The 72,089-nt window shown below is 33.5% G+C and overlaps 4 protein-coding genes across 5 annotated transcripts; all 4 read left to right on the forward strand.

The window, feature by feature from the left end:
* The first annotated feature begins 5,107 nt into the window (after positions 1–5,107).
* Positions 5,108–25,949, forward strand: LOC130628743 (nck-associated protein 1 homolog). 2 transcript variants are annotated; one of them, XM_057441738.1, is made up of 33 exons: positions 5,108–5,262; positions 5,346–5,450; positions 6,193–6,288; positions 6,612–6,668; positions 7,628–7,770; positions 7,876–8,032; positions 12,448–12,519; positions 12,624–12,672; positions 13,058–13,214; positions 13,822–13,878; positions 14,023–14,119; positions 14,389–14,507; positions 14,758–14,798; positions 14,971–15,062; positions 15,161–15,242; positions 15,392–15,450; positions 15,583–15,728; positions 15,888–15,950; positions 16,275–16,344; positions 18,628–18,747; positions 18,999–19,480; positions 19,694–19,821; positions 20,222–20,319; positions 20,571–20,661; positions 21,025–21,107; positions 21,878–21,955; positions 22,156–22,237; positions 22,619–22,659; positions 22,919–22,988; positions 23,384–23,493; positions 24,075–24,179; positions 24,614–24,706; positions 24,800–25,949. In XM_057441738.1, the coding sequence occupies exons 1-33, from the start codon at positions 5,158–5,160 to the stop codon at positions 24,863–24,865; spliced, it is 3,414 nt and encodes a 1,137-aa protein (XP_057297721.1). In that variant the 5' UTR covers positions 5,108–5,157; the 3' UTR covers positions 24,866–25,949. The 2 variants fall into 2 exon arrangements, with proteins under 2 accessions (XP_057297721.1, XP_057297722.1); XM_057441739.1 differs by lacking the exons at positions 24,075–24,179; positions 24,614–24,706; positions 24,800–25,949 and adding an exon at positions 23,713–24,063.
* Positions 25,950–34,127: 8,178 nt separating this feature from the next.
* On the forward strand, positions 34,128–35,717 carry LOC130628746 (rab-3A-interacting protein-like). The gene has a single exon (XM_057441745.1). The coding sequence runs from the start codon at positions 34,458–34,460 to the stop codon at positions 35,601–35,603; it is 1,146 nt and encodes a 381-aa protein (XP_057297728.1). The 5' UTR covers positions 34,128–34,457; the 3' UTR covers positions 35,604–35,717.
* Positions 35,718–37,321: 1,604 nt separating this feature from the next.
* LOC130628751 (glutaredoxin-2, mitochondrial-like) lies at positions 37,322–39,556 on the forward strand. Its single transcript, XM_057441750.1, has 2 exons — positions 37,322–38,321; positions 38,489–39,556. The coding sequence occupies exons 1-2, from the start codon at positions 38,100–38,102 to the stop codon at positions 38,624–38,626; spliced, it is 360 nt and encodes a 119-aa protein (XP_057297733.1). The 5' UTR covers positions 37,322–38,099; the 3' UTR covers positions 38,627–39,556.
* A 1,741-nt stretch (positions 39,557–41,297) lies between these two features.
* Positions 41,298–43,823, forward strand: LOC130629079 (uncharacterized). Its single transcript, XM_057442173.1, has 2 exons — positions 41,298–41,471; positions 42,548–43,823. Exons 1-2 carry the CDS (start codon positions 41,309–41,311, stop codon positions 43,465–43,467), a joined length of 1,083 nt encoding a protein of 360 aa, XP_057298156.1. The 5' UTR covers positions 41,298–41,308; the 3' UTR covers positions 43,468–43,823.
* Positions 43,824–72,089: the final 28,266 nt, after the last annotated feature.

Genomic DNA, 72,089 nt, shown 5'->3' on the forward strand with positions numbered 1-72,089 from the left:
AAGGATATACCATGTCTATATTTCAAGAAGGGACCATGGCTTAGAGGAGAGTCCTGGAGTATTTAATGCTCATTTTGAGCTACGCAGATCCAATTAGGGCCCATGCTCTACTAGACAACTCCCACCAAAACATCCAACGACCCACACAGCGTGCCATCTCCCCAATTTCCCTCACATGGCTTAAGTTAACCCGGGGCTGTGGTAACATTCACTCGCCCATGTTGAATCACCGTCAAGAGGAATCGATAATGATAATGGCATCAATTGAATCTTATTCCCAGATATAATGCTGCCAAGACTGATTTGAGCTTATTTTATATTTTGTTGTTTGAAAATGACTGATATGTTTTGTATGCATGTCAGTTTTTTTAAGTTTTTTTAGTTTAGTTTGCTACACATATATACCAATCTTCACTACATATCTCATTTGCAAAACTTATGCTTCAGATGTATATTATGCTTGGTGTGGAGTGCTTATACATTTTTAACAGCTAAGCTATTTGACAGACTTTATATTGAACATTAGTTTCTGTATCAGAAGTGCTTGAAGTAATAGAAAAACAAAGAGTCTGAGTAATATCTGTTTATATTTGGTTTTAACTGCGATTATTTTCACATTCCTTATTAGAAATATTAGTGCCAAGGTCTTATAGCATCTTTTTTTTCTTGTTTTGGCAACTTATTGCCTAACTTGATTGTCTGTCTCAAAACAACTTGTTTCCTGTTAGGTTTACTCTGTATAAAAAATTATTGCTTTGCATTCAATTATCTTCCCAGGATAGAAAGCTGTTTTTCCTCAGAAAGGATGTTTTTTTGTTTATTCTTATAGTGTTGTATTACTGAAGATGTATACCAACGATGTGTCTTATATGTTCCTATACCTAAAAGTATTTAAGTTTTACACCTGGAAAATACATGGAATTTACTACTTGAAAAGTGGCGACCCTGATTTATCTTTTTTTTCCAAAATTAACATCAAAATGGTGCTAACACTTTGACCCCTTATTCCCTTGCAGTTAGTGTCACTACCCAATTTGAGGAAAATTGATAGAAAACTCAAAAATCCTAAGGGGATAAACCCTTCTGTCACTTACTACACACATATTCATTACATCAATGTAAAAAACATTATTTAGATAGATGGCTAGCACCACAAATATTAAGGGATGATTACCCTAGCCCCTGAGAGGCTATGGCATAGATGGACAGTCCTGAAGTATTTATGCTCGATTTGATCTATACGTAAACCCAATTAGGGTCTGTGCTTTACCAGACAACCCCCTGCAAAATTCAACGGGCCCACACTATGTGTCAGTTCCCCATTTCCCTCACATGGCTTGTGTTAACCCGGGGGGGGGGGGGGGCTATAGTAACATTCAATCACCCATATTGAATCGCTGTCACATGTTCACCTTATGTGGCAGAGAGCCTAAAAATATATAATTTTATTAGATTGAGAGTTGATTTTGGGGTACAAACTTGTACTGTTCCAACAGCTGCATGTTCCATAAACAGCAGAGAAGGTTAAGTTACATAGCAGTCCTGGTGATATGAATTTTAGCAGCTAAGTGATACTTCAATCGCCTTGATTGTTGTAGGTGCGTGATGAATTTCACTCGTGTTGCCTTAATTGAGGAGAGTGATTATTCACTTTTCATAATTTGAGGTGCGTGATAACACATATGAAAAGTGCGGTTGTATGGTGGGCCTACCAAGTAACTAAATGTATTTGCATCTTTATTAAAGGACTGTCTCAAAATCTCCGTACATAATTCGTATAATTCGTATCAAAACTTCGTATCAATTCAGCCCTTAAAATTAGCGTCGGCATTCTGCAATGCCGACGTAATTGCTAATGTAAAATACGAAGATACTGTAATTGCTTCAGCAAAAAAATTGCTGAATCAATGTCACGATCAAGAGCGGTTGGTGTTTTATGAAGAATGTAAGTATAGAGAACATTAAAGTCGCCCCTTTCCTTTATGCTGACACTCTTATGCTTGGCTGGTGCATTACACTGAGACTCGAACGAAAGATGAAAGACCATTTGGAACCATGCCACAAGTCAGTTTGACCTTCTTCGTCACAGAGAATACTGCGAGAAGAGTGCGCACCCAAGCAAGTTAAATATAACCAGAACATGGGAGAGGTTAGGTGTCCTGTACCTTGATACAGCTTTCAGACGAATGTTCTCGTGATGTAATAGCAAAGAAAAAACATGTTAAATAAAGTTTAAAAAATCTTTTTAAAAGGGGAAAGAGAAATCAAATATGCTTAGTAATAATAATAGAAGAAACTGTATAGGGTATTAAAAAGAAATCCAGAATTTCTGTCTCCCACATGACACAGCAGGCAATAAGTCAGCCCTGCCCTTGGTTTTGTGAGAAGAGATGTTCTGCAAAGACTCTAACAATTAAGTCTCCTGTACAGTTTTGCTTTATGTTTTAAGCTGTGCTAGTGACAAGCATTTTCGAAGCATACCACCAGCGACTTCAGCGATATACAACCTAATGATGCCCTAACCTAATAAATTCATCTCAAAACAAAAAAGCCAGTAACATTTGAAAAGAACAACAGGTGTTATTACGCAATGCAACGTATTCAATTTCTAAAAATAATTCATTTTTAAACGTGCATGTTTTTCATTCAAATTCCGAACTTTAAGTCATTTCTTTGACTAGTCGTTAGTCTGTGGAAATTCCACGGGTTCACCCGTCCTTTTTATACCGCATTGCGTGCTTCTCGCTATTGCGTAGCTAAGCTACCATTTTACGTGACAGACAGACGTATACGGGCATTATAATATAGATTATAGTAACTAATTACTTTATACAAAAGACATTTCAGGTGCGCATTATTGAAGTGTTTAAAGTGTTCATGGTGCGTGATTGTAAACGCTGCTCCATTGTTGCAGGAGCGTGCAAAGGTGCAGGGGCGCGATCGCGCACCTCAAAAGACCTGGACTGGTTAGCGTCATTCAAAACTGCCCACCCACCCAATATTAGATAAATAGATAGATGTACATATTTTATATGCATGGCTAATCGTACAAATATCGATGGATATACACTGCCTATTATTTCCAGGAGAGGTTATGAGAGTCCTAGAGTATTTAATGCTCATTTTAGCTACACAAACCCAGTTAGGGTCTGCACTCAACCAGACAACTCCCTGCAACATCCAATAGTCCAAGCAGTGTGTCAGTGGGTAGGAGAACAAAGTGATAATGACAAGTGCTTGTTCATAAGAAATTGTCATAAGAGACAGGCCTATCAATAAGAAAATAACACCCGAGCAATAAATCGCTCCCCCAAGGTTACAATAATTTAAACTGGGTGAGCAATCTATATAAATAGTATAAGTTAAAAAAATGCATATTTTATCACAGAGTCTTTTTTAGCTATTTTATGTTATCTTTTTTTTATATATTTTGGTTTTTTTTTTTACTGTAAATAATAAGAAACAACCTTGATTTTCAAGTAAGATGAATTGATATTGCTCAGCCAGAAAAACTTTTTATGGAATTGGGGGAGCAATTAATGGCTCAGCTAGTTTTTTATTTCTCAGAATTGGGTGAGCCTTTGGGTGAGCAAGAGTGCTTTCCCCTTAACGATATGCCTAAAGAGACCCCACAGTTTTGTGATAACATGCTGTTCTAACTTACAGAAATATAGTTTATTCTAGTTAGAGAGCTCAAATATTTATTAAAATTTCAGCTTCTTCTTTTTAAATTGTTAGCATTTAAAGATTTTGGATAATTTCGATAATTTTCTGAAAACGGTTATTCCTTCATTTTTAGATGCAAATATTTTTCTAAAGCAGTATATTATTTAAATTTATTTTATAAATAAAGAAAGTAACAATGTCAAATTTATATGACATTACAGTCAATGATAGTTTGCCTCTGAAAATGCAAAATATTTGCCGAAAATTAGGTAAATTTTTAAATAGCATTTTTAATACCTTTATCTATTCAAATGGTAAAAAGCACACTCATAAAATTTTATATTTTTCTTATTTGTTTGATTAAATTTGATTAAAAATAGTACTTTCGATTGCTAAATTCTTTATAACAAAATGCTATTTTTATGTTTGTAGAGGTGTTTTCTCTTTAGAAAGAAGTACAGCGATTTTAAAGCGTTGAAAGGATTTTCCCCTGCATTTTAGAAGGATGTACAGCTACTGCTAAACAGAATATATTTGTTTTCTAGCATGTTAATAAATCAAACAAGAAAGCAACGAAACAACAAATGAATTTTATAACTCAAGCTAAATAGCATTCCAAGAGCCATACATTTGCATCTTTTGCATAACTCACGATAAATAAAATGTTTATCACACACATTTTTTCCATAACCAACACACTGCCATTTTTATATTTGTACGTTGATTTTATGCCTCTTTGTGTCCTTTAATTAAAAAACTACTAATTAAAAAACTTTTTTTGTTCAGCCATTCATCACCAGTAAAAAATGGTAACTCAAAATTTTGCTACCTAAACCAAGCACTCGAATTTTGGGGAGCATTTAATTTGGTCATGGACTAAATTAATTTTTTTGGCGAGAATTTAGTTTAGCGATGGCAAAATGGCATTTAATTTGGGGATGGACATTTTGACTTACATTTGATGTGTATTTAATTTGGTGATGGAAAGATTTTCTTTCGTTTTTTATGTTGCTAACAAATTTTATCTTAATTTAGGAAAAAAAGACTGTTAAATCATGCTTTATATTAAAACAAAAAGAAGTGTTGTAAAATTTAGCCTAGTTTCTTTTGTCAATTTTTTTTTATTATCATATAAAAAATGGCCAAAAAGTTAAAATAATCAGAAATGGCTTTTTTTTTTCTCTTTAAAACATATGCTGCATGTATATGATTAAGAAAAATGAAATAATTTGATGACACTGACAACAAGGATGCTATGTTCTTTATGTATTGAGAAAAGAAGTTATCCATTCAAAAAAAAAGCTGTTAAAACTTCAGGCAGTTTTTCGCATGAGAAATTATCAGACCCTTTTACAGACTTTTTTCTTAAAAAAAGAAAAAACATTTAAAATGTTTTTTCCCAATGTATGTTTTTAACCAATCAATGTTGCATTCTTTTTAGAAAGTAAAAAACAAAGCATGTAAATATTTTTGTCGGTAAACAAGTTTACAATGGATAGAGGAATGACTTCTGCAGAGCAGAAGCTTGCCGAGAAGCTTACTATTCTCAATAATCGAGGGCTAGGCATGTTGACCAGAATTTACAACATTAAAAAGGTGATACAATTTTAGATTTTTTAAAAAAATTAGTTTTTCTTGATGCGCTATTAAATGGCTCAATTTGTCAATATTTAATTTAGGCATGTTCTGACCCAAAATCAAGACCAGCTTTTTTAAATGACAAGTCAATAGAGTCAGCTTTAAAAACGATTGTAAGAAAATTTCCAGTGATGGAAAATTCTAAGGTATGTGGTTAAATCAAATATTATTTAGGGCTTCTATAATTTGCAAGCATGTAAGAATGAAGTGTATCTTTTTGGCTACATTTCATTTTAATAAATCTGAAATCTGGTTCAAAATTAGGACACTTGCAACATTATGAAATGCAAAATTTTGCCAGCGTCTTCAACCCCTAAAGGTACCATTAACTTTGTACACATGTAAATTACAATTGAATTATACACCAGGCTGATTTTAATACTAGACAATACTGTACTTCCTTTTTTCTTTGTTTTCTGCATGTTTGCGCCACCTCTGAACTGTTTGTTTCATTACAACACTGTAATATTTTTTTTAAAAAAGTCACCTTAAACGAACAAAAAATATGAAGAAAAAAAACTGGTAACCAGAATTTTTAAATGTCATGGTATGTCGTGGCAGATCTTCTTTCTCTATCTAAAAGTGAAGGTTAAGAATTAAAAAATTATATCCTATATAATTAAAAACAGGTAAAATTATAGAGATCCTGGCAGATTCCAAAAATGAAACAAGCATATGTACAAAGTGAAATCCTATAATTTGGTTTAAGTTTTAAGGAGGTAGTTAAAGCAGTGTTTATCCATTTCAACTTTCCTTCTGGTGAACATAACCCTATAAATGCTAGTTTTAATCACATTTGTGGTCAAAGGTTTGCAGTTTTTTAAATGTTACATCCTATTGTAAATGGTAGAAGTTATGCAATATTGTTTTTAAAATTTTGTTTTACAGGCGACAATTATGCAACCAGTTATGCAGATGCATGTTGACATTGTGAAGGGATTGTCAAATTATTATTTCACTTTTGTAGATGTCATGATTTTCAAGGTAACATTTTTAAGTTTTTGTATTAATTCTCTTAATTCAATAGGGCTTAACGAAAAAGAATCTACAGATTGTTTTTTTGTGGCTTAAAAATTCTTCCGTACCACAAAGGCAATGTGGCATAATTCTTTTAATTTATGTTGAAATTTCAAAGCACTATAGTTTAGCCAACGGTGGCAGCCATTATCCCTTTGGGCTCTAAAATCTTGAGAAACAAAGTTATTAAAAAAAAAGAAACACTGATTTATATTCACAGTGTAATTCAAGACTGTGTTTTTGTCAATTGTTAGTTTGTAAAGAAATGTTTTTCTCCTGGTCTTATTTAGGATCATGTGTCAGAACTTCTGACCTCCATTGATGCAAGCTTTGTTCACTTTGATATTGTAAGTCTATATTAAAGTTAAGGCAACCCTTACGTTAACTATTTTGACCTTGTGTTATAGTTATTTTTCCTGTATGGTATAAAAAGCTGTACAACAATTCTAAAATTTTATTTTTGACTCCTGACATGAAATGCAGTAACTAAGTAGCTATTTTATTAAAAATTAATTATGCTTTTGGTTGATAGGAATTTATGTGACTAACTTGTGGTATATCTTTGCAACACTTATCTTTTCTGCGTGTAAGGCAGCCCTCACAAATGAAAAAAAAATTGAAAAAAAAGCAAAACCAAGGTGTAATAACTTTGGGAGTAAAAGAGTAAAGATAATGGACCCACAATCATTCCAAAAACATTTTCTGTCATATTGTGTATTTTTATACTATACACATTACAAGTTTTTCCTTTTGTAATCAGAATATCTCGTGTTTCCTTTATTTGTGACCATCATTTTTAGTTATTTGTCAACTTTAGATACTTTAACGTATCTCGAAACATTAACAAATTTTTCAAATGTACTATATATATGTCTTGTTTATACAACCAATGTTGTATCAGTTGAAAGTTCCCTTCAATAGTGCATTAGGAGTTGACCTTCACCAATTTAAAGAAGAAGCAATATAAATTTAATTCATTATCTGTTTGTTTTCGTTTTTTTATTGTCCACAACCTTTTTTTAAATTTGAAATATCGGAAGGCATTACAAGTTCACTACAGATTTTTAAACTTGGTCAACTCAATACTTTTCTGTCATCTTTTAAAATCCTTTACAACATTTTAATTTTGAATTGTGTATCAAGTAAACAATAATGAAAAAGCAAAAAATTATGAAGTTCAATGTTTTATAAATTATAAGAAAGGAGTGTGCATCCACAAAGTTGTACTTGGAGTGCTTTTTGATTTTTATGTAACATAGTTTGCTCTTTTTGTCTTCCCTTTCTGCTTATAAATCTTATTCTTTAGACACTCAATTTTGAATTGACAAAAGCATACTTTGAACTGGTGACAACTTATGCATTTGTTTTTGCCTTAATCGCAAAAGTAGATGATCGCAAAGCTGTATTGAGTTTGTTTAATCACGCTTTTGACATGCAAAAGGGGCATGGGTAAGAAACAATCTATGTCAATATTAATAGTTATTAAATAGAGCCAATCGAATGAGAAAAAGTTGTTTTCTATTATTGTGTAAAATAGTTTACTTCTTGTTCTAGAGAACACAATTTTCCACGATTGGGACAGATGATAATTGATTTTGAGCATCCATTTCGTAAACTTTCTGAGGAGTTTACTCCACATGCTCAGCGGATTGGAATTGCACTAAACTCGTTAAACATGTTATACAAAAGACGGAACTTAGGTGGAGAGCAGGTAAATGCTTTACTTTTTGTTGTTTTGTTCCCTTCTGCCTCTACTGCTTTTCAAGAAATTAATCATGTTCAACGAAGATTAAGATATTTTTTAAAATTAATAACAAAAAAACACTGAGCCAATACAGGGTGACCACTCCTCCTTAAATTCCTTACATAACCTTAGAAAAAGAAAATCTCCTTAAAAGTACTTAAATATACTTAAAAAAATTGAAATTTTAGCTATTCTCCTTAATTTCTCCTTAATTCTTTTTTTTTCTAATTGTAACTTTTTTGGAAATGTGTTCATGGATTGTTTGTCACCAGTAAAATAAGACATATTTCTCTGTTACCCGGAATCCATATTTTCTATCTTTCAGGACATAATTTACCTTAAGGGAAGAAATTTTCGCGGGAAGAAAATTTCGCGGTTTTCGCGGTTTTTGGAAAAAACCGCGAAATTTTCTTCCCGCGAAAATTTTAAAAATTCACCGACCGCGAAATTAAATTCCCGCGAAATTTTTCGAAATTTGTTGACCGCGAAATTAAATTCTCGCGAAAATTTTTGATTTTATTTGCATTGGAATTATAAATTCAGTGAAAACTGAGAATGGAGAAATGGCATATACATAAAAGTATCTTTTCTAACATAAGAGATGCTCTAAGAATTACAATAATCAATAAAACTTTCATTAATCAATCAGAGTCAATCGTGATAATCTTTTCCGTTTTCTTCTTGCCATCTCGCCTTTTAGTAGTTGTTTTAATGCTAATGGTCTTGCTAAAAAAACTTCGGATATCTTTCTGATTGCTCGCTTCATCTTTGGACTTGCTCTTCTTCGATTGGGATGAAGTGGAAGGTAAATTGATGCTTTCCTCGGTCACATTATTAGGTTGTAAAAAGGATCCCAGATTTTCCTCATTCTTGGGTTCAATGTACAATTCCTCTATAAGTTGTTTATATTTTTCCATCAACAGAAGGTTAATACAAATACCAGCAATTTTCACTGTGATTTTACATGGAATCTCCATACCGCCTTGAACGATGGGAGAGCGTCTATAATGTTCACTTGTAAGCTTGGCATTAACGATTGCTCCTCTATCCATGAAAAATTTTGTAACACGCGAGATCTCTCGTGGAAGATGACCAACTGCATTTGTATCTCCTATTTCGCAAACCTTGATCGCGAAACGATCAAAGGGATTTCCAAACTCGTGATGACATTCTAGAAATTGTTCTCTCTGAGGATTCCAAAAGCTTTTATAATAATGGTATCCTCTTACTGCTGCTGAAAATTCGAAAACTTTACTGTACGCCATCTTACAGTGACAGTAACTTTCTTCTGTACTTTCTTGTTTCCTTCTTGTCTCAATAAGTTTGTCCTCATTGTTTGACTCTCTTTTACTTCAGTCTCCTTTACTTCAGCGAGTAAGGGGTTTCCCCCTCAAACAATAGGATAAACACGCGGGAAAATTGTTGTCTGGAAAATTTTTCTTTTCGAATGTTCATTTATTTGCTCTCCCGAAACAAAAAAAAACCATTGAAAGTTTTTAATAGAAATTCGTCTCGTTTTGGATATATAGAAATGGTCTATTAAACCACAAATTTTGTATATTTGTATTGTTCATCGATCAAAATATCTTTCACTCGTGTTCTTGAGTTTGGGTGATAAACTGACACATGTAAACAAACGCGTTCATGTGAAAAAGACAAAACAAGACGAAAGAAAAATGTCAAGTTCAGGTAACACTACTTTTTATTATTAACTTTCATATTGTAATACTTACTTTTTAAGCAAAAATCTTCCGAGTTTAAAGCCTTGTTAGAATTATTAAAATTCTAAAGCAGTTGATATTTATTTGATACAAATGTAATACCCAGATATCCCTTTAATTTTTCAGAATCGTCGCGTAACTTGCAGAGAGAATCAGGTTTAGGACCGTTAGATTTCCAAGCTGCTGCCCAAGCCGCATCTACTCCTCGAAAGACCAACAGAAAGTCCTACCAAAAATGGTCAAACGAAGACAGATTTAATATCGGCAAATATGCTGCAATCCACGGCCCCGCTGCTGCTACGAGGAAATTTTCATCAAGAAGCCAACCATTGAACGAAAGTACTGTTAGAGGGTGGTGTAAACTGTATCAAGACGAGGTAAAAAAGGCGAGTAAGGAGAAGCGTTCTGTCGGACGTGAGTTGGCAGTTCTCAGAAGAGGTCGACCACTTTTACTAGGAACTTTGGACCAAATGGTCCAAAAATTTCTACTGGCGGTGCGAAACAGAGGGGGGATAATTACGTCTGCCATTGCGGTATCAGTTGCCAAAGCTCTAATTGCACGAAACCCACAGTTAAATTTAGCACACATCGATCTCGATTCGTCATCTTGGGCTAAGAGCTTATTTCAAAGAATGGGGTTTGTAAAACGCATGAAAACAACAGGAAAGGTCGAAATACCCGAAGGAGCGAAAAAAGAAGCACAACTACTCTATTTGCATGATATCGTATCCCTTGTCGAAGAACATAACATTCCAGACAGTCTCGTAATGAATTTGGACCAAACTCCACTCAAGTACGTACCAAGCGGCAACCATACATTGGCCAAAAAAGGCACAAAGTCTATCGGAATCGCAGGCTCATCTGATAAACGTTGCATAACAGCTACCTTTGTGGTCACATTGGATGGAAGCTTCCTACCAATCCAACTTATTTACGGCGGAAAGACTACCCAAAGTCTCCCAAGATTCAAATTCCCTGATTCATTTAGCTTGAGTGTTAACCCAAAACACTTCAGTAATACAGCAGAATCAATAAAAGTTATCGATGAGGTTATTCTACCATATGTCAAGGCTCAGCGAGAAGCACTGGGAAAGCCAGACCAAGCAGCTCTCTTGGTATTCGATGTGTTTCGTGGCCAAATCACCGACGAAGTCACGTCTCACTTAACACGAAATAACATATTTTTCATCATGGTACCCAACAATATGACCCATCTATTCCAGCCGCTGGATTTAACAGTAAACGGCCATTGCAAGAAATTCATGAAAAGCAAGTTTTCTGATTGGTACACACAACAGGTTCAGAACGCCCTTGATGCTGGAGTAAAAGTGGAAAACATCAACATTGAGTTCAAACTAACGACTATGAAACCATTACATGCAAGTTGGATTGTGGACTACTACAATCACATCGCCTCAGTAGCTGGTGTTGATGTTATTGTTAAAGGTTGGAAAATTGCTGGAATTTATGATGCGATAAAGAAAGGAAAGTTGAATCTACCAAGCGTCGACCCGTTTAATGAGATAGCGCCGTTGGCTATGTCACCGGATGAGATTGCTAACCAGCCCAGCTTCATCGAAGTATCGGACGAGATACGGGAAGGATACGTAAACGAAATCGTAGAAAATGATGAAGATGACGACGACAATGATGATGATGCAGAATGGGGGTTCGAAGAAGACTTTGATAGAAACGCATTTGACTTCATTATCGATGATGAATGTAACGAGTAATTAACAATTTAGAAAGACTATTTTTTCTCGACCGCGAAAATTATATTTTTTTCTCGACCGCGAAATTAAATTCCGCGAAAAAAATCGTTTTGATCAACCGCGAAATTAAATTCCCGCGAAAATTTCTTCCCTTAAGGTATATGTATATTTGTATAATATGTATAATTTTCTTATCATAGAACATAGTATGTAACATTTAAGATAGACAACTAAAATTGGTTTTCTCCTTAATTATCCTTATTTTTTTATTCTTTATCCTTAAAAAATGTCAAAATATCTCCTTACTTTTGTTCTCATTTAATTAGTGGTCACAATTATTAGTATTTATCTACGTTATTTAAAAATTTTTGCACACACAAATGTGCATAATTTATTTCCTCCAACATTTTGTGTAACGCATTGTAAAAGGATAGAAAAATCATGAGAGATAAGGTATGGGAAGGAGCTTACTGATAATAGATTTCATAACTTTAAAAGTTAAAGTTTATTTTTTATAGAGTCTAGAGTGGTCAGAACTCCCCCTTACAAAATTAACCCCACCACCTTTAAACCAGAATCCCATGTAAAATGCTAAAAGTTAAGTTCAACCACCGAAACTATTACAGAGAAGTTGATAAGTTGCATATGTCTTAAAAAGTGACTTTTTTATGAAGTGGCTTGAATTCGCCCTTAAATGCAGCCATTTGTAGCATAAGAGTTCGCCCTTATATGCACGCAGCCATTTGTAGCATAAGAATTTGAAGCATAGCAATTTATATATTTAAATTTGAGGTTTCTATTTCCTAGATCATTGTCTTAAATCGCACCTAAAATAAATTACTCCCACCTTTATTTCCAATTCATCAACCTCAAATTTGGCTTAACCTTTGTCTAAGGTGGCAAAAGAGGAGAGCAGAATATAAGTAGTACAAGTCTATTTTTTATATAGATGAGGCAAGCTCAATTGTTAAGCTTAACGAACATGCCACAACAAATGTTGAGTCCTGCACTCAGTGAAACGGTAACATTATTACATTGTTTTAAACAATTTTGTGCATAAGCTGAATTTGAAAGTTTACTTTTTCAATGTTTTTCTGATGTTTTAATTAAGACGTTATTTTCCAGGTGCCTTGTGAATATGTCTCATTAGAAGAAATGACTCGCTGGATTCTCAGTGAGTATTTCCCGTAATAATCTCTGCAATAACTGGTCCATGCCAATTTAAGTTTATCAATTATCTATAGGTTTAGAAAAATGGAAAACTTTTAAATTATAATTAATTCAAGACTTCGTAGTGACTATTACGAAATAATAAGTCAGCCTACTACTCTGACCCAAAAATATTTATACTTAAATTCATTTCTAAAATATCTATCACAGACCATCTTTCTATTAATTTTAGAAAAATGAAAATTTTATAAAAAACCGCAAAATGTGAGAGTAACTATAGTTTGCTTGTCAGTTGGCTAATCAGTTTTTAAATAGATAATTATTATCCTTGATAGTGGTTTTATTTTTTCCAGCAGAAAATAATTTATTATCATATTCTTTCATACTAGTAACATGCACATTATGTCCAAGCCAGATTACTGCAGTCGCCACAACATTGGAAATATGGAGAATGTGTTTGCAAGACGGCTACTGCATTACAATATTTCGAGATGAAGTTTTATACATGCATAAAGAATTACAACTGTTGTTTGAATCAATGAAAGGGTAAAGCCCCTAAAAATGTTTACTTTTTTTTCTGTGTAGTAATTTTATACTTTCATTATTTTTTATTTTATTTATTGGACAACACTGCTATTAGCAATTGAGTTTTCAAAATGTACAAACTTATTCGGGTGATGCTGTTGGAGCCTATTGTGTTTACTGCAATTACTAGCAAGTGAATCAGTGCATATGATGAACCAGTAAAACTTAAGATGGAGAGAACAAATTGAAATGTGGAAGTGAAATAAAGTGAATTAAAATAAATCATTCAAATTTATTTACCATTGCTTTATTAAAAGCATCGTACTCGATACAAAGAGGAGATGATTTTGTTGTTATTTGATGTGCATTTAATTTGACTTGAGACAAATTTTGATTGAAATGTTGTCTTGATGATATTTAAGTTTTTTTACATAGAAATTTTAGTAGATCTGAGAAGTATCTTGACATTAATTTTATGGAAAAAGTCAAATAGTCAAAACAATAAATGTACAATCAGATCACCCAAAACTAATTATTCTTTCAAATTGAGGCAGTATATTTAGTTCTGCTACTTGTTGTCACCTATTCAGTCGAAAATAATCTGTAAGCATTGTAATTAAATTTGTAGGCAATCAAAAAGGTCTAAAGAAGTTCAAGACTGTTTGGTTCACTCATTACAGACCAGGTAAGCCAATCATGATGGGTAGAGTATGCACAAATTTCTTGTTTAATACAGTGTGATGTGTACGGGACAGAAAATGTTTTTTTTTTAATTATGAGACCAATTATAACTAATCTGATGTTTATTGTACTTTTCTACTTTTTAAAGTGCTGCATTTCACAGAGAAAGAAGGAAATATTTACTCACAGCTATGGAAGAAATTATTTCCATTGTGAGTGACCAACCTGGTTTGCTTGGTCCAAAGGTGTGATGTAATTTTTTCTCCTAGTATGCAACAATGGGATTAATATCTATTTTTAGCTGGGAAGTGATCAGTATATAAGGTGGATTCCTGCTCTATGAAAATCCACCTTAATAACCAATATCTAGAATAGTTGAAAGGTTCACCCTGGCTAAAAGTAATGTGTTAATAGTGAAAAATTATAATGATGTAATGTGTTCTGTCAGTCTGTCTACTATTGATTTTTATTTATGTAAAACAGATCAGGGATGTCCAGGCAATATATTTTCTAGGTTCTTATTGCTTTACTGGCTCTATCACATGCTCGTGATGAAATTCACTGGTTGGTTCGTCATAAATATCACACTCCTCCAAAAGGAAAGAAAGTGGCAGCTGAGGATTTTGAAGATGTGTGAGTGTTGCAGAATTCAAAATAAACCTGTTTCTATTCAGATACAATACTATGCCATTGCACGATGGAAGGGTAGAATTAAGAATTAAGATGTTTGTGATTTTATTTTATTGTAGTTTAATATTTACTTAGAGCTGAATCACACTAAAAAAGTCAGAAAGAAAACAAAGTCACAAACCTGTTTCTAATACCAACGTACTTGTAGAAAAGTTTTAGATGGTTGTGACAAATGCTATTCTGATATTTTTAGGCGATTACCTAAATTACTTCACAGTGTATTAGAATTAAGAGGTAAGTGAGTTTTCAATATCTAGATTAATTTGGTGGAACAAATATTAAGTATTACAGTTGTAATTTAGTAAACAGATACGTCTTCCCTCACAACTGTAATTGAATTATAAGTGATGTGGTGCTGCTATTTTTATGCTGTGTCATTTTCTTTACATAAATTTTATTACTTCAGGGTTATTTAAAAAGTATTCACAAGTTGTACAAAGATATTTTATACAATATCTTTCTGGATTTGATGTTGCCTTGTTAAAAACAATAATACAGGTTTGTATTATGATATCATGGAGGTTGGATAATTTTATAATGTAATGCAGGATGTTTTCACTTTCGGCATTGGATTTGAGTATCGTGTTGTGTTTTAGAGAATATCAGTTTGTCCAGAAGATATATGTATGATTATGACCGACTTTGTTGAAGTTCTTTCGTCAGTTTCCGTCAAACAAGGTAAGCAACATGGACATGCTTTTATTGTCTTGATGTATTTATTTGTTAATAAAGGGATGGGATAATTATTTTTTTTTGTGGTTTCAATGAAAGTAACGTGATATTCAGGCCTTAATGTGTGTATTTTTTTCTAAATTTTGTTTTTTTAGTCGAAGCTGGTGAAAACATAGATTTCCGATCTGTTAGACTAGACTGGATGAGACTTCAGGTAATCTTAGAGTATATATTAACTTAGAGAATATTCAAGTTTTTATCGTAAGTGCTTCAAAAATTGATGAGAGGTTTTAATATTTTTCAAGTATAAATTCTAAAAAGATTATCATTCATGCACTTTCTCTAGGCTTACACAAGTGTTCGAGGATCTGTCCCTGAATTAAAAGAGAATCGTGAGTTAGCTGTCCTGATGAACACAATTGTCATGCATACTAAACTTGTGGATATTCAGGACAATATCTTAAACGATGTATCAGATTTGTCGATTCTATGGTAAGAAGTAGCAATTCTTTTGTGTTTGTTAAAATGAATAAATCATTAAAAAGTCACATTGTACACTTTCATTTTTTGATTCACTTGCTAAGAAGAAGTTTCACAGTGTTCGTGTTGATGTTTCCTCATCACAACAACGTTTTCTTTTTTACATTTTAGTTTCTATCCGAGTTTTTTCGAGCAGAGCTTTTTAAGCTGTTTAGAAAATCCTGTCATGATGAGGTAATATTATTTTGGGCGAGTTGAAAAAGATTTGGATTACATTTTTACATTTTGAGTTTGATTTTTGTCTAATGTCTTATTTTGTCTTTATCTGGAATGTTATCACTGTAAAATTCCTTTGAAAATCTTGTCATAGATTTTGGAGCCTTTTGAAGCGAGCGACTCTGATCAATGATCAGCTGCACAACCATACTTTCCAGGATATTTTATTCCTTATTAACTAGTGGTGGCCGGATCTTTTACAAGCCTGATATCGCATACCTCAATTTTTCACGTATTGTGTATTATACGAAAAAATATGTCATTTCTTTTATATTTTTGCAGGTATTCAATTGCGTATCCACTTGCTTGCACTCACTTCTTAAATTGCACACACGAACTGTGTCCTGAAGAGGTAATTGATAATTATTTAAGGCCTTGACTAAATATTTCCATTCTTGTTCAGATTACAGAACTTCTAATCACCACAACATTTTCCTAGTGTCGCTCTTTACCAACTGTATGTTGTATGGATGTAAATTATAAACTTCCATAAGCTTTTAAAGAAGGTTTTTAAGTATTATTCCTGAGTGTTTTACTTGGATAAATTCAAAAATGGCAAATAAGAATCCTGCTATTCCAGATATCAAATAGCAGATCGTTTCGTGATACAAGAAAAATTTAGTAGAGAAAGAATGCTTTTAAAGAGTTTATTTATAAAAAAAGTTTTTTTCTGGTGCAGAAAATAGTTCCAGTGTGTACGGCATGCTCGATTTTTACAAGCTCGTGAGCTTGTATTAAAACGCAAATGTGTCCTACAAGAATGGAAATTTTTGCCTCTCTGAGCACCGACACGGGAGTCGTCGTGTGTTCGAATCTTATCTTGGTAACTATTTTTACTTTTTTTTTCTTTTTTCTTTTTTAAAAAGATAAGACAAGTGTTCAAAACACTTGTTTAACTAACTAGTAAATAAAGGTGTTTCCACCAAACTTTTTAAAAGTGAATGTAGGCAGAATTAACTGAATTAATGAATTTCGCAAATTTTGGGGTTTGTGGGTTTGTGGTCTTTCTTCTTCCTGTCAGTCGGTTCACCCAAGACGGACCCATCGAAAATTAAAAGTTCGAGGAATTTTCCGTTCAGGAAGATCTCACAAATCAATTTTAAAAAATAAGTGTGTAACAAATATTATTGCGTATCTGAATAGTAAAATATGTCGTGTCTAACTTCGTAACAAAAATCCCAATTTGATAGACAGCTTTTTGTAAACTTTATTCGCGAGGTTGTTTGCGTGTATCATACGTCTTGTTTTTCTTCACATTGTGAAAAGAAATTCTATGCAAGACAGCAATGTAATATATGTATTTTAGCAATATATTTCGAAGTATTACTTCATCATCTGGCTATAAGTAAAAGTATATAAACAGTAAAACTGCTAAATAAAAAGTATTTAACCACATATCAAAATCTACCAACCTACGCTATACATAAGTAAAAAGGTATTAAATGATTCGCATGGAATACTGCCTTTTTGTGCTCTTGCATACGAAAACGCGAAAGAATGAAAAACATCTGGTACTAAAAGAGGAGGAAAAGATAGTCCACATGCTGAACGAACTGAAAGAAAGAATAAAATAACGGACATGCAAATCATACACAGAGGCGAGAATATAACATCAACGTGGTATAGGAAAGCTAGTGACACAGGATTAACAATGAACTTCCATTCGCTAGCTCCCATAAAGTATAAACAATCCGTAGTAACCGGTCTGGTGTATAGAATTCATTATGCATGTGGTACCTGGGAGAATTTTCATTAAAGTCTCCTGAACGTAAAATCTCTTCTTGAGAATAACCAGTACCCTCCATCGTTTTTCGAAGAAATTATCGAGAAGACCCTGGAAAAGATCTACCGACTGAAGCCACCTACGGTAGGAGAAAATAACGACGATGAAGCAGAGAGAAAACTTGTTTTTATTCAATATCAAGGGAAGGTGACGGAGAAATTTAAACGCTCGTTAAAACGCATCAATGCGCCATGCAAAATTGTCTCTACAAGTGAGAAAATAGAATAAGTTCTACTATCATTAAAATCACCTGTGGCGAAGCCTATGCAGAGCGGTTTAGTGTACAAAATAACGTGTTCACGATGTCTATCGTGTTATGTGGCAACCTGTATCAAAGAGCATAAATATACTGCCGTGGGACGTCATTTCAAGACATGTAATGTGGAGCTATCAATCAATCATTCAGAAATAATGGCAAAATCGATTAAGTCGGAATATGATTTAATGACACTGGAGGTACTTTTCATTCAGGGAATAAAACCTAAAATAAACACAAAGGACGAGTTTAAAAGCCGAATTAGTAATAAAAGTTTAATTATGACTTTTCCCTCATTTAATACCTTTTACTTGTGTATAGTGTAGGTAGATGTTGATATGTGATGTGAATACTTTTTATTTAGCAGTTTTACTGTTTATATGCTTTTACTTATAGCCTGATGATAAAGTAATACTTCGAAATATATTGCTAAAATAAATATATTACATTGTTGTCTTGCATAGTATGTTGGCAAAATTTTGCACCATGTTTTTTACCAAATAAAATAAATTCTGCTGTTTTTTTCTAAGCAAATTTCCGTAAAATGAAAAATCTCACTCGTACAATATTATATACAAATGATGATTTTTTTTCAGCGACATCCGATCGGAGATCGAAGCTTGTCTGCAGTAAACTCATTTCTAGATGCAATTGCATTCAAAGCAACTCATTACATTAGTCAACTGTGCGAGGAACATCTCAGACTTTCTCGTCAGGTTGGTGATATTAAATATACATGCTATATGAAACTGCTGTAGTCAAAAGCAGGCAAAGTATTTAATAAAAGTGTTTTTAACAAGGCTGAATTTTTTGAAAATTATAGAATGAGTATGATCATGTAATAGTTGGTTAGTAATAAAAAAACTATCAAACTCTTCCAATTTTCTTTTACACCACTGTTTTTTGTAGTAGTGCTTATATGAGGTGACAAGGTGAACAAGTAGAATTTTCCTTGTTTATCTTGCAGCTAGATCCTGGCACAGCCGTTAACTTTCACACTATAACAGAAGAGTCTCGCTCCAAAAAAGAACGACCACGTCCCATACCTCCAAAACCAGGTCAAGAAAGTCAAAAGAAATCAGTGGAAACGAAAAAACCAATCGATTCGAAATATCAAGGCCAAGTAAATCTTCTTCAAGCCATTACACATTGCAAAGATTTAACTGTCTGGGAGCACGTGTTCTCTCCGAGAGAGTACCTCGTATCGCACTTGGAAGAATTCTTTAGCAAAACCATATTTCGGTTGTTAAATTACAACGAAGCAACACACGAAATAGCTAGACCCTCAGCCTTGTTAAGGGATGTACGTTCGTACATCACTTCGTTGCATAGGCTGGAAGAGTTAGTGAATGTGGACATGGGAAGAATCTTTAATGCAACGCTCCTACAGCAAACACAAAATTGTGATAACTCTGGTGGACCCACTCTAACTAGTACATACACGTTCTGGTAAGTTGATTTGCTTTAACATCTGTTGTGTGTCTAGTAAGCGCAAGTATAATGTTTTGTTTCCTCTACAGTTGATTGATACCTGTATAAACAATAAAGAGGATGTTTGGATTACACTTCAATAACTTTTTTCGTAGACTTTGCGTTTAAAATGATTTCAAATTACTAGAAGTTAAAAGTGTGTCTGTGGTATGACTTGTTAATTGTGTTCAGGTATAATGACATTCTGCTGAAACGCATCTTTATGTCTGGTGGTGTTGTATATTCACCAGCTCGGCAATCATTTGTAAGTCGAACAAAAGCTGGCTTCCCTCGAGTAGAAGACTATACTGATGTCTCAGGTGCGGAAATCAGTACTAATTTTGGTTTGATTCTCATAAAGATGTTAAATCTTTCGACTGAATAAAAGGATTTCTCCTTTCAAGTTCATAGAGCCTCGGAAGGCCTTTAAGTTGGCATTGAAATTGTTCTTCGTGCAATTGATAACCGTTACAATACACCTAAGCCACTAAACAAAATTTATTTTCTACAAATACAAAAATTTACTGCATTTTTTTTTTAAAAAATCACTAGTTTTATCCAGCAAAAGTGGCAAGCAGGACGTGTTTAAAAAATACAGCTTTATTTTTATATATTTTAGTCTACTTTGTAGTTTAAGCCTTTTTTGAACATTTTATACTTATTGCATATTATTTTTTTAATTTTTTTTAACTCTTTTTTTAACTCTTTATTTAATGGTAGAAATGCGAGCTCTTGCAGAGTTGCTAGGTGCGTATGGCGTGCGTCATTTCTCAAGAAAGTTAGTGCAGAGATTGATAGCTGAAGTTGACGAATTAAAGGTATCTTATCTCAATATCTTCATTTCCTTGTAGTTGCTCTATTCCTATTTTGACTACTTTATCCTGAATTGCCAAACGAGTTCAAACACTGTAAAGAACTGATTAGACAGAGAAAACATCTTGTTTGAATATTCAACTATCCTTGAAGTTTAAAAAGTTGATAAACATGAATCGCTCATCTGCCACATTGTGTTTTTGTCATAAATTATCAGTGTGTTACTATACTGCTTAATTACGAAAACATCTTTTAGAAACTTGTGTTGGTCAACAAAGACATTCTGGCGATCATTTGTGAAGCACCACTAAAGTATGACTTGCACGAAGTTATTAAAAGAATGAGAGGTAAAAAGGAAACCCTGTGTGTTTGTCAACCCTTCTGTCAGTTTATCTGTCGAGTTATTAATTCTCGACTCGTTGTCTATCGATATTTGACTCATCCGTGAAGTCATACATCAATTTATGTATCAATTTATTCTTCAATTTAGCCATTTAGCCAAACATGTTGAACCATCTTAAACCGTATCTTTGGAAGAGGGTAGTATTTTAGGTGTCGTTTTCAGGGGGAGGCAAGACTAACCTTACCATTCCATTGAATTCAAGGAAGCACAAGTGGTATGACTGTGAAAGCTTGACACAGTAACTGACCAAAATGAATAAAAGTATTTGATATCTAAAAAATAAATGCTGACCTTCTTATTTTTTTAGGTTTTGATGAGCTCATTATTCGAACGACAACAATTGGAATCTTTTTAACGTTTCGAAAGATGTTGGCTGTTGGTCTTCGAGACGTAAGTTTGTTAACTATTGTGCTAAGTCTTCAATATGATTACATTTTAGACAAACGACGTTGCGTTTTATTTGTGTATATTCATTTCCTTTACTACATCAGTAATATGAAAAAGCTTCGCAGTGGCAGTAGCTGTTATATGAAGCTTCTTAAAGTAGGACAATTGAATCAATATGGAATTTGACATGACAACATCAGAAGTTTTTAAATGTCAGTATAAGTTAAAAATGGTGACCCTTAGTGTTAACAGACCGTCATGATTAATCGATGAAACCCTGAACGCTAATCATAGTGTCATGGAAGCGGTTAAAGTTTTAATTTTGGTGTAAAAGGGTTTAAACCTAAAGGGAAGGTGGGGACGAGAAACAAATCTATAATGGGTATTTTTCTCAAAAAGGATTTTTCTTTGGTTTAAGTAAAGTCTATTTTCTAAGCTATGAAGCACGCTGATGAAATGTGCAGGGTGCTAATGAAATGCTGTAACGTAATTTGTTTTTTTCGTATTTTTCCATAGCGTAACAAAAAGAAGTGATATGCAACTTAGCACAGCTTGTACAACTTGGTTTAGCCTGTATAAAATTGTATCTCAGCCTTCAGCTCGGCCTGGTGTTGCGTATAAAATAAACCTTTTTTACGCTTTCCCTCCATGGCGTTCGTTTTTGCAACATATTGTATACTATTTTGTATATTTTCATACAATTCGTACAAAAATCTTTTTTTTTTTTTTTGCTTTAATTGTTGATCTAGACGGTTTGATGTATATTTTTACAGGTTTTACCAAGGCGTGTTCCCTACCTAATGTACGTACTGGCTGATTTCAAAGAAAATAACACAAGAAATGAATCTACTGTAAGTACAGCTTGTTATATTTTTGACATCTAAAAGTGACAAAATTATGACATTTTTGGGTTGTGACCAAAAGTTTTACACATCTTATGAAAAAGAGATATATCACATGTTGTCTTAGAGTACATAGCATAAAAAATTGTTCTGATCGAAAGCATGCTACGTAATTCTCCATTCTTTTATGTTAGTTTCTTATTTTATAGCTTACACATGAAATGGCACAAGCAGCTGGTATCGATTCCGAGTTTGACGCCGAACTGTATCATGCTTTAAGAAACAGTAAAGGTACGTGCACATTAATGTTTTTATTTATTTTTTTTATTATTTTTATTATTTATTTTATTAATTTAATACATTTAATAGTCTCAGAGTTGAGATCCACAATGTTATATTTCATTGACCCTGCACCTCCTAGTTTAAATGTACTTTGTACGGGTAAAAAATCAAAAAGAGAAAAATCTCACTATAAAGGGGACTAATAAGAAATATGAAAAAGTCTATATATGATATATAATGATACGTATTTTAAAATGTCTTCTCAAATGTTTTTGCACAAAGAAGGTCCCCTAAACCTTCTTTGTGGACACACAGAATCAATTGTGGTTTGAATCGACTGTTGTAAACTGTTACTGTGGAAGTAGCCAACGAATTGTCTCTTTTTTTTAGAAAAAAATGACGAGGATGGCTTGATTTGGACGTTGTTACTTGTAAGTAACACTTTTGAACCTATATAATCATGAACTTTCTATCACACTCACAGCCGTAGATACTATCGAACAAACATAGCTTGAGAATTCCTGAAAATGCAACCTTGAATATAGGTTTCTGTTACATTTTGAAAAGAGTTTACTACTGATTTCTATAAGACTAAAGACTACGTCAATTTATCTTAATGTTGTGATATTCCATTCTCTGGTCATTTTCCAACCAGCATTGCACGATGTTTGTTATTTTTTTGTATGTCAGGCGTTCTGGGCGGTATCACTATCAGCATTATCGTTCAAAGATAACAGCGAGTACAATTCTTTACTCGAAGGTTAGTGAAGTTCTTATTGCTGTGTGTTTTTTGTGTTGCTATGTTCAAGCCGGTCGTTCTACATTTATAAAGGAACGCCAGTGTCAGTGATCATTTTCTACGTTTTATGAGTGGAAAAGACAGGGTTCACAGCCAGTCCTAGGATTCGTCACAGATTGTAAATGAAATCTCATAGAATTTTTTGATTATGTGAGGCAAATGAAATTAGATTCTGGATTGTGTTAAAGCCACACACGATTGCTTCCAATTTATCACAGAAGGTTGTGAATTTTCAATTACTTTTGTTCTATGCTCTGTCTAAAAACACTAAAAAAAAGACCTCCCGTCTATTTTTAGAAGGAGTACTTAGCAACAAAAATTTTTTGTTACAGTCTCTCTATATGATTTTTCTTTAGCTCATGAAAATAATGCACATTGTATGGCGGTCGCAATGAATCTTCTTCCACAAGCTTTGTTTACAATAACCAACGAGAACGTTCAAGACAAAATGAAAGTCTTTCTGCAGGTATTTTTATGCAACTTGTTTATGCTTGTGTACGTCCAGAAAAATATAATAATGATGTTCAGTCGGAGTGTCGGAGTGTCGCCCTTTCTGTGCTGCAGATCATTATTACATATTTGTTAATAGCAGTTAGTGGACGTGCTTAAATTTTGAGCGACAAGTTATACAGCTTGTGAGCAATAATCAAAAACGCTCATGCATGACTTTTTACTCAATAATAAGGGATCTTGGGTTATCCATAATTGCTGCAAATATTAAACAAGCGATAATGTATGGGGTTGGCGATTTAAATGACGACTGATTCTTTGGTGATTGTCCCTTTACCTAGGTAATGCTGCTTCTATCAAGGTAATGTTGCCTTTATCAAGGTAAAGTTGTGATAAAAATTAAGGCACGTCGTTGTTTACAAGTCTTGTTTCTGCCCTATTTCTTAAAACGTTACGTTACTTATCGCGGTACTAAAATAGAACCTATCCTGTAATCAATTTATTTGGAAAAGAAATCCGTCCCAACTATGTAGTGCAAAGTAGATTGTCTCAATGAAGCCATTGTCTCAAGAACTCTACAACTTCTTCTGTATTTAGATTGCTTCGTCTGGTCTGTTGAAGTTAGGATTAGATGCAGGCTCAAGTACCAGCAAAGAAATGAATCCTAGGCAACGATCTTCAGCGTACATTCTTCTGGATTTGGTGAGTTCTGTATACCACTCTAGTCATATATTCGTATCTTACTCCGTCCACAGTTGCATTGCAGGGAAGACCGTGTCTAAAATTGACGCTTCTAATGCTATTACGGCTTGCAGATTTATGGTTTTTCTTCAATGTTTAGCAAATTTAATTCTTCTTTATTATTTATCATTTCTATATAAACAAGAACACATTTCTGTGTAAACTAGTGAGATCAACGGTGTGTTTTTAAAGCTGTGTTCCAAGATAACGAATTACAATGTAGCTACCACAGAGTAGTTGAAAATAATAATTTTCACGTAACTATGCAGGTTGCAAAGTTAATCCATTACTTGTTGTGTGATGCTTGATGATGTAGGTCAACATGCGGGCGGGTTTATGTGATACAGACGTTAGATTTAGCATGTTTGTTAGATTTCGTGAAACATGCTTTTTAGATTGTGAAAGAGTCAACTTACATGTCTCAAGACGAATTGGATGTGTGTTTTCCTTACACCCTAATCCGCGAAGCATATAATCAAACGTATAAGGTATACGATACGCTGGAAGTTAGGTTGATCGTGTCTTAACAATTTTTATTTTTCTGTTTTTTTGTTTTTTTAACGGTCGTGTTTTTTTTTTAGAAACAACGCAGCCACAATTCGAAGCGCGGAGACTCGAGCAGTCAAGAACAAGAAATGGCGAGTTAACGGCTCACTATAACTGTACTATAAATTCTCCACCTGTGATGGGTATTATCAAGAAAGAGCCTAATGAGTAGAAAATCATTCGACACAAAACGTCAAAGCAATTTGCACCGAACTATAGAAGAAATGATTATGAAAATTTGGAAAAACATTTTCAACTATTTAAACAATCGCTATAATGTCATGTTAGATATTTGCCATTTCCAAACTGTACGTCTTATGTACGTCATACAAGTCGTATGTTTGTCGTATGTACATCGATGTCCAGTGGCTTATCTTTCTTTTTTATTACTATTTTCTTTTTTATAAGACATTTCTTTTTCATATAACCCTGAAAATTTTCATTAATTTAAAAGAAAGTTTTGCGAGAATCTCTAGAGCCAAGCCCTAATTTAAACCCTCAAAGTTACAAATCAAACTTAATCTTTTTAGTATAGCCAGTCAGTTTGTTGTAACTTTAAGAATAATTACGAACCTTTTTTTTTGTTAGCATCTTTTTGCTTCGCATCTTAAATAACACATAATTTTGCAAAAAGTTGTGCCTTAAGTTTAAATTAAGCTTGATTTACACTTGGTAAATAGTATGAAATTTAATTGTTTTAGTGTTCCGGCTAGTATAACACTGATTTTGCACTCCTCCGTAATGATGTTAGCTTCCGTTCGGCAATTTCTTTGTTGCTTAGGGCTGCCTGTTTATTTTAACACGTAATTGGACACACTCTTTCCTGTAGTCTGTGAAAGTTTTTTCAAAATAATGCACATTGTAGGCCGCCCACTCTAAATAAATTGTTTATAGTCTTTGTCTTAATTTTTATATTTTTATATGTTTATGTTGTGCTTGGTTATTTTTTGTATTGTTCTACCGTTGATGTGTGGAATGATGGTTGCATTAGTTCATAGTTGTGGGAGCTAGGGTGTCACGGTTTTTTTTTAATTCATTCTCCTCAAGAATAACATGTACTGATTAATAGTATACATAAGCATAGCAATCTCCTAAATAATAGATTTTTTTGCACTCCAAATAACGGAGAAATTATATGTGCAACAGTCTGTAAAATGTTAGAAATATATCATCCAAGAATGCGTATTAGTGTGCTTTCAGCTTTCATCAAAACCACTTTTAGCTGCGCGGGTATAGAACGTATAGTTATTTGTATTGACAACATAACAAAGAAGATATTTTCAACGAAAGTTAATTTAAATAAAAGTTAATAATCTACCAAAAAATTGCTACACCGAACAACAACAAAATATGCTGAACATACAATCTAGGGCTCCTTGCCTAACATTACGGTCGCAGTGTCGGATGGAAAACAATATACACCGGTGTTATCTATTCATTGCTTAGCACCCAGGTGCTGTAAAAATTCTTTTTGAATCTTGTAGGATTTATTTATTGGCCAGAGTAATCACTGTTGAGCATTTTTGACTGCTATGCAACAATCTGAAACCTTTCAGCATGCACAACACGAATGCGGAGACAAATGATGGGGTTTAAGTTATCAAAAGCAGTAGCGAAAGCTATTTTAAGCTTGGATTTGAAACTGCAAGTAATTTGTTGTCATAAAGTTATAACTGAAAATTATTACCCGTTGTGTTTCAGGTTATGTACTGCAAAAGCAAAAATGAAACAGATTAAAAAAATAATACTTTGTCTGTTTCACTTTCCTCGCGTCTAATTCCGCTTCTTCCGTGTGTCAACCAAGCATAACTGTCGACTATTTTGTTACCAACTTTTTTACCGACGACGTCCTATCCCGTTTTGGTTGCTCTCACATTTCGGGACGCTAAATTTCATTATGGCGGAAGTGAAGTGGTTGGTTTTTTTTGTTGGAGCGAATTGATCATTTGATCGGCTCAACGCTGCTCATGCTTTACCTCTAGCTACCTCTTATTACCATGCTCTTCAGTTCACAAACTAATTTCCATTCCGTAAGAAGATGATTTTTTGTTACCAAATGCTTTTTTGTGTGTAGCTAGCTGCTAGCTAGCTACAGTAAGAAAAATGTTTTGTGATTCTGTCTGACAGAATACACATCCTTACTGACAAAAAGGACAATAGCGACAAAGTGGTTATTAGTTTTATTTTATGGATTGTAACAAAAAAAGATCGACAAGGAATTCTGTTCTTTTCGCAAAAATGACTGCTAGAAATCAATCCTGAATACATATTTGTGAAATATTACACTTGTATACAATAACAAAAAATTGTTTACGCTATTTAAAGGTTATGGTAACAAGGAACAGGGTAACGGGACAATCTGTATATAGCTATACCCCAAAATTTTGTGGTCTAATGTGATAGATATATAGATCATAGTAGTGCATATTTTACATGGCTGGCCTCACAAATATTGAGACATTACCCTGTCTATTATTTCCAGAAAGGAACATGGCTTGTTTAGGAGTCCTAGAGCATTTAAGGCCTATTTTGGGCTACGCACAACCAATTAGGGTGTATGCTTTGACAACTCTGTGCAACATGCCCACACAGTGTGCCATCTTCCCAATTTCCCTCCCATGGCTTTGGTTAACAGGAGGGGGGAGGGCTATGGTAACATTCACTCTCCCAAATTGAATTGATGCCAAGAAGGGGGAATCGATCCCTAGTCTCCCGCACAAAGTGTGAGAGTTATAACCACTAAGCTACAGTGAAACATATTGCCTCTTGCTGGGCTTGATCCTGGGTACCAGCGATTCTGGGGTGGCAGCAAATATCAATGACCACAGGAATGTATGTATTATACATTTATGCATTATATACTGTATGTATTATGCATAGCTAGCTATCTGGCTGTTTATAGCGGGCTATGGGCTGTCAGCATACAATTATCTGTTAATGGCTGTCAAACTTCTGACCCGTATGATTTCGGCTTTTTTTCCCTCAACTTTGTAATCTTTGTTCATAGGGTAGGGTTGATGTGGTGCTTTCCCCACCATCTAGCGTATTTTTACTTTAAAGCAGTAACAATGTCATGATTGCATCTTTAACCTGACTGAGATTCTCATCAGGATGCTTTTTGAATGTGTCTACTGATACATCAGTGAAATCTTTGATTTTTTTCAGCCAGTAATTTCCATGTCCATGCTACATAGCTACAGAAGGTTTGCGAGTTCTTTCTGATTGTTGTTAGCAATTTTTTTACTTTATTTTTCCTTGTTTCTCTAACCAGATTGGCTTGATTAAAACTATTTATCAGTCTTCATTTTTTGCTTATCCACATGTAGCTTGTCAAACTACTAAAACTGTTGGTAATACATACTGTCAAAAATAATGTATTTTTGATATATTGCTGCTTCTAAAAATACCCCAGGGTGACCCAAAGCAGTATCGCCATATGGCTTAATCGCCAATTGCTCCTGGTTTACCCCGAATCAGTCCGTAATAATCTGACACGGTTGCCTGGTCTAATTCTACCCACCCACCCAGGCACTTTTTCTTTATAATTGATTAATCAAGGAACTAGTGTACGTGGTACGTACAATTAAATGTTCCAACCCGACAAAAGAAGATGAAACTTTGCCACATAGCTTGCTTCGTGGCGCCGTAGATTAGTGGTTATAGCTCTCGTACTCTGTGCGGGAGACCGGGGTTCGATTCCTCTTGACGGCGATTCAACATGGGCGAGTGAATGTTACCATAGCCCTGGGTTAACCCAAGCCATGTGAGGGAAATTGGGAAGATGGCACAATGTGTGGGCCGTTGGATGTTGCCGGGAGTTGTCTAGTAGAGCGCGGGCTCTAATTGGGTCTGCGTAGCTCAAAATGAGCATTAAATACTCTAGGACTCTCCATCTACGCCATGGCCCCTCCTGGAAATAATAGACAGGGTATATCCCTCGATATTTGTGAGGCTAGCCATGTAAAATATGCACATCTATCTATCTCATGTTTTGTATAATATCAATAACTAAGCACTATATTGTTTATGACCTTCTGCCAACTAATTATTTTTTATTTCCTCATTTTTTTAGCCTTGTTACCCTGTTCCTGAAACAGAGTTAATTCTGCATGACATAGGGAAAAGTGCAGGGTTTTTAACTTTGAGTCTTAGTCTGATTTCATTTCACTGATATATATTTGAGAGGTTCCCGTAAAATTATATTGTTGTTATATTTGTTCACTTGATTATCTATATATAGTATCTGCAAAACAGAAAATATTTTTTAGCCTAAAAATGTGGTAGAGGCACATCCAATAAATTTGTGCCTCTTCAGAAGTATACTATAATGGGTGTAGGATCTCTGAAATTCTATTGAAAATTTATATCTGCCTTATTAGGAATTTGAGAAAAATATAGATACTTCTCAATTAGCAAAAAAAAAGCTTTTCAGCTTTCAATTTCTTCATTACCTATTATTCTCTGATACTCTCTAATAATTCACATTTTACATGGTAGGTATATATAAAAACAAAAAAAGAATGATTTTCTAATAATTTTGCATGTACTGGCTGTACATTTCTGATAAATTGGTACAGTGCATTTGATATGGTCGCCAATGTTTTTTGCTGCATAAGTGTGTCAATAGGCACTTACAAACAATTTTGATAAGAGGTGGACAGCCCATGATAAACAAGGAGTAAAAGTTGTGTTTTTCATGCACAGAAGAAGTTTGAAGAAATGTGAGCGTATTTCTGATAAAAAATATCAACAATTTATGAAGACTCCTGAAGATAAACTGTTTTTCGTATGCAGTCCCTGTCTTTCTCGTAATTTGCCCTTTGCTAATGAGGAGTCATTTGGTGACGAAATTCCGGACAACATCAATATTACTATTGATGAAAACTTTGATTTTGAGGCAATCAGAAATGGGAAGGGCTTAAAAATGGCCCATCTCAACATTAATGGTCTGTCATCCAAACTAGACTATGTTAAACTTCTGCTACATCAAACAAAACTTGATGTATTCTCCATCTGTGAAACCAAAATTGATGACACCATCACTGACAATGACGTTAAAATTGATGGCTATGTTTGTTATAGGAATGATCGGAATAGACGAGGTGGGGGTGTTCTAATTTTTGTTAATGAAAACTTGGATAGCCACCTTTTGAAACACCTTTACTTCGAAAATGTTGAATCACTATGGGTGAAAGTGTGCCTGAAAAAAACTAAACCTATTTACGTGTGTGGGGTTTACAGGCCACCTGGAGGTAGTGATTTGCAGAGTACCGAAAACCTGTGTACTCATTTTAAACAGTGTTTTAACAAGCTCCCAAAAGAAAAAGAAGTTTTTATCTTGGGAGATTTTAACTGTAACATGCTTTCAAAATATGCTCTTTCCTCCAAAATAAAGGAATTATGCTCCACTCTTTTCCTAAAACAACATATTACGGAGCCAACTCGTGTTACTGAAAATAGTAGCACTCTTATAGACTTGATACTTTCTAACAGTTCTTGTATTTCTAAAACTGGTGTCATGGATTTAGGCATCAGTGATCACAATTTAGTTTATGTGATCAGAAAATTCAAAAGGCCAAAATTTGAACCTAAAACATGCAAGGTTCGTAGCTACAAGAACTTCAGTAAAGAGGCTTTTCTAAAGGACCTCAGGAATTTAGACTGGTCATATTTTAATAATTATGATGACCTTGATGAAGCATGTGAGAAACTGAATAAAAATGTTAAAACAGTGGCTGACAAACATGCCCCTTTCAAAACACATAGATTTTCTGGCCGTGTTGAGGCATGGGTCACTGATGAATTAATAATAGCCATCAAAGAAAGAGACTTCTTGAAACGGAAAGCATCAAAAACAAAATCCATCATAGACTGGGAAGCTTTCAAACAAAAAAGGAACCAGGTAATAGGTCTCATAAATCGACTCAAAAACGAGTACTATAATGACGTTTTGCAGGACTTTCAAAAACGGCCAAAACAACTTTGGAAAACCCTAAAAAAACTGGTTCCTGATAAGTCAGGCAATACTACCTCGATAAAACGAGTAGTCCAAAACGATGGTACAGAAACTTCTCACCCAAAAGAAATTTCCAACACATTCAATTCATTTTTTGTCAGTGTTGGTGCCAAACTAGCCTCTAAATTTTCTTCTGACACTACTAATGTTAATCCACCTGTTAGCGGACACGATTTTCGGTGGGCTCGTATTGAGACCAAAAGTGTCGAAAAAATAATTAGTTCACTAAAACTTAATAAAGCTACAGGCTTGGACGGAATTGGTTCACGACTGCTAAAAGCAGGTTCGTCAGTTTTAAGTATTTATTTATCAAGTCTTTTCAACAAATCTTTATTTACTGGTTATGTACCTAAATGTTGGAAGACTAAAAGGGTCTCGCCTATTTTTAAAAGTGGCAATAAAACAGATCCTACTAATTATCGGCCTATCTCCATTTTGCCAATTCCTATGAAAATTTTTGAAAAGTTAGTGCATGAGCAAATGTCTCATTTTATTTCTGAGCACAACTTCCTGAATGACAGACAGTCTGGATTTCGAAAACTCTTTTCCACAGAAACTGCAGTAGTCGATGTCTCTGATTTTATTCTTACTGAGCTCGACCAACATAACTTTGTTTGTGCTGTGCTCATTGACCTTAAAAAAGCTTTTGACACTGTTGATCATAAAATTTTGTTAAAAAAACTATGGTGTTTTGGCATCAGAGATGCTGCCTTTGACTGGTTCGAGTCCTACTTAACAGGCCGAATGCAGCTGACTCTTGTAAACGACACAGGATCAGATCTGCTTCATGAAGACGCTTTTGGGGTGCCGCAGGGATCTGTGTTGGGGCCCCTGCTCTTTCTTTTGTATATTGATGACTTAAAATCTGTCATCAATTCAAACTACCACCATCTATATGCAGATGATACAATAATTATTTCGTCTCATAAAAACTTGGATACCCTTGTCTCCCAGGTCGAGTTAGAACTTTCGCAAGTCGACCTCTGGCTGAATAATAACAAAATGACTATTAATACGGACAAAACTGAAACAATCTTTTTCGGCAACCACAGCCAGTTAAAAAAAGTTGAGAACAAAACTATCAACTATATGGGTATTCCTTTGAAGAGGAGCGAAAAAGTTAAATATCTTGGGGTAACATTTGATCAAAAAATGCAATGGGAAAAGCACATTAATGACATAAATAGAAAAATACTAATATTCTAAAATTAGAACCATTGCATCCTGTTTAACACCTCACACAAAAAACCTTTTATATAATTAATGCACTTGTCATGCCATATTTCCACTACTGCTCCTCGGCATGGGCTTGTGCCACCCAAGGTAGATTGGGAAAAATAGAAAAACGATTAAAATGTGTCCGTACCTTTCTTGGGAAAGAGAGGGAATATTCAATGAATAATTTACTCATCAAAAACGATGCCATATTAGTTTTCAAAGCCATGAATCACATTGCTCCTGATTACATGCGCTCAAAATTCCTTTTGACAAAAAACTGTCATAATCATCAAACAAGAGGAGCTTCAAAAAACAGGTTCACACTTCCCTTGGTCAACACGGAATTTGGCAAAAAAGCCTTCCCATTTAGAGCTGCAAAAGTGTGGAATAATCTTCCAGACCAAGTGACCTGTGATGGAAGTCTGCTTTCGTTTAAGACTTCCATCTCGAATGTATTTGGCAAATTCTAATGGAGATCACTTTTTAACTTTTTAATTTTTGTTTTTTATTCTTTTTCTTTTCAATTTTCACAGATTATAAATGTTACTATGTTTGATTGAGCTGAGGCAGTCTAAGGTTTATCATTTTTTTGTTTCTTTTTTGTTCTAGTGGCCCCCAGTGGAAACAATCCACTAACTATAGGTTTTTGTGATTTTCTGGGCTAGCCACTTTAAATATTTATTATTATTATTATTATTATTATTATTATTATTGGGCTATTTGTGTTTTCATGCTTGTTACGATTCATCATTTTAAAACATTTTTAAAAACTTGCTATAAGGTTTTTCATTGTAAATAATTGTAACCCAGTTTTCGAAAGTGACCAGCATTTATGTAAAGGAGACAAATGGACAAATTATTTTGATAAGTCCATGCTTGTTAGCTTTTGCCACGCCAGGTTAGCATGATCACACTAACTCAGTTTTCATGCATTGAAAAAAATAATCCCATCTTATCTCTAATTTGTTTGTATATACTAATGTTTGTGTGCACTACTCCCTGCATGCTAATTTTAATGCATGTTTTTTTTGTGCAAAATAGTTTACGTTATAAGTGCTTTATCTCTCTAAAACCTGCCTAACCCACCTCTTTGACATTGCTCGAAATAAATATTTTTATCTGGTCTGCACAATACCTATGTTCTCTAATATTATCATTTGGTCTGCATGATATCAATGTTCTCTAATATTTTTACTTGGTCTGCACGATAACCTATGTTGTCTAAGATTTTTGTCACATGGTGCATAGCCAAAAAGACAACAAAATTACTGATGTTGATTATGATTGCTGGACAGATGCGATCACACGTATTAGAATATTAAGCACACAGGTGCTAATCCTTTCATAAGATGTTTTATATATATATATACATCATATTTCTGTGACTTTTTTAAACGTTTTTGTTGTTGAAAGGAATACGAATCCGATTTCCATGCAAAGCAATTTCACCTCTCTGATATTCCCTCTTTCGTCCAAATGTCTAAATTTAAATATACTATTTGTTTTTTGTTGGATGATTAGAGATTAAAAGTTGTGAAATGACTGATAGTAGAGAACCGCAACATTGTGTGATACAACACTAATGTTGTGTTGTTTGCAGACAAATGGTATCATTTTTTTTGGTTAAGGTTTTTTTTAAAAAATGTTAATGGCTGCTATTAGTATAAATTGTATCTTTCTTTAGTTATACTGCAACTGCTTTTACTCTTTGCAAACTACTGTCTGGTTGAATGGAAATTTAAAGTAGCTTTAACCTTTTTTGTGACTGATTCACTCCACACCTCATTTATTTTTATGAGCTTATCGTTTCAATTGATATTTCGTGACTTTTCCTAAGTTTTATTTGGCTTAATTTTCTCGAAAAAGTTTTTTAGAAAAACATGTGAAACATCAACATTTTTATCAGCATTTTTAAATTTGTTTTTCAAAAACTATTTTTAATTGTTTTTACCAGTTTTAGGTCACTTTGTTACTGTGGCACAATGTGAAGCGATTATACAAATATATTACAAATCTCAAATTAAACCATTGTTTTTTTACTGTGGTAAGTTTCATGTCAGCCCTCCCCCGCTCCCTACCTCCCTCCCTCTCCCCAGCATTGGGAACCCCCAAATAGCTCTGCACGAGTTGGGTTAAGATAGCTTAAAAGAATTTCCATCTGACTTTATAAAGTCATTATCGTTTCTGCTATGGCAGAAATCCATTTACATCACATGTGTGCTCACGTGTGTATTCTTGATTATGATAGATTCATCTCATCATATGTTACGTGTGAGTATTGTTGCATGAAATCAATATACACTGTGTTAATCAACGCAAATTGTAAAAATCAGATCAATCCAAAATTACAGGTTGCGGAAACAATTTAGCCATCTGCGTTTAATTAACATTGCGTACAGTTGAGAAGTAATGATTGCTTTGTTTTAATGTACTCAAGATTTTCTTCTATTTGATAGACAATGTTATCTCCAGATGTGATAGTGTCACACAATCTTCAGCGAACATCTAGTGAACCAGACCTGTGTGGGGACCTCGGTAAGAGGACGGTGAGCAACGCTTCAGTTTGTAGCAGAGCTCGTGCGCATGCTCAACATATCCATGTGACAGCGGATGACATTGCTGCTACCCGTGCACGCTCCGTCTCGGGCATGGTCGCACCTGTCGAGACAAAAAAAATTTCTGCTGATGTAACTGCAGATGCTTTGTCTAATGGTGAAACGTCCAGTGAAGTGTCTTCGCAAGCTTTTGATAAGTTACGGCAAGATTTAAAGCAAGCACAAAGTGAGTTACGCTCGAGGGACGACCAATGTCGAGCTTTGTCGCGTGTCAGGGACGAAGTCGACCAAGAAATCGAAGAACTGACTGCAAGTTTATTCGAAGAGGCGCACAAAATGGTGTACGAGGCTAACATGGGGCGTGCTGTGGCAGAAAAAAAATTGCATGAAAGCCAATTAAAATTAGACGGTTTGCAGGCTGAAGTGAGTGCTCTAAAAGTGCTTGTCATTACATCAACACCGTCAAATCCTGGCAAGTTGTCGCACAAAAGAGCACCAAGTGCTGGACAGATCTGCAGCGATTGCGAAACATATCATTACATATCCAATGAAGACTATGACTGGACCGTCATTGATGTTTTAGACAAAAAAGAGGTTGACCCATTGGTCTTTCCCCAATTTGTGTCGTGGGTCGCGCAGGCCTGTCCTTTAAAAGACCACCCTTTTTTAAGCTTAATTCATAGGGATGACATTATACCTTGTTTGCGATTTTCAAATGAAGAATTGGCAAAAAGCATATACCGGTCCGTCCAAAACAACAGCCTCGCCATTGAACCAATCAAATCAAAGCCCAAGAAATGTGCATTGACAAAAACGCATGGGGAGTGTCCGTTTCGTATTCAAACAGGAGATTCCGACGAGTGGTACCCTGTAAGCGCTTCGTGTCGAGCACGCATCGTCGCTGTCGTAGATTTCTTGACGTTTTTGCGATACATACGACAGGGAATTCTTAAAAAAGACCTTAATGTTATGTACTGGGAAATGATGAAGAAACGCGCAGAAATTTCTTTAGCCACTTTAGGTTTGCTTAAAAGTAATGACAGGAGATAAAAAACTTTAGTTTGAGTATGAAGTTTGTTGAACAGTTAAATATCTTTTAAGGTACGAGAATGTTTTTGAATTATTATAGGTATGTTTACACTGTAAAAATACAGATGCACGTAATTTTTTGTACGCTATTGCACGATGAATCGTTTTACACTCAAGGTTACCGCGCCTTCTAAAAATCCTCCTAAGTAACCCTAAAATGCCCTAATTTTTGGTGAAAAATCCTAATTTTTATAATTGTTTTTTTTTTTAGAATACGAGTCCAAAATCTTATATTTAGCATCATCTAATGCGAAAATGAACAATTAATCAATTGTTCAATTCTATTGATATTTTTTGCTTTTTGTTATTCTAAGTTACACTGTCACAAATTCAAATTTTTATAAAATCTCCTAAATTTTGTTTTTTTCTGCTAATTAAAAAATCTCTCCCAAAAAAACTATCTAAAATCCTCCTAAGTTCTCCTAAATATCCTTAAAAAATTAGTTTCCAAAGAAGTTGAATCCTGCAACTTCAATAAGTTTACATGGATTGAGAATTTGATATTTTTAATGCAAAGTGTTACGTGTTTCATTTTTTTATTAGATGTTTTAAATATATATTATACAGAGTTTATATTTACGATAGATTTTATTATAATATAATGGCTAATATTTGATTTTTGATATTAAAATTTAGCAAATGCTCAACGAGAAAAAAATTTCAAACATTTAGATTTTTAAACCAATCTTAACCCTTCTGTTATTTCAGGATATGTGAGGAATTTTGCGGGAGGGAAAATTCGCAGATTGGTCATCATTTTCACGTTTTGAGAACCCAATAAAACATTCCGCACCGGACAAAATTTCATCTGGAAATAATTTGTTTCCAAAGGTAGTGACGAGCCATGTTACTTCCCTATTAAGATATGAGACAAATATTTTTTGCCGGAATTTAATGTCGCAAAAAATAAATAGAATCGCGTAAATCTCTCGTAAATATTACGATCATTTAGTACGTTTTCGAATGCCATACTACACACCATTGGGAATAATTTGCACACTGCACGTGATTTAAATAATAACGCTTATAATTGTTAGCACAAAATTTTATTTGTTTTGTTGATAGTTTTCGTTTAGAATTTCTTCTATATTTTATATTCATCAGTTCACGTGTACATACGATAATTAAAAGTTGAATTGAAAATTTAAGTACTTGATTTTTTCCATTTGTTTTGTCAAGTGTGACCAAAGAATTGCGTTGTCAATTTTACCAACAGCATCGCTAGCCGACTAATGAAAACAAATGTGTTCTTGCTAAGATATATACCAAAGCGTTTTCAATGTTTTTTTTTTGGAAATCAGAACTTTCTTTCACAACCTTTGAATCTTATTGTAATGTTTACACTACGGCATATTTCTTTTAATATTGTAAATAAAAAAATAAATGTTTTATACGCAGTAAAAATATTTTAAGATTGGACTGGCCTCTTCTTTAAAACGTTTTCTTAGAAGCGTTTTAGGAGCCATTTTTTAATGATAATTTTGTTGAAATAAAGTATACATAAATTCTGTTTTTGTCGTTTTCTTAAAAAATGCTACACTATCTTTTGCACAAGTATGCATAAGAGAGAAATTTGAAAATCTTTTAAAAAAAGCAAAGTTTTACCATAAGAATGGCATTGTTCACACTCAAACTTGTTCAGCTAAGAAGGTAATCAAGATAAATTGCCTCGCTTATACAATAGTTGTAACAATGAGAATAATTTAATAATGTAAAGTTTATGTAAATGATTGTGTTTGTGTGGCGGATTTGTCTTGCTTAATCATTGTTTGTCTTGTTTATTTTGTTTACTATTTTATTACATCACCCATGTTAAGTTAATCATAATATTTGTTTTTACTTAAATTTGACACACAGTTGAGTCACATCCAGCACAACAGCGACATTCCTGTGTGGATAAGAAACAAGTAGGTTGAACCTCCAGTTGACAGAAAACTATTTAGCTGATGTGTCATATTTAAAAAAAAAAACGTTTGACACGATCAAAATGCTTGTTACGACTGAGGACTGATGTCCATAGAACAACTGAAACAGGGCGGCCAAGCTGTGGGGATGTTTTTAGAGACATTTAAATGTTGTTTTTTATTTACAGCTTTATCTTTACATTCCACAACAAGTTAAAATTTCAAATTAAAAGTAGTTAGTTAAAGCCTGTGAAACCTCAGCGATGTGATGTTTCAATTAAGCACTTCTGGTCTTTTAAGCTCTCCTTTTTTTGGTTTTGTTTAACATTTAAACTAATAACCTCCCCTATTGAAGAATATTCCAATACCCTGCGTTTTTATCGAATCGTTGTTGTCTGAAATGAAGCATTGTTTTATACAATGTCCTATATTCTTAACACACCAAAAGATACATTCACAAGTGTCGATGAGAACAAATTAGCACTCCTGCATTGTTTAAATGACACTCTGTTGTCATATTTCTTTTTAGGATTTAACAAAAAAATAGAGAAATATGGGAAATATGTGGACGGCCTCCACCGCTGTCATTGACAACCACATCCGGCAGCACTGCGTCGTCATGTATTCCACCACCATATGCAGTTACTGCACCAAAACCAAGCAACTTCTCTCCGAACTTAACATCGACTGTGACGTTGTTGAATTGAATTTGCTTAGTCCTTCCGATGGTGGACACGTTTCACAGGATTTAATTAAAAAAACAAACGTTCGCACGGTAGGTGTTTCATGTAGGCGATCACAACATTGTAGACATTCCTGGGGGTTAAATGAAAATATCTCTAGAGATGTTTCTGACGCGCCAGGTTTTAACAACTATCTGGTCTAGAACCTGCACAACTAGTTTACTCATAAAAGTCTGCTCAGAATTGCTTACTTTTTTAGGTTCCGCAAATATTCATCAATGGTGAATTTATTGGCGGTTACTCCGAAATAATGGCGTTAAAACAAGCCGGCTCTTTATTCGAAAGAATTTCGAAGTGTTCTAAACCTTGCTTCAAAGCAACAGAAACTTCCGGTTGATAAATGTTGTGTTTATCTGTTGGTTAAGCGTGGTTACCCGCGGTTAGATGTGGTTGTGATTTTAACCAGCTTACGTACGGTCAAACGTCCGTTTTATTACAGTGGTTTCGAAGAGGGTTAAATTCTGGTATTTATTAGAAGTTTTAAAGGTTTTTCAACTAAGGCTATTTACAGGTGGTTTTTCGTGAAAGGAAAATGATCATCGTGAAAACGATATGTTGCTTGGACAGCACGTAGTAACAACATCTCACACATACGCGTCTCCTCTGTTGGTGGAGCTTGAACGAAATTTTATCGCCGCATTATATTCAAGAACGTACTATTGTATAAGAAACCGTTTAAACAGATGCGATGGAGTACTGTAGTCTTTGTTTTTCCCTCCTCCTCGTTGCATATGTTGATACATCACTAGAGAAGCGCGTGTGTAGTTTCCATGAAAATTGTTGCTAACGAGTTGTCTAATTGCGTTTACTGTGGACGTAAATATGTAAAAAGTTGATTATCAAAAGTAAAAATGTGATGATAATGTTGTCTAAAAGTGCTTTGATGTTTTTATTTATACTTTAATACCACTTTTCCACCAAAAATTGAGAAATAAACAAAAAACAGAAAAAAGTTTTGTTTCAGAAAAAATTTTAACCAATACCGTAATGATCCGATTAAGCGCCCATCATTTTATTAAGCGCCCACCTCGAATAAGCGCCCAGGTAATTTCCTCAAAGTTCAATAAGCGCCCAGCACTTATTAAGCGCCCCCTTGAATAAGCATCAACCTGATAAAAGGGGGCGCTTAATCGAAAACTACCTTGAAGAACTCGGCGCTTATTGAAAATTTTATTTTCTTATATTGAGAACCCTAGAAAGACTAAACTTCATTTTGTTACATCTTTTGTTCAGTTTTATTTTCAAGAAAGAAAAACAAAGTTGAAAATTAATGTTGTCTTTAAATTGTACAAAATTATGAAAAATTTATAAGCGCCCAGCATTTTCTAAGCGCCCATGCAAAATATCCAAAAATTTAATAAGCGCCCAGGTAAGCAATTTATTGGTCATTCTATACTTTGTTTCCAGAGTTGTATTTGCTTATTTTTTTGAGCAAGTGAAAATTTGAAAACTAGCCCCGACACGAGACAGTATTTTTAGGCGATAGTAACAAATTTAATTGACAAACAGTTCAACACATCTTTGCAACGATCTCTCCCACAACACTTAGAGATGAGCATAGTATTTTATGCAAATCTGAAGGCAAGTAATGATGGATATAATTAAGATGGAATGGTCCTGTTTTCAACTTTAAAAGAAAAAATTGCATACATGCTTACAAAATGAAATGTACTGCGCAAGATTTGTACCATATACACTATAAAACTATAATCGTCTCTATTTATAAGCAACACAATAACTTAAGAATGAGATGATAGGTATTCGCAAGATAACAAAAAAATAACAATTGAGAGGTTGACAGGAATCTTACTATAAAGAATTTTAAGAATAAAATATATGGGTCTAAATTTTCAAGTCTTGTTTCAACAAGACATTTCATTACAACATAATGGCGTTATTAAGTTTCACTGCAACTTAAAGACATTAAATAATCAAACTATTATCCTGCCTCCGAGGAAAAGTATCAGAAACAAAGAGTCTCAAAAAGTAGACAGAACGGTAAAGGCTATACCAATCCGGTAAAACCATCCCTACCAGCTGTTGCTAAAGTGAGAAATATAACTGGGAATGCTGTAAGCAGCCCTGCCTGCTTATTAACTTTTTCTGTAAAGTTATGGTTAGAGAAATGAAGGATGTTGGGAAGAACGATGACTTTTGGAAGGTAGTGATCATGATTGCTACGAAGCGTAGCAAGTATTGATTTAATACATCCGTTGTGAAACAGATGAAAATTTCAGGGATCGCGTCGACAGGCGGTTCTTGGTCCCCCCCCAAAAAAATTTTTTGCAGAAAAGTGTTTTTTTAAAAGAATTTTTTTTGACTTAAAAAGTTTTTTCTGTTCGAGTGTATTGTTAAAAAATTGAGTACGAAAATATAAAGTTCTACGAACTGTTATTTAATATTTATTTATCTTTTACGCAAGGTTGGCGCTGTCTGAAGAAAAAAAAAGTGTCGCAGACAAGGCTGTGCGAAATCTTTTGGCTTCATTTTTAATGCGACATAAAGTAGGACTATAATATAAGCCAGTGGCGTACTTATCACGATTTAACACTACAATATTAACCAAGATGACAGCTTCAAAGAAACTGGGAAGAGACATAGGTGAATGTTTATCGGGGTGAAGCATTCTCTGTTGAGAATGAAATACGGATGTGATATAATAAATATTCACCTATGTATACATCTGAGTTCATCACAAACATATTGCAGCACGTAGTGTAGTGGGTTCGTCTGCGGCTCCCAGTTCTGGGGACCGCGGATCGAATCCCGCACACGCAGTATGTTAGTGATGAACAAAGTAGTTCTTCTTCAATAAAACTGGAAATAGGTTGGATACAAGACTCAAATCAATTTTGATAAGCGTTTCTTTAGGCTTTTATATGTTTACTAAGTTGCTAGAAAGTTGAAAAAAATCATAAAAAATGTGTGGAATTCTTCACGTATTGCAAATAGTACAAAGAAGGCCTGGAAACAAGGTCGACAAGTGCGGCAGTAACTTTCAGCACAAATCATACAGATTATGCTCAGTGAACGTTCGATCAGATGCAGAAGTATACATTGTATTACATTCGATCAGATACAGAAGCATGCCTTGTATGCTCAAAAGAAAAGAATGTTGAGAAGAAGAACATCAGTAATTTTTCTCTGTCTGTGCGTTGCTTTGTCTTTACATTATTATCAAGGTATGGTAAAAGCTTCCTAGTGTCTTTGTCTTTGAAAATGCTTGTTTTGCACTTTTAAGAAAATCCGGTACAGTTGTGCGAATATATGTAACGACATGAACAAAAGGGAAATTGAATGTAAAATCTCTTTAATAATAGCTGTATTTTGTCTGTGTGTCCGCGAAAGCCGCGTCCCGTAACGGAAACACGAAATTTTTAAAATGTGCACCAATACCAAATGCAATATATTTTTGTCCACTTTGTTGCGACGGGTAAATTTAAAGGACGGGCGACCTCGTGGATTTTTCCACGGGCTAACGAATAGTCTATATTATAATGCCCGTATACGACTGTCCGTCTGTCTGTCACGCAAAATGGTAGCTTAGCTGCGACGGGCGAACCCGTGGATTTTTCCACGGGCTAACGACTAGTAATCTATATTATACCAAGCAGGGTTCAAAGGTTTCAAGATTCTCATACACAAAGCTCATTGTTTTTTATATAAGAGTAACAGATTGGAAGTTAAATATGCTGATCTTTTGAACGAATTATTAGTGAAAATTTTTTTATATGTTGTTAACCGCCAAGCGTTGTATGTGTTTTGCGGAAGATCAACGCAGCTCTATTATGATTTGGTGGAAATACTTTTAAGTTTGGTAACTTAGTTGAGGCTTGGCATGTTTTAAAGGTGTTCTTAATTTGATAAACTAAGTTCTGAGAAAAATAATCAACAAAATAATGATCACTTATACAGGCCCAACTAAGAAAACAATAGCCCATATAGAAGACTACCCTCATCCCTCCACTTTTTAGGGCGTGCTACAAATTCTCGATAAAAAGAGGCTAATAGTTTGCAGGTTATGATGAAAAGTTTAATACGGTTTAATATCCTTGATCCACACACTTTTGAAATGTCATTACAACACCAAATGATCGAGGTACGGATTATCGAGGTAGGAATAATGAAGCTGCAGACAATCCAGAAAGTGCATATTCGTTATTGTTCCAAAGTTGGCACCTTCAATTTTTAGTCTAAATGCAGGGGATTGTAATTGTAGATGAATGTGTCGTCATCTAATAATGTTTTTCTTTTTTAGCATTCATCAATATTTTCATATTTAACAGACAGCTTCTATATAAACGACAACAACAGCAGCAACAACAAGAATGTTTTAAGAACAGATTTGAAAACACTCTTCTTATCATAATCTTCAACTTCGGACTTTATGATCACATCCCACTCCTTAAAAAGCTGTACCAGACTACCTTTCCAAACATTGTGTTTTGCGGACCGACCATGTCGCATAATTTTACCATTGTCACCGCTGATATTTACAATGGTTACTTTAGCTACCATTGCTTACCCATGATTATGCGTAATTATGCAAATTATGATAATTATTCTGGATATTTATTTATAAACGATGATGTGTTGTTAAACTTCTGGAATTTGCCAAGATTGGACACAAATGAAATCTGGGAAGGTCCAAAGAAGCCTATTAGTGTTGGTACATTTCACAGACCAGATCATTGGTATTGGTGGGGAAGCAGATGGGGATTAAAGAACTGTATAAAAACTTTAAATAAAACTCGAGTGTCGGGAGAAAATCATGTTGCTGAATTTTATAACACTTTAAGAAAAAACAACAAGAATGGCCATAAACAATGCTACGGTGGCCGATCCGATGTATTTTACATACCGCGAAGATTTTTACACCAATTTGTGTACTTAGCCAAAATGTTTCGCAGTAGTGACGTATTTCTTGAAATTGCTGTTCCGACAATACTGCGCATGCTCGATAACCAGAGCAAATTCCAACATCTTAAAGGCGTTTACTTACCTGGAAGGGCTGGAACCGAGCCAGTTGTTAATAGCAACTATCTATGGAGTGTGTATAATGCTGACCTAGACTTTATACATCCAGTAAAACTTCACTACGGCGAAAATTCGACGAAAAATTATCTCATTCTTGAGACTTTTATTCAGCCAAAAATCAACAAACTTGTTCATTGTTAAACATTGTTGATTGTTTTTACTCTAACTTTTGCACAATTATTTGTGAACTATTCCAAAGAAACCAGACAACACCAACCTGGTACAAACGTCTTTGTCAAAAAGAGACAAAAGACTTTCGTTAGTAAGAACCTCTTGCTAACCATATAAAATTCGCTGAAGTTTGTGAGTAGTGTTGCAGTCATAAAAGGAGTATTTGTTATTATCCTACTATAGCTGACGATTTAAAAAGTAATTTGAAAGACGAACTTGTATACGTTGAAACAAGGCTGAGTATTTGGCTACGTAATCTGTAGTTTCACAAAAATCTTTTTTTTTTCCTCCCCAAGCCCCTTTTACCTTCCCAACGCCCCCCTTCCCTCCCCCACACCCACCCATTTGCTTTTTTAAAGTAAGTAAATGCAAAACAAACTTATATAAGAAACATACAATGAAAGAAAAAGAAAAACATCGACATCATCCACGAAATCTTCATCAAGAGTGGAAACGTCGCATTAGAGAGTTCGTCGTCGAAGGTAGTCAGAGTTTCTTCGTCTCCGAAGGTAGTAAGAGTGTTGTCGTCGCCGAGGGTGGTAAAGGTTTCGTCGTCGCCGAGGGTAGTAAGGGCTTCGTCGTTGAATGTAATAAGGAATCTGTCGTTGTCGAAGGTAAGTGTTTTGTCGTCGTCGGTGATATAAAGGACCATAATATTGTGCTCCGCGTCGGCGAGGATTTATCGTCCTCTTGTGTACGGGTAAATTCGTCATCAGGTATAATGCCGTCGCTTAGTAACTATTTTTAACCATGGACGTCGACCTGAACGTCGTTGATGTTCTGAGCGTCTCGTCCAAGCAATGGATCTAGGCCACCAAAGTTAATATTAAGCGACAATGAAGTTATCATTAGCTTAAGTATGACACGAGAATGAAAAGAACAAAATAATTAAAAAAAGGCGTTCGCTTGCTGTCTTTTTTAAAATTTCGTTTCTTAACAGCAACCGTGTTCACAATTTTCAAACTAATGGAGTGGAGGCAATCGATTAGGGTTTGTAAATTTTTGCATTTGCATTCTTGTTGCTTCCCACCCTCTTTATGTGTTTATTCAACTTTACGATTTTTTTGCACTAAACAAATCTCATTATTCATTGCGGTCGATCTTCTTTAAATCCTTCATGTTTTACTTCAGATTTAGTGGGAGAAGGGCCTTAAATTAAAAAAATGTGCAAGTATTAGCAGACAGGTGATAACTCAAGTTTGAAACCATTTGGTGTTGTAATGACTAATTTAACTAAATCAGTGCTGATAAAACAACCTCTATGTTTTATCAAGGAGGAGAAACATGGCATGGAAGAAATTGTAATGTAAAAGTTTACGTTATTTTAGCAGTTTCGCCTCCCCACTTTGAGGATGCATTAAATTTTAAGAAAGAGATGATTCTCTTTACTTTTAACATCAGTCGTCTTCTGATCTTCTTCCTCCTCGTCATTATCTAAAACATCACCTAGCTTTTCTTCACAATAGAAGTCAAATGAAAACATAAAGAAGTGAAAAAAAATAAACAATGAAATAAGTCAGATAAGATATGGAAACAAATTGCAATCTTTTGAAATAATTGTTCCTAAGGTAACCTGTTGCCATGGTAACTTACTTACATCGTCATCATTATCAATATTACTGTTTTCATCACTTAATTCCGACTCATCATCAGATTCATCAACAGTATTATCAACCAACAGACCATCTTTAGTTTCCTTTGTTTGTTTGTTAGCTTTTGCTAAAACTTAAAGTTATATCTTTTAATAAAGAAAATAGTCGTTAGCCCGTGGAAAAATCCACGGGGTCGCCCGTCCTTTAAATTAACCCGTTGCAACAAAGTGGACAGAAATATATCGCATTTGGTATTGATGCGCATTTTAAAAATTTCGTGTTTCCGTTACGGGACACGGCTTTCGCGGACACACAGACAGACAGACGACGGCTATTATTAAAGAGATTAATTTTCGTTCTTAAAGAGAAGACCTTAACTATCACCTTCTTCAGCCAGAAAGAAAGCTGAAAAACCCATTTTATGCAAAATTTTTGGGGCACAAAAGTGAATGAAGGGAACAAGTTATCATAGTCCTTAATTTTTACATGTAGCGTTATATTTTTGATAAAGATTTTTAAAATCATCCCCAAAGGAGATTGAACTGTTTCAAAGCAAAGTAAAGAAATTTGAGTCAAGAGAAAATGTTCCTTTAGTCGTCTGACAAATTTGTTCGAGTTTACGGTGGTATGTATCTGCCAAAAAAGCCGTGCCCGTTTTATTTTTTGTAATCAAGCGGATCCGCTCAATAATACTTTAAAATCGAGCAAAGCCGCTTAATAATACTTCAAAATGGCGAATCCGCTTAATAATGACTGACTTAAACTCAATAATGACTGACTTAAACTAAATTTTGGGTTTCCACGTTTTCATACAGTAAAATTTTTCTGTCATAAACTCTCCACCCACATATATCTACTACATGTGCTTACACTCCACAAGAGATGACGCCACAAAGCAAGCAAAATAATAGACAAACAAGTGGTCCAACGAAAATTTTATCAGCTAGATGCTAGGGGGTGCTGCTTACACCTGCCCTATTTTTCTAAGTGTCAAAGTAAATTAAAATTACTTAATTAAATAAAATTCTGAAAATAAATATGTTTTATATTCTTCAGGACACAATGAAATCAAAGAAAGAGCCGGTAATGCCAGGCATAAGAACAATACACGTAAAGAATTGCATGTAAATTGTCTACTGTGCAAATTTTTGTACGTTCTGTATATTTTGTGTCTTATTTTGAAACAGACAGTACAAAAAGCTAGAACACAACATGAATACGAGAAGTATTGCACAATAGACCTTTCCCGAATTTCCTAATTATGCTAAACTCAATTAAAGAGGTCGATACTAAAAATGATTCTTATCCCTGAGTTCCTTAGCAAAAGGTAGAACAAGTTACCTAATTTCGTGAATATTTTTATTCATTAAGCGCCTTAATTTTGAGCTTAAAGTTACGGTCAAACACTTTATATAGCCGAGCTTCCTAAGAATAGCCTCGTTTTTTAAAAATAATTATTTTCTTTAAATCTAAATAAAATCCAACCATAATATTATATTGCTTTAAAAACTTCATTTTTGTCATGATAATTTAATATTCTATCTGAATATCCTTATTGAAGAGCACAGAACCATTATAAAATTCTGGACGACGTCATAATTATTACAATTTATAAAATTCGGGAAAGGCGTATTGCGGTGTTTTTCAAACTCTCTGTTCCTTGCGACTTTGGTTGTAGCTATAAAACAGCTTTATAGTTTATGGCTTGAAAAATGCTATTTATGACAGAAACATAATCATCTAGTGAAGTTTGATGATAAATTCGGGAGTTATACATACTCCATGGGTACTATGCACAACAATCCTAATCCTCATGCACTTAACCCGTAAAAATGCATACTTCTCAATTTATTACATCATAGAGATATTATTAAAAGATATAGTATAGTCTGATGAAGACCTCCAATACGAAGGTCGAAATAACTTGTGTTCTTTCGTGAGTTGAAAGAATTTTGCTATTTTTACATTTATGTAATTTTTTTGGCACTCTCGTATGTGTATAACGATCTTTTTCACAAAAAATAAAAAAACAATGCAACAACAAATTCTTGTGAAAGTCCTTTACTTGCGTTCTCCCTTTTTCATGTTGACTTTTGTAGTGTTCTGGCCTTCGTTATGTTATGAATTAAAAAACAGGTCTCAATTTTTCCGTATGCAAAAACACACCGCGAATTTTAAATACATAAATTTCAATTTTTTTCTTATTGCAACATAAATTACGCATCAATACTTTTCGGTAACTTAAATTTAGTAATGTTGCTGTACAACTAGCTAGCTATGTCTAGCTTTTTTTCAAACAAATATTTCCACTAATATCGTCACTGCTAATATTCACATTTATTATATTCATTTCTACCAATTAATCCATGGAAAAAAAAACTACAGTATTAACTCTGTAAAACTTGTAACCAATTACTTCTCTCACATTCGTGTGCAATAAAAAAAGCTCACCACCTGTGCTGCTCTTAAAAATATTGTTATTACTAGTCGTTAGCCCGTGGAAAAATCCACGGGTTCGCCCATTATGGACTGATTTTGCGTGACAGACAGAGAGACGGACAAACGGACAGACGTATAGGGGCATTATAATATAGATAACGTGAAAAATTAATATGGCAATAAAATTATTGTCCATTTTGAAGATAATTAGTTACCCCGCAATATAATGAAACTTTCTTTACAGACAAGATATTAATTATCTAAATATTTCATAGTTTATCTAAACACTGATGCAGAAATATAAGTTATACAAAGAAATCAAAGATGAATGTCAATTTGATGATAGTCTTTAATCCATAGCCAACAGCTGAATTTTTCTTTTTTCGGCAAGATTTGCTATGCGATTTAATGTGTTCTGGTTTTTGCCTTTCAGAATTTCTTCCTTGTGTCTGAAGTATTTATTAATAAAACTCTTCGTAAACGCCAAGAAAAATCTTCCAAAATGTCTAGGTATCGTTCAGGCATGCTATTCATTGTCCAGTCCTTATTACAACTTCTCTCAATCAACCAAAATAAATGATGCTTAAAAAAAAGAATGGCAGGCTATTTTTAAAGTTAATATTATAGCTAACAAAAAATGAAATTTTTAACATTTATATGTACACAAAAATGGCTGCAATTAACTAACGATTTTAAAATTCAAAAGTCATTATTTTGTTTTTTAATTTCAAAACGTTTTAACGGCGAAACTCGACTAAGCAACTAGGATTAGAGAGCAACTAGCTGTTGATGAAAAAGTGGTCACATTTTGTGTTTTTGTGAGTTCCTAGGTATATTGCAGCCAAGTAAATGTTTCATAAAAATACTTTTTGTGCGTCAAGTTTGCTAGTTTCTTCTCAGTCAACAAACCACATAAGAGAAATAAGATGAACATTCATACTTTTAGCACAAAAGTTGAGACCTCAGATATTTCATTGTTTGTTTGATACAACTATTTGTGGAAATCCGCCTTCAGTAGTTTATGGCAAGTTTTGCGACATCCATCATCTTGTTTATCAACTTCGTTCATCAATGCTTTTCCAGCAAGAGAAATTGAAACATACCAACACGTGGGTTTTTTTGACACCAGACGAAGACCAGCATTTGTTACACTTTTCCTTAGTTTGAGTGGGAATGCTGGTTTGGTGCTTCCTCCTGGCCATCCATAGTCGATTAACCCAATGTGACTTGTTTTAATAGAAGGCGACAAATCAACAATAATGTCAAGAGACTTGAGTTAATAAATTTTTAAATTTATGGCTGGACCATGAGGTTTTGGATCAATCTTAACATACAATCTTTTTTTAATGATGACTTTTTAGAGGAGCAGTCTTTTCCTTTTTTACTTCCTAAAGGAAAATCTGGATATAAGGTTGAGCGTGCTGTTCAGTTGTCACCAGTCAAATATTTCAACCAAAGATTACTCAGTTATACGCAAATGCTGACTATGTTTTTTTGCCAATTACGTTATGCAACAGATAAATCTATTCAATCAGATTAACATTTCAGCATGTAAAGTCAGTGGTAACATCAAAGCTGGAAAATTGTAAAATAAATTTAAAGAGGCTGTTCGATCGTTGAAGACAAAGGTTATATGTTTATGAAATCTGTCAAAGGAAACCCTGCGTATTGGAAACATTTTTTGTACGATGTACTTGCGATAGTAAAATAATTTGGTGTGCCTTCCTTTTTTCTTACATTGTAATGCGCTGATTTGAGATGGGATGAACTTGTTTCCATTATAGCAAGGTTGAATAATATTGATATTGATGATAGCGATTTTACCTGTTTTAGAAAGTGTAAAATCCTGAATCAGAATCCAGTTTTAACTGCCAGGCATTTTCAGTTCAGAGTGGAAACATTCTTCAAAGAAATCTTAATCCGGAAGAGCGGGCCTTTAGGTGGTGTTGCTAATTAAGCAATCAAAGTTTCATTCATTCTTTTATTTGGGTTAGAGAGGCACCTTTACTGACTACAGACATCAAAGAAGAGTACATAGCTTAAATTGATTCTGTTGTTAGAGCTGATCTTCCTGATGAGACTTTTGAGCCTGAATTATTTAAATTAGTTAGCCAGTATCAAATTCATTCATACTCAAAGTCATGTCGTAAAATTAAAAATAGTCTGTGTCGTTTTCATTATGGCAGATTTTTCACAGATTGTACAATTTGTGCAAAGCCTTTAAATGATAATATGCTTGATAATGAGAAATCAACATTATTGTCTCAACGTTTAAAAGTGTTAAACAAAGTAGGAAATTACATTGATGAATTCCAAAATCCACATAAACCTATTCAAGAAATTCTTGATTTTTTTAAATTTATGAAAGCGAATATTATCTGGCACATTGAAATTCATTTGCACTGACAACCCAATTCATGTTTCGTAAATAATTTTTTTGCACTAGGTTTTGAAGCATGGGAAACTAATTTAGATATTCAGCCAGTTTTTAATTACTTTAAGGCTGTCTCTTACATGTGTTCTTATTTTTGTCAATGTGAAACTGAATCATCTGTTGCAATGTAAAATGCAGCTGAAGAATCTGGAAACCTCAGTTTTAAAGATAGAATGAAAAAGCTTTCCATCGCATTTTTATCTCCCAGAAAATGCTCAAAGCAAGAGGCAGTACCAACTTATGCCTGAATTATGGTCGAGAAAAACATTTCCTGCAGTTTCTTTTGCAAATACCAATTTACCCGACAAAAGGTTTAAAATGTGTAAAAATGAAAAAGAGTAGCGTGAGTTACCAGAAGATAGTACAGACGTATTTAAGAGAAATAACCTTGATCGGTATTTACATAGACCTAATGAAACAGCACTTTAAATGATTTCTGTTATGCACAGTTCTTAGCCTATTATGTTCTTGAGACCAATCCTAAGTTCGTAGAAAAAAATGATTGTCAGCAAGAAGTGCTTACTGATGATGGAATCTTTATTAATTTTTCCAAAATCTATCCCAATAATGTCATCCAAAGAAAAAATGAGGTGTCGCATTGTTAGAAAGTTACTTAGATACCACACTCCTAATGCAGTTAATACAGAAGTGTATTCACGCCATTTATTGATGCTATTTGAACTGATATCTGAAATTCATAACACTTGCTACACAAAATTAAATCACCCTGATGTCCTTGCTGTTGTTAATGAAAATAAAGAAAATTTTGAACCTTGGGGTGACCTTGTAGAAAATTCTCTTAGGAACTTCACTTTTCAACCAAGAACTGACAAGTATGCGCAACAAAAAAATAACGACCTGGTCAGTGAACTAGAAGAGCGGATTGATAAAAATGATGATATTGGAGGTGAAGTTGTAGACTTTCAAATAGAAAATAATTCCAATGCATAAGGACCTCCTCATGCTGCTACACCTAACATCATGTCAGACGATGATATTAACCCCTAAATAGCATCCCTAAATTTTAAGCAAAGAAAACTATTTAACCTCATAAACTCTTGGGCTAGAAATCAATATACAAAATGTTGCGAAGAGGTTGCCAAGGCAAAGGCATTAAGCACGGCAAGGAAATGGCACGGCAAGGTTACAGGAAAAGGAATCAGCAAGAAGGGTAGGCAAGGCATGGAGGCAAACACAAGGGCATAGTAGGCAGGCACCAGAAAAGGCATAGGAAGTGTAGGCAAAGGAATGGTCAGCGCTGGCAAGGCCAGGGAACGGCAGGGACAGACACCTTAATAGAAAATCATATTAGGCCAGGAGTATAGAACATATTGAGATGCAAATATTTCAAATTCAATAGCTCATAAATGTCAATACCAGTATTTAAACAATCGGTCATAACGCCAAAAAAATATCATTTTTTGATAAATCTGAGATTAAAAATTAACTTGGTTCCAATGACAACAACATCGAACAGTCAAGAATTAGAAATAATCTGAGAAGTCCACAAGAAAGGCAAAAAAAATTAGTAAAAAACGCCCTTTTTGATTTCTTGTTCCTAGCATGTTTATCAACACAAAACTTAGTATACGTAATTCATTAACACTCAGATGCTCTTTAAGAGATGAACTGCACTAAATCCGAGAATGGCCCTTATCTTAACAGTTATTATAGAGGCTGCTATATGTTATGAACTGGAGAGAATATAGACCTACACAACACTACTAATGTCATTATGGCAGTGGAGGTTCTAAGGGAGATCTAACTTAGCATTCTTGAATGCTCAAGTTCTGTGCTCTTTGTAACTGTTGACCTTGGGCATGTCAAAGAGACATTCTGTCTCAATGTCTAAAAAAACAGTAAAAGAACAATAAAATTTACAGTAAACATTTGTAACCTTAATTTGCGCATATATTAAGACTTCCATATGATGCGAATACGTTCGTGTTTTAGAAAGTTGTAAGAAAGTCTATTAGCAGGAAATCCAGATGCCTATACATACTCTTTTGACGCATTCTAACTCATCCTAGGTCAGATCTCCATTGTCTCTTGACACAAAAAAGCTTAAAATAACATTTTTATGTAAATACGTCACGATCATTCGCTTAACTTTGACTCTAAAATGGTGCACGAAATAAGTAGCACAAAAACTACCATTTTTGCGGCTACCAAAATTTTATAACCGTCATGTCACACTTAAACCATGACTGCAAAGACCATGTAAAACATGTCTCCTTGAATTTACGTGCTCACTACAAAGGTAGGTGTTCTACGCATTAAGATCAAGAATTTAAGTACAAAAAAGATACTTTCGTAGTTTCGGCATATTTTGTTTAATTCCTATTTTTTAAAGACTTTAAACTCAAAAAACACTAGCCTTGAAAAGAACTAAAACTTGATGACTGTGATATACTTGTCCTGATGCCAAAAAAACATACAAAAATAGAATCGTCTATCCTATTGCATAAAGCACTTGTGAAATCAGAGACGTACTTAACTAACATTCAATGAACACATCAACGAGTACCCCTGCACCTAGATTTCCTGTCTAGAGCAATCACCAACACGGGGCAAAGAGAGCGCAGGGTTAGCGACGTGATATAAAATAGCCTGAAATTTTGTTGAAATATAGTTAACAGAGTTCGGATTTTGTGCTTATGCAATTTTTACAAGAAACTATTTTTATGCAACCAAAAAAAAAAGACAGGGGAAAAACCGATAGTTATCTAAAAACTATAAAGTGCATATATAAAAAAAATATAAAGTATTTAACATAAAAGGTGAAAGTGAAAAGGATAGAATTTTTGTTACACAAAAGGATTATGATAAAACTATATACTTTCCATAAACATCTAATAAAGGGATTTTTTTTACTATATATATATACAAAAAGTTTACGGGCGTCCAATGTCAAAGTTTATAAGCATCTAAAAAACTTAAAAACATCTGTTACAGTCAAAAATTATGTTTCTGTCCTGATCTGGCTTGCCGAATTTGGCAAATTCACGCATCGAAAGTAATATTTCTCTCTTGCTTAAATCTTTTAAAACTCTTTTTGTTTCCTGTTTGGAGATTTCCTTTTGTGATTAGCGGACAATTTTAAGGGCTGGCGCAATGTAATACACGTTTTCCGAATAACATTTTTTTTTAATATTATAATTGTGATATTAAAATTACATTCAACACCATTGAATTGGCGTTTGTATGACGTTTCAACTTAGCTGGCATGAGAAAGTGCTGTTTTAGTGAAACTATATGTAAAGTTAATGATTTATACTTTTTAAAGAAATTCGGGAAAGGTGCATTGATGGAAAACTTTTATCTTTTATGGGGATTACCTGTTTCTTACTTGCAATTAATAACTTAGTTGCTATTGCTTTTGGCAGTGGAAATTACCTTTAACGTTTTATGTTTAATGCGTTAAAAAAATCACGAAACAATATATTCATTCCATGCAAATCTACATTTTTGTCTTTTATTTACCTTAGAATGTACACTTTTTGGAGATTTTCGCAATTGTAACAATGACAGTTAAGCCTTTACAGTATCTTTAAAAACATCAATGCAAGGTGCATATCATTGCTTTAAGTCCTGCATATTCAATTCAACACAAGCTGTTCGTCATGGATCAATGTTATCTCCTTACTTATATAACATTTAAACTAAAAAAGTTCTTACCATGGTTAGTGAATGTGATGCTGGGACAACTTTTTACAGTAAATACACAGGTATAACAGTGTACGCAGATCAATTTTTTTTTGGTCAATGCAACACTTCTAGGTCTTCGTAAGATGATCGATCTCTCATGGTTTTGAACAGAAAATTAAATTCAATCTGCGAAAAACAGAGTCCTAAAATCTGGAAATGGACTTTTCCATTCTCTCATTTATATCAGGAATGAAGAGATCGATTGAACAGATGAACTAACTTGGATTTTATTGGAAATACCACAACAAAAACGCTAATTAAGTAGACATTCTTAAATCGCATATACATCACCGTGTAAATGAATTTTTGGCAGCAACATATGTACTCATATCAGCAGGTATACGTTGTTCACACCCAAATATTTTAGTTGTGTTATTTAATACTCTACTTATGCCAAAATTGTCATATGGAATTGCATTGTGTGATATGTCAAAAGCACTGACTATATATGTCAACTGACAAAGCAGAATAGCGTTAAAGTATTTATTCAATGTTTCTAAATTTAGTCGCTATATTTTAGAGTCGACTTAAGATTCACTCTTAAAGTAGAAAACACCTGATACACACGCACAACGATACTGTAACTTTCTTCAAAGTCCTGGTGATCTATGTTTTTTTTTACATTACTATTCCATTAATGCGTGAAAATCTTTCTTTCTTTTACATTAACTCAATATTTAAAACAAAATATAAAAAGCAATTATTTTTATGTTTTAAATAAACTAAGATTATATTTCCTTAATATCTTATTAAAAACACCAAGATAACATTTACGATTGCTAAAGATCTATCATATATACCGACTATATTTAGAAATTTTGCTTTCAGTGCGAACACGATCATGTATTTAAACCACGACCGAGAGACTACAGAAATGTAAATATATCCTTTATGCGTACAGATTAACACAAGAATAGGATTTGTCTAGTTAAGCAATTGTCTAATTGAGCGATTGCACTGTTTGCATGGCTTTCGTAGCTTAAACAGAAACTTTAGATGCACTAGAACCACTTTCGTTGAGAGAAGTATCAAGGTGCACTGAGAAGGTTTTCCTTAGTAATAAATCTACCGACTATGCGATAATTGAGCGATTGCGCTGTTTGCATGGCTTTCGTAGCTTAAGCAGAAATTTTGGATGTACTAGAACCACTTTCGTTGAGAGAAGTATTAAAGTGCACTGAGAAGGTTTTCCTGGGTAAATAATTCAAAAAGACTAAGAAAAAGAATAAGAATATTAAATATTATTGCCATGAAGAGTAAGATGTTGATATGCAACTATTTTGTTGCTTTGGAGAAAAGTTTTAATTCCAATTTCAAATTACAATTCAAGTCAGCACATGCGTGTTTTTAGAAAATTAAAGTAAAATTTTTCTTCGTCATACTGTTAGTTTTTTATCATTAAATCACATATGGCAGTCAAATTTTTGTAAAAAAAGAAATTTAGAGCCTTTAATCAAATGATAAATCGATAGGTGTCAAAACTACTTTTTTAGGCTCTACATACAACCAGCTGTGACAGAACCAAATATTTCAAAATAAATGCAGTCTAAAATTTGTAACAATGTAGTCTTGAAAACTTTACTAAACCTTCCACTGGTAATACTAGTTTGAGTAAATTTTTGTAGAAAAAAGTATCGTGCTCAGATTTCAATTATAAATTAAATTTTTTGTTGCATAAAAATTACATAATATGCAAACCAGTGAAACGTACATGAACAACATCAATGACAAGGAGCTAACAAGCAACTACATGTGCTTTGAACATGCGTCATTAAGAAATATTCGCATGAGTATTTCACATCAACAAATTTGTTCATAAAATGTAGCGGATGACCCTCCGGCTTCTTTTTGTACGAAAGAAACTTCTTTTCCTTTTGATTGATGCGAAATTTTTCTAAAGAAGGATGCCTTAAGGATTATATCGATATTCCTGCCAATCTGTTTAAATTAAACTATTAAAACAGCCAATTGTTATTTTCTTTAAAATGAAAATGCATGTTTAGTTGGTTACGGTTAATATAATCTATCCATCATTGCGGATGTCAAGGTCGAAAGTTCATGACCAGTTTTTCATTAGCAAAGAATGAGACGTTTATTTAAATGCAGTGAAAGAATCTCCTGTATTTAAAAATAGCATCCTGTTATCCATTCCCATTTCCTGCAAGCTAGTAACGTATAATATTTCAAGTAAAATCTTGAATTGGAGATTAAGTTAAGCTGAACTGTATTTACGAACCAATAAAGACTATTTTAGTAGTGACACCTCCTTTTGTCATTTTCCGTTTTTTTGTCTTCGCACCTGATAAATAGTCCTGAATATTTGAAACACAGTATCTCTTTAAGCTGTCTGTAAGAAGAGAAACTGAAAAAGGTCAAACAAGGACAACATATCACACCATATTACCAGGTAAATCATTTACATATACGCTGCTTTACATACTGTTTAAATAAGGGTGAAATATGTTCGCTTCCATCGCTTGCGTAATGGTTGAATCGTAACTTTTTGATGCTAGTCCAGAGTTTTTTTACATAATAATTAGAATTTCGCATGCGCTTTAGTGTGCCATATTTTCGCTTTGATCACTATTCTTATGACTGAATCGTAGCTTCTACAATGCACGTCCAGATTTTTGTTTAATAACTAACAAATGTTTTACGGCAGAAAATGTGAAATATACATTGCACCTGAGGTATCCGTCGACCTTCACAGGAAAAACTAGCCTTAGAGTTTTCCAATGGGTATAGAATCACATAGCAGAAATCGTTGTTTCAGTTGCAAAAATCTTCATGCGCAAAACGCTTCAAATTTTAATTTCACTTCCTTTGTCTGATAAACAAAAATACATATTTATGTTCTTTAAAACAATATTTTTCTTTTTATTATAATTTTATTTTACATGTTTTTATGCAGGTAAGTTCCAGTAATACATTTTTAAATCCAGTGTTGTATTCTAGTCCAATCTCAGTGTTTCAGCGTCTAAGCAATTCGAATTCACTGTGTTCATTCGAAGCTCCATTGCATAATGTATCTATAAGTTTCACAAAACATATTTTTATGAGAAAATTTTGCTCTCAAATATTTAAAACACGTATTCCAGAGCCAAACCATCCTTAGCATAATGTGCGATTCTACCATTTTATTCCTATGTAGGTTTAGGTGCTTGCAAAATAAGGTTTATAAATGTATAATGTATAATACCATTATTAGTTTATCATTTGAAGGATGAAGTCACTCTCGAATTTCATGTGTCTGTTCATACTGACCATCAAGTAAAAAACAATTTTGTTCTAGTGAATATTCAGCGACCGGTCTTCTAATACTTGTAATTCCTGAGTTGGTCATTGAATTTAAAGACCTGTCAACAACAGGCTTGCGCTTCAAACGTGGATTAACTAGCCGGTATGTCATCACAGCGTGGTAATTCTTTGGTAGTGTTATGTACGGGCAAGTCAGCTCTACGTGAGTTTATTAAATTGATTTCAGTATTTAGATTTTTTGCTGTAGTTTTGAATTTATTCTGTGTGAAGATCTTTCTTCTGTTCTGAGATCTATCAGGGATCTATCAAGTAAATAACTATATTGAATTATTCACACTGTTGCGTTGTGTGTAAATTTGCAGCACGTTCTCTTTACGAGAAGGATTAGTCAAAAAGTCAAAAAGGTTCCTTGCAGTTTTCATTAACGTCTGATTCGTATATCTTTTTCCACATATTTGTTTTTTTTCATTATATTTAGGAACACCCCTTTGACGAAGGACTCTGCCTTACTGCCTTTTGTTGTTTTATTTTATCGTTATAACGGAGGCTGTGTCATTCCAAAACGAGAAAGTAAATGCGATCAACATAGTCAAACAATACCACTTCCAATCCATCTGCATACTATTTCCATACAAGTTGAAATTCGCGAACTTGTTGTTTCTTTCTTACAGGCAGTGCTCGACAAATTTATCACCCAAGAAACTTATTAAGCTGTACAAGATCAAGAAAGTTCAAGATGTTTTAATCCAGAATCTTCAGGTAAAGAAATATAAAAGCTTGCGCATTGCAAAAAAGGACTCAATTGCGAAGGTAAATGAAAAGACAGACCAAGGCTTTTATTTTTTCCTTATCTGTTAGTGTTATCGCAGTAAGTACTGCTTCTAACTCGACTACAATTTTTGTCTCTCTTTGGTGCATTTAGAACAGCAATTCCTTAAAAATCATATACAAAACTAATTCTGACCAAGATCATGTCAAGTGGATTTAACCCAACACAAACTAAAACACTGTAATTCAATTGTAATTAAGAGACAGGATATTCCCAATAAAAAAGAACATTTTATATCAATACACCTTTCCTGAATTTCGTTAGATAATAAAAAGCATTGATCGCGGCAATAATGCCACTAAATATCACTTTCTCATGTCGACTAAGTTGAAACGTCATACAAACGCAAATCCAATAAATAAATGTGATTTTAATATCACACATTATATTTTAGAAAAATGTAATTCGGAAAATGTGTATTGCATTGCACCAGACCTTAACAGTGTCCGCTAATTACAAAAAGAAAAGTATTCTTTTCGCGCGTTGCTATATAAAAATGCATAAATGCTCCAAAGAGGGAACAAAAAGAGTTTTAAAAGATTTAAGCAAAAGAGAAATAATACTTTCGATGCGTGAATTTGCCAAATTCGGCTAACCAGGAGAAATCTATGAACTTTCTTGCTAGTAGAAATTATAGACATTTTACTTTTTGCTTTCCTTTTTGTTTATTAGTTAAATATTTTTTAGCAGATTTTAGGGTTTAGAAACGTATTAGTTTTTCCACTGGCTTATTTCTCGGTTGCAAAGATGAGGGATCGGACTGGATTTAAACCCACGACCTCTCGTTTGCCGGAGAGTAGCTCTACTGACTGTGCTATCGATGCAATTCTACCTCCCTAGTATGTTCGTCTCGTCTGCTACATGTGCTAGGTAGAAAGGATCGGATCGATAGTAGAGTTGGTAGAACCATCGCCCGGCAAGCAAGAGGTTGTCAACTCAAGACACACCTAATCCATCACCATTGCAGCACTTGGGAAGATAATGAGCAGGGTTACTTTTACCAAAAAATCTCACGAATGCACCGCTGTTCCTATAACATAAGCTGGTGATTGACTCCGTTAATTATATTCCAACACAATTTCAGGCCATTTTACATCACGTCCGTCGCTCAGCCTGCGCCTTTTTTGCCGCGCAATGTGGTTGCTCCAGACAAGACATCTGGAAACGGGGGTGCTCGCTGCTGTAAATTTGGATTTTAAGTATGTAAGACAAGATTTTATCCGGTTTGATAAGTAAGCAAAAGCGATTGACTTGCACCCGTTATAGTGGTAAGTACGCCAAATCAGCTGTCAAAACCGAATCAAAGGTACTTTTTTGTAATAGAGTAAGATTCGGGTGCTTGATATCTTTTTATGAAAATTTTCGCGTTACTATTTTACACTAATGTTCGCTGAATGTTAGTTTGGTACGCCTGCCAATTTACCAGTGCTTTATGCATTTGGATAGACGATCCTTTTTTTCATATTTTTTTGTGGTATCAGGACAAGTATCTCACATTCGTTAAGTTTCTGTTTTTCCAAGCGTCGAGTTTTTTGAGTTTAAAGTCTCAAAAATGTCGTTAAAACGGTAGGGATGCCGATACTACGTTTATAGTAATTTTTGTACTTAAATTCTAAATTTCTTAATCTGAACGAGCAGTCCACCCTACCCTCCCAACCCGCACAAAAATTCGCGGAAGCATGCTTACATAATTTGCATTTGTGGTTTAAATCTGACATGTTGGTAATAAAATTTAGGTAGCCGTAAAAATGGTAGGTGCTTTTGTACTATTTTTTCTCTCGTGTATTTTTTTCGTGCACCTTTTGTAGTCGAACGTTATGCAAATAATCGTGATGTATTTTAGTTAATACTTTTATTTTAATCTTCCTTGTGTCAATAGACAATAGAAATCTTATAAGGATTAATTAGAAAAGGCCTATCCTTAAATGTTTTAAAGGGGTATGTGTAGGCATTTGGATTTCCTGCTAATAGACTTTCTTTTAACTTTCTAAAACGCGAACGTATTCCCGTCATATGTAACTCCTTTAAGTAAAGTCATGCGCGAAAAAAATGTTAAAAATCTTCACCGTCAAATCTTTTTGTCCTTCTTAACTGTTTTTTCAGGTTTTGAGACAGAAAGCCCTCTGATAAGTTCAAGGTAAACTTTCATGAACACCATAGTAACTGAAGCATTTCAGAATGCAGTTATAGATCTCACTCAGAATATTCACTACTATAACAGGATTATTATTGTTGTGTATTATATTCTGTCTATTTCATAATATATAACAGCCACTATAACAACAGTCAAGATCACCACCAACTTCGGATTTAGTAGAGTTTATATCTTAACGAACATCCGGATGTAAATGAATTTTGTTTACTTAGGTTTTTGCGATCTTCAAACAGATTGTTTGTCAATGATGTTTCATAAACTTCGGAAATGGTTCCAGCTTTATTTATTTTACCTCGACAAATTGTAAATGGTAAAGTACTTTACGAGTTCTGCAAGAAGTTGTATGTATGTTGCAGAGGTAAAGAGGTATGTTTTCTTCGAACGCATTGCTAACGTTATTGGTGAATGAATTTCATCATAATTTTGCAGGCAACTGTTAGAAACAAATGATTGTATGTATCAGATAAGAAAAGTTACTTTTTAAGGATAAGCAAAAGGTTTCAGGATTTTATTTCATCCACATCTCTAATATGCACATAATTGCTTATACTAAAGATGGAACAAAATGTTTATGAGTACAACAAAAAAACGGCACAAAAGTATAACTATTATCGTAGTCATATAAAAGTGTGATGCATGAATAATCACGACATCCGCATGAAAATATTAATATCGCAAACAGAAACATACTCACCTTTTATATTTTAAACTTATGATGTAAACAAGACAAAATGACATCTTTCAGAGCACTCTTCGCAACGTAGGCTGGAAGCTGGTTAAGGTATAAGAGTAAGGAGATGCTTACAAATAAAAGAAAGGTGGAGCTCATTTAAATACTTTCAAAAATAACAATTTTCACAATTCCATGGCATATAATAGTGTATTACTGAGAGGATGTCTATCAAAAAAGTATCTAAATAGAGATACGGATTGCTGCTACCAAAATCGATGTTATGAAAAGTGTAAACTGTATAATAACGAGTCTTTGTGCTCAAGAAGTAAATATTAAGTGAAGACTGAAATAAAAGAAACAATAACAAAACTTTATGTATATGTGACGTGCAAGATTTTATAACAGCTGTTTATACTTTGAATGGATAAGGAATTTCAAATTCTTACGTTTAGCGGAACTGTTTTCTGGGATTGGGTTTGGGGTTGCATGTAATGATTTTGCTAGTTAAGAAATGAACCAAAAGAAAAGTTGATGTGTATTCATATTTTGAGATTTTCAATATTAATATTTGTGATGGATGGAGTTTATGTAGTATTGCTTTAAACGTGGAAATAATTTCATGAAAGTTTTCAAAGAAAAAAAAAAGAGAATTATTAAAATGGCAATTAACACACATCTTCAAATTACTACGTCACCAAGTATGTATGGAACGTTAATGCTGCTTTCCGCATGTTTTCATCTTCACTATACAATTACTTGTGTTTATCTGTTACGTAGCACAGCGGTAATTTAACTTTAGTGCACAGTTTGTATCATATCTATTGAATATCATTTTGAATAAATTTTCATCACAGAAAAATTGTGTGCACTACTGCTTCTTATTCCCGGCTGTTGTTATATCAAGAAACAAGGCTCTTTTAACCTAAGGATGCAAAATATGTACATTTGGAAGGATATTATGGAAAAAGGGCTTGAAAAAAGGGCCTGGGGTCCATCCAAGTATCATTTAAAAAGAAAGAATAAAGATCAATGTAGTGACGTCGGCATGTAATAAAGACTTATTTAGGTTAAAAGCAAGGAAAAAGTGAGGATGGTTTACACTTAAGAAAAGCTTTAGGACGGTATCAGTTACATAACTTATCCTTTTCAGGATCAGCTCGACGAACAAATTTTCCATCTTTTGGTGCTTGATAACATGATATCTCCTTCTCTGTTTTAAACTGGTGTAAACGTTACAACGCGCTAAAGAGACGATACTACAGCTTGGACAGCAACCAGCTATTGGTTGTTCCCTGCGATGACATTCTACAATCCAACATTCGAGAGTTCAAAGTGGTAAGGAAAATTCGTTCCTTTTTCTGGTCGTCTCGCTTATACAATTTCGAATGTCACAAACATGTTTGCACTTTAAAAGTCGCCATTGAATTTCAGACATGTCTATTAAATATAAGTAATCCAGAGGTTCAATAATATTTCAAATTGATATTCATTTCAACTAATTAATTGCATTATATCAGGAAATGTTAAAAACGAGTTATTTAAAGGTAAAACCTTGTTGCACATTTAAGTTGTAACGCTGTCAATGAACTGTCAAGGTAAAGACTCACTCAATCGTCAGTCAAATCTTTAAAAATACTTGTACGTCAAAACATATTTACGTATGCTCATCGTCAGGGAGATCAGCTTCTTTTTTCATAAAGAGGTGTAGGTACTAACAATTTTAAAGGAACATTCATGAGTACTGACGATGTCGTGCCAAAACATATTACAAAAAATTATTGAACATGATGAAAGTAATAGTAGCTTATCAAACCTTACAGTTTGTCATCTTGAAGTGTTTTCACTGTAACAGCTCTCAATAACACAGAATGCAATATTAAAAAAACACATGAACTCTGGTGACTGGTGATAATGTTCATCACCAGGGCGAGAAATTTTTCCAAAAAGTGGATGTAAGCAAAATTCTGTCTTTCACAAGTTATGGAATGAGAATCTGCAGTACCACATAGTATATAGGAAATGTTGTTTTAGATGACAAAATGATTAAGACGAACGCTGATCCATCTATAGAATGGCAACGCAAGTTTTACTACCTCGATTTTGTCTTTAGAGTAGTTTTAAATGTTCATTATTATGACAAATTTAGTTATGTCATTTCAAGCTATATACAGCAAGCTAATGCAATTTTTACCTACTTTAAGGTACTTTCTTTTGTAGTTTTGGAGATAGCATATAATTTTTTGACAGATGCACGTGCGTCATTTCGTGTGCCACAGACTGGTATTTTTAAAATGGTCTATGTGGAAACTTTTGTAAATGTATTGGGTAAGTACAATTGCCTGATGTGAAAACCCTGCGTTTTTGCCTTGCATTTATTTTGAAGTATATCAATTAATGCGCTGTTATGTGATAACTGTTTCCGCTACTTTAACCCTATTTCTACTAGGATTTTAGGAACTATTCACTGCTAGGGGAATCTCCCTCTTTTATTATTTTAGAAGAATAAATGTTAGGACATTTTGCAGGTAAGTACTCTACTTTGAAATGTGTCAAGCACACCAGGGAAGAGGTCATGAGGTCAGCGTATTGCTAACTTATTTCTGTTGCGAAATAATGTAACGTATGTTTTTGGTTAACGTATATTAACCGATTGTGATAAGCCATGCTTAAAGAAAGCCTGATGGTAAATGGGAAAAAATGTACAGAAATGGATTAACATTTTCATTGATTTATTTTACATTTGTACCCGCAAAATAATTCTAATCCACGTTCAAAAAGATACTTGAGTAGGGCAAAAAGAATCGTGAAAAATAATTTTTACTTTATCTACAGAAACAAAAAGAGAACATATTCTGGGGATTCAAAACCATTAATTACTCAACAAATATCTCAAAATAGCAATGGATCCTTCAATGTAACATCGCGGATAATTGATCAAAAGAAGTAACATAAATATTCATCGAAACAGGATAGAAATGTGTTTTAATATTTATTTATTGTCACTTACAAATCCTTTTTTAGCTTTAAATTTTTTATTTTTTGAATTTCTAATTATATATTCCACAATAATCCCACCTTTGGCTTTGGTACCTAACATCGTGAATTCAAAAAGTTCTACAACGTTGTGTCATTAACACTCATAGAAAAAGAATGAAATATTCTTTCCATTGTCACATGTTATGAGCATTGTCCGAAATCTCTTGGCATCAAATCTTTCAGAAAAAATTAAGATCAAATTTTCTTCGAAAAATTAATTAAAAATCAAAAAAATTTGGAAACCGAGACACTACATAATGCAATGTTTAATCAACCAGAAAATAACATGAGTTTTTGGTTATGCACATTAACTGATTAGGCAGTAAATATACATACTGAAAGAAAGACTATGCTATATGGGGGGAATGATGTAATAATGAGTTTACTTGTTTCCATTTCCATTTTGTGTTTTGTTTAAATTCTGTAAAAAGAATTAATATCTGATAAACAACATATATGACTAAGACAAATAGAATCAGGGAAATCTTTTGTCACATTTTTTATAGATATATAAATCATATTTTTTTTTTGAATTTAAAATCAAATATTCAACAAAAACCTAACCTTTGGCATTGGTACCAAAATTTGAACACAAATACCATATAAGGTGACGGTGTAACAACTATACATGACACAAGTCTTTCGTTATGCATATTAACTAATTAGGGATATATTATTTGTGGTCGAAGCGAGGTTTAAGCTATATTTGGATAATAATATTATGCATGAAATAGTTTACCTTTTTCACAAATTTTTATTTTATTTTTCATTTTTTTTTGTATTTAAATCTAAAAAAAACCTAATACCTAATAAACAATATTTACTTCTAAGACAAAAAGAACTGGGGAAATATTTTGTCACATTATTAATGAATATAAAAAATAATATTACTTTTCTTGAATTTTAAGTTAAATATTCAACAATAAAAACTGATGGAATGATGTTTCATAAATACTTAGAAAGGCAGAATTGAATTTTCTTCATTGATACTTACTTAACCATAGTCCCATCAATGTGTTGGAACACTTCTTTGAACAACGTAGCAGCATAATACTCAAAAACGATTATACCAAAATTCCAAAAAAAATAAACACAAATACCATATAAGATGACGTTACAACAACTATAATATGACAAAAGTTCTTCGTTATGCATATTAACTAATTAGGAGGATATCATTCGTGGCCAATGTGAGCATTATGCTATATCTGAATAATTAAATTATGCAAAAATTAGTTTACCTTTTTCACAAATTTCCATTATATTTTTTATTTTATTTTTACATTTAAGTCTGTAAAAGTAACCTAATACCTGATAAACAACATATACGTCTAGGGCAAAAAGCATCAAGAAATTTGTCACGTTATCTATGGATATAAAAAGTAATAATTGGTTTTAGAATTTCAAGTTAAATATTCAACAATAATCTCACTTTTGGCATCGGCACCTCCATACTAACTTCTCTTGAAGAAAAAAATGATACAATAGTTTTTCATTAAAACTCATTGAAAAGGAACGAAACATGGTCCCAAATCTCTTTGCACCAAATCTTTCAGGAAAAATAGGATCAAATTGGCCGTAAAAAATATATCAAAATTTAAAAACCAAAACACTATATAATGTAATGTTACATCAACTATGACATAACACAAGTTTTTGGTTATGCACATTACCTAATAAGGCAGTAAATGTTCATGTTCATTCTACGCCATATAGGGAAAAAGCGATGCAATAATGAGTTTACTTTTTTTAAAAATTTATTATATATTTGTATTTTTTTAACTTTTAATTCTGTTAGAAAATCTAATTTTAGATAAACAATGTATACCACTAGACCAAAAAGAATCAGGGAAATATTTTGTCACATTCTTTATAGCTAAAAGAACACATATTATTCTTGAATTTCAAGTTAAATATAACATTCTCACCTTCGACATTGGTACTCCATACTAACATCTTGAAAAAAAACGATGGAATGATGTGTCAATTTTATTGAAAATAAAAGAAATATTTCTTTCATTACAACTTGCTATAAGCAAGTTTCTATAAATCTTTTGGCACCAATGTTTTCAGAAATATTAAGAAAAAGAACCAAAAATTCACAAAAATTTAGAAACCAAAACACCATATAGTGCAATGTTACATCAGCTGAAACATGACATAAGGTTTTATTCACGCACATTTACTACTTAGGGAGAAGTATTCATCCTGAAAGAAAGCTTTATGCTATATGGGGGAAAAGTTATGCAATAAAAAGTTTACATTTTTTCATATACTTTGATAGATTTTTGATGGGTAAAATTTCTGAATAGGACAAAAAGAATTACGAGAGGAATAATCAGTTGGAAGAAAGTTTAATTACAATCTCAATACAATTAAACAAAAATCATGACCAAAAAAATGGCCACTTTAAATGTTATCCGCTCGCACGCTCCCACCCTAGTAGAAATGGGGTTAAGATATTTTTTGGTGAAGATTTCTCTCTCTGCTATGACTGCTGCACGTGTGATTTTTAGGCGCTACAGATGGAATGGACCATTTTTTTAAACAAAGCACTTCATGACACCAAAAAAAATTATGTGGGAATAGCTGTAAATAAAATTACTTTATTAGTACTGTTTCCGGTAAGTACAATTGCAAAACTTTGAAGTGTAAAACCTTTCATTTTTTTCTCATAAGCTTGAGGTTTTAAAGTGATAAATTCAAAATAATTTGGCTAGAATATTTATTTAATATTCATTTTCCAACAAAGTATATAATTTATCACTGTTGCATGCATACTTTGTAGTGTGCCAAAGAATGGCGGATCATGTACATTTGGTTAAAGAATACTTTTTGAAATCTAGCATGATTGGTATTTTTTTGGTAAGAGAAGTTATCCGATTGAAAAACGTTTTTCTCACATTATATAAGGTTTTAAGGTTTTGCACTGTAAATTGTGCAATTATCTACTACTTTGAAACATTTTGTTGTGATTGTTTATCTTCTTTTTACTATTTTGAAAATGTTATATAATTTATGACTGTTTAAGGTGTGCAATTTAGTGTGCTGAGGACTGACAAACTATTACTAAGTGTTTTATACAGATACTTCGTCAAATTAAAGCATTGTCAATTGAAAATGCGAGAGCTTGATTGTAGTTGTTTCTGGTAAGTGATGTTACCAAACACTAAAACTTCTTTTATTTTAAAATCTAGTATTTGGATTCTTAATCAGCTGTCTTATCAAAATTAATAAAAGAAGCACTACAACTTTTGATGTAAGTAATGCAAAAGTAATAAACGCAAACAAACAACAATTTGCTCCTAGCAAAATTTTTTATTAACTTGAGAACTGAACATTTTATTTCCCAGATGGCACCATCAAGTTTGAGGAAGTCTTTATTCGTGGAAAGTGCACAGAGTAACCATTGGACTTTACGTTAGTTTTCTAATTATTTGTGGCATCGCTTCATCTCAACTAGACACTCTCGCCACATCAGTCACACCTAACCATGGTTAGTATATCAAATTCCTTGTCTGAAGAATCTGCGCTTGTGAAGAGTATGGTTATTTAAACAGCTAATTATGGCATTACGAGATCTAATGTAAAAAGATGATTTTTTAAATTATATAAATTGTTATTATTTTGTGAAATAATAAATTTTTTTAGACTGGATAACTTGTTTTATAGAGAACTAAATATAAAATATTTGTATAGGCAAATATTTAATTGGTAAATGAATTTCCTTTTCTTAAACGTTCTCGCTTTTAGCTAGGGGGATAGAAAAAAAATTTGATAATGTAGTTTCTTTACTAATCGTATAATTTTTAATCTAACGGTTAATGTTTTTAACAAAAAAGTAATTAGCTCCGCTATGTAGGTTTTCATTGATTTCAAGAGGACAGTTTTTAATAATATAAATAATTGGTTTTCTCTTTATTCTATCCTCGTAGCTCCTAGGTTAATAGACGTTTTTTATTAGATAAAAAAATTTTGCTGAGGCTTGAAGCAGGTCGTGAAAAACTTACAGCATTGGTCAAGTATGTGGAGTTCCTGTCGTATCGCTATTTTTGCTATTTTTATTCTACAAATCTGCATTTGAATTTATTGTGAGACAAAAATCCGTGTAAAAAATCTGTCGAACAGCCAAATGCTAAAGTTTTTTATTTATAGTGGGATATACAATGTTTTTTGTTCCAAATATCTCTTTTTATGTGTTTTAACTTTTCGTTATACGACAACATAGAGATATTTTATTCATGCATTTTTTACCTACTATTATGAAAATCACATGAAATTTATAGACAATTTACCATGAAATGTAATTCTATAATTTACGTTAGAAATAAGAGATATGTCTGCGCACTACGGTAGGTGGAAAGCATAGTAAGGGAGACTTTATTTGGGAAGAAAAAAGTATACTTCGAAAATGTCTCTTCGGTCTGATTTCTTAAAAAAAACTATGAATTTCAATTTTATAGTTCTGCTTTGACCTACCCTAATTAGTGCGCATGCACAAAAATCTGCAAGTTTTTGCAACCTGTTATAAACTTTGAAATGTCATCTGTACTATAGATTTTTTTATTGTATTCGCATCGACTTAATAATAAAATAAAGTCATCTAATTTCAACCAATCTTTTAATTTATCAGCTATGATAGCTATCAGATACGACGCCTGTACTTTCGTGTTGTGTCATGTAATTTGGTCTTGAAAAGTTTTCTTCCTTAAAATTAGTCCTAAATATTTAATTTATCGGTAAATAAAGTCGGAAAAAAGGTTTGGGCTCTTTTTTTTTCTTGTGCATGAAAATTCTAAACACGTTACTTTGGATCTTTTGTACCATTCATAATTCGAGTTGTTATATAAAAAGAAAATTTGTAATAAATTACTTTGTATATGCTTTTATAAAAGTTTGTAAAATCTAGTCGGCAAAAAGTGACTAATATTTTATCAATTAAAATTTTTTCCCCGGCTCTTTTTATGTAGTGCTACGTACTTTGTAAACAGGTTTCTTTGTCGCCCAATCGTGATAGGAAAGAACTTTTCTTCAACAGCCATTAAACTCGAGGATACTAATAAGGTCGAGAGAAAAGTCAGATAACAAAACCCCAAAAAATTATTAACACCTCACCGCATATCTATTCACCATGTACCAGAGAAAAATAAATCTATTTTAACAATGTGAAGGCTTGTTAGCCTCTCGAAATTTTCAGATAGAAACTCACAATTTACCTTTTCAATCTCTGCATATTCAATTTACATGGCTTATCCAATGTTTTTTTAATGTTTGTTATATGTTTTTGTTTTTGTTTACTCTAGTTGGTGTAAATTAGCACTTACTATTTACTTATTGTAAAACCAACTTTAAAGAGACGAAATAATAATAAAAATACGATATTAAAGTACACTTATTACATAAAGAACCAGTAAATTTGTTTTCAACCTTAGATGTTTCTTATTACTTATTTATAGCAATCAACGCCAGTTTTGCGAAGTCGCAACCCATCTAAAAATTCTGCCTCAGAGGAAGTTTTTCATGTTTTTTGCGTTTTTCTAAAATAATGAACCAAGCAATAAAATTATTTTTATTTGTAGTCAAATATTTATCCAAATGCCAAAATGTTAATACATGTGACCAAAGGCAAACATAAAGTAATTTTTACGTAAGCACTTATGCAAAATAGTTAAGCTCATATGTAAAAAAATACATGGATGTGAATGCAGCTTTAAAAGGGTTACTGTATATGTCTTTGCTATTTACAACGTTACATTATTGTTTTCAAATACAATCCTGCTTTGTACGATTTGTTGCGATAATTGATTTTGCTTTAAAAAATTTAAATTCCGCACATTTTAGTATTAGGTGCAGATTCGAACCCGTGATCTCCGTACGTACAAAAGAACCCAAACCTTAGACTAAAATCTCAATAATGCGACCGCATCGTATAACTACATTAAGAATTCGAATAACGAAACTACATTATGGTATTATCAAATTGAAGTTGCATTTAAAGGTGGTAATTACATTTAAAAGAATATAACAGCAGTATCGGCCTACAATAAATAATGCGCCTATGATATTGTTGCCCAAACTTTTCTGTTATAGTTTGCCGTCGTAATTAAGTAAGTAACGGGAAGTTTTAGCGGCCTTGGGGATTTCATCCTAACGGCTGGGTATGCCTCCACTCTGACCGTATCTATATTACACTAACGCTAGAGGTACTTATATCATTGCTCTAACTTGCTTGCGTGCTGCATAAGTCGATTAGCGGTAAGAAGTTGACACAAAATTGGCCGACAACAATGCATTTAAAGTGCGCCGGGGTGCGGTCTCGAACTTGAAACAGGATGATTATAAGCTGAATGCGCTACTAGGGCACCATCTCCCAATGTTAATGTTAGAAGCAAAAAATTCGAAAAAGTAAACTTCTTCTTCTTATTTTTTATTCGCGCAAAGATTTACTATAATGATGGCGGATTTTGTTACAAAAACTTTAAAAGATAAGAGGATTCCTGAATATGAGAAATGTTCAAAAGATTGACTAAAAACACGGTGAGGCAAACAGTAAATATTTTTATGAAAGATGTTATTTTGGTAGATTTTCATGTTTCTTTTTTAACCCTATGTGGTATGGGCTTTTTTGACCCTTGTAAGTATGGGGGGCATAAAGTGCCCGAAGGCTGTAACTTTTGTTTAGTTTGGTTTTAAGCACAAAGAAGCCTCAATGTGTTATAACTTAATTAGTGGCGAAATATTTGTGTTGACACGTCATCAGGAAGTTAGGACGTCATAATGAGACAATAGTCGAAGAAAATGTCTTTCCTAGAAATTCTCGTGTTTCTTCTTTTTTAAAACTATTTAAAGTACTAGTCATTAAAGAAAGTAATATAAGAATGAAAGATAATATATGGAACATTTACAGGTGTTATGAAGACAAAGGATTTCTCTTAGGAGAAAATAGAAATCGATCAGGATTTAAGTCTTCGAGAATTTTAGATTTGAGAACTTTAGTGTTAGTAGCTGTCATGGACAAAAACTTGGTATATCTATTAGCACTTATGTCAGTAACTACTCAATCGAGACAATTTGGATTGACATGTGACAAAATGACTTATGACGTCAGCATATGACAATAGAAATAGAGAAATGAGAAAATACAAATATTCTGGCGTGTAAATTACCAATATTTCGGTCTGTAAAATACACAGTATGCATGTCAATATTGTATCATGACTTTTTCGTCACTATCACATACATAATCACATATTTATACAACTGGTCAGTTCGGAATACAGTTCTTTTTAGCACAACAGCAAATATTGATATGACCACCTGTCAATAAAGGACAAAGTGAAATAGACAGAACAATTTCTGGAAATATCTTTTTTTATTTTCTAGAATTCCATGAAAAGTTGGGAAAAGTAAGAAAATTTCAAGGAATTTCATTCGGAACTTATAAAGTTATGAGAATTTAAAAATGTCGTTAATGTTAAATGTTAAAACTTTTTAAAAAACATGATTTTGGCCATTGCTGGATGAGAAAAAACATGTAGCCAGTACATATACAGACGTAATAAGGCATTACTAAATATAATAAATCATATTTTTTATTCTTTTTTTCTAATTAAAAAAAAACAAGTGCTCTTTCAAAAGTTTCAGCTAAATGAATCTTCCAATTTTGAACAAATGATGTAACTACTTAACAGCAAGTTTAAAGTTTTGTTGGTCTGTCATGTTTAGCTAGCTAGCAAACACATCAAACTTGTATAAAATGTAGCCACACCAGTCACATTTAAGCCAGGTAGACAAATGTCACGTTTCGAAACAAAATTTGTGTAAAACACCAAAACGGATATACAGCTGGAAAAGTATGAACCAAAGAAAAAAATAGGTAGCTAGGAGGGCATTTAATAATTACGTTACACTTGATCATTAGTGAAAAAGATGGCTAATTTGTAATTATCGAATACCCCTCTAGCTATACAATATAAAACATATTAGGTGAAAGAAAAGCTTAATATCTCTCTTTTGGGTCAGGAATTAAGTGGCTAAGGCCTTTTTTATCACAAATTTCTTAGCTGGTTGTTTCTAGCACTTAGCACCTTTATTTTACCACCACTGTTCGGGAAATGTGAACCTAACCTTGTTCCTTCGGATGGTGTTCATCACTAGTGATTTTGTCATGCAAAAACACATAATGTGCTGTTTAAACGCAGCATATATATCTGTAGGAAAACTTTTATCATAGTTTAACTCAGAAAGTTGCTACCTGAGGGAAGGAAAGGAATTGTAGTGTAGCGAAGCGTAAATAGCTATAAGGTTCAAAGGTTGCTAAGCAATATACTAAATTTGATCCAATTTTAAACCAACCTAGGTTGCTTATAAAAAATTATTCAGCTGAAATTTATAAGACATTGAAAACATATTTTATACTTAGCTCGCCAGCTATCTAAGCTACCTTTGGTTTTGTTTCCTATATATAC

The sequence above is a fragment of the Hydractinia symbiolongicarpus genome, chromosome 15 (genome assembly GCF_029227915.1).
Source record: "Hydractinia symbiolongicarpus strain clone_291-10 chromosome 15, HSymV2.1, whole genome shotgun sequence".
Taxonomy (NCBI): Eukaryota; Metazoa; Cnidaria; class Hydrozoa; order Anthoathecata; family Hydractiniidae; genus Hydractinia; species Hydractinia symbiolongicarpus.

Bases quoted from the DNA above. Each gene is read 5' to 3' on its own strand.
- LOC130628743 (XM_057441738.1), top strand. From the start codon at position 5,158: ATGGATAGAGGAATGACTTCTGCAGAGCAGAAGCTTGCCGAGAAGCTT. The intron at 8,033-12,447 runs GTAAATGCTTTA...TTTTTTATATAG, and splicing joins GGAACTTAGGTGGAGAGCAG to ATGAGGCAAGCTCAATTGTT. The intron at 13,879-14,022 runs GTAAGCCAATCA...TACTTTTTAAAG, and splicing joins GTTCACTCATTACAGACCAG to TGCTGCATTTCACAGAGAAA.
- LOC130628746 (XM_057441745.1), top strand. From the start codon at position 34,458: ATGTTATCTCCAGATGTGATAGTGTCACACAATCTTCAGCGAACATCT.
- LOC130628751 (XM_057441750.1), top strand. From the start codon at position 38,100: ATGGGAAATATGTGGACGGCCTCCACCGCTGTCATTGACAACCACATC. The intron at 38,322-38,488 runs GTAGGTGTTTCA...TTACTTTTTTAG, and splicing joins AAAAAACAAACGTTCGCACG to GTTCCGCAAATATTCATCAA.
- LOC130629079 (XM_057442173.1), top strand. From the start codon at position 41,309: ATGCTCAGTGAACGTTCGATCAGATGCAGAAGTATACATTGTATTACA. The intron at 41,472-42,547 runs GTATGGTAAAAG...TTTCTTTTTTAG, and splicing joins GTCTTTACATTATTATCAAG to CATTCATCAATATTTTCATA.